At 47.7% G+C, this 72,089-nt stretch overlaps 1 protein-coding gene, 1 non-coding gene and 1 pseudogene across 2 annotated transcripts; 1 reads left to right on the forward strand and 2 right to left on the reverse strand.

Annotated features, from left to right (window-relative positions):
- Window positions 1-9,383: 9,383 nt before the first annotated feature.
- Window positions 9,384-29,577, reverse strand: LOC119454356 (uncharacterized; annotated as a pseudogene).
- A 4,523-nt stretch (window positions 29,578-34,100) lies between these two features.
- LOC119454358 (uncharacterized) lies at window positions 34,101-34,715 on the forward strand. Its single transcript, XM_037716311.1, has one exon. It carries the CDS (start codon window positions 34,101-34,103, stop codon window positions 34,713-34,715), a length of 615 nt encoding a protein of 204 aa, XP_037572239.1.
- Window positions 34,716-67,250: 32,535 nt separating this feature from the next.
- LOC119454725 (U1 spliceosomal RNA) lies at window positions 67,251-67,415 on the reverse strand. Its single transcript, XR_005192655.1, has one exon. It is a non-coding gene; the product is annotated as a U1 spliceosomal RNA (small nuclear RNA).
- Between the last annotated feature and the right edge of the window lie 4,674 nt (window positions 67,416-72,089).

Raw genomic sequence — 72,089 nt, forward strand, 5'->3', positions numbered from 1 at the left:
CGGCGTAGAGAAGCTCACCACTGAGCCCTTGAGGAAGAGGGAACAGGATAACAGAGTAGCTGACATACAGACCGAGGTTTGGGTAAACAAGGAGCAGGGCGTAGTAGAGGAAAAAGTAGATTCACCTCGGAATGACAGTGAGGTGATAATCGAAAACGATTTCAGGGATCGCCAGGCATCAGATATCAGCCAGTCAAACTCTGAGAGAAATGAGAAGGACGATAGACGCCCTAGCCACCTAAAAAACGCAATGCGTAAGGGTAGAAGGATTCCTAGGAGGTTAAAGACACGGCGGCGTAAGAAACCGCGTGTGCATGAGAAGATGAGCGGGTCGAGGAGAAGGAAAAAGACGAAGCCAGAGTTAAGGCACACAGAGCCCAAGCTGCACGAGAAATGTGCCAGAGTAGAAATAAGGAGGAAACAGGCTGGACGTAGGGAAGCATGGGAGCTCCGTAAAAGGCGGAGAAAGCGAACAGATATGACCGGCAGGATACAAAAGAAATAGTTAGGAATGCCCTCGGACAATCGAATTGACAGTTTTTACAAATGTGTATAGATACCAAGTTTATTCTTATAGAGTGTTTGGGACAATAAGCATTAAGAACAATTGAGTGCAGTGTATTGTGTGAATAGCCAAATGGTGAAACGTGCGCGACAGTGCAGTGAAGTGTGGTGATGAGTGGCAAGCGGAGACGACGCACAGAAGAGCACTCAAGCCACAACGAAAGTCAAGTTCGCCGCCAAAAAGGTCAAGAGAAAGCAGTTTTTTGAAAAAAACTCTTGAAGAGGGGGCCATTGTCATGAGTAAGAGGCCGGAGGCGAAATAAAAGAAGACAAGGACGATGTGACCAGAGCGTTCCGAACGGCGCGAGCGCGCGAGGCGCGTGATCCGAGCTGTGATCGAGGGAGAAGCAAGGCTGAGCGAGCACTATCGACTGTGGCTCCGGGCCAGGAAGGTCGCATCGCCAGCTACGCTCTGGCGACGGGAGACTTGGGGGTCTGGCCGAGTCCGTGACGTTGGCCGTCCAAGGTGTGGCCGTCGACCTCGGCAAGTTCGAGCGAGGCTCCTGGACCGGCTGCAGCCTCTCACGGCAGGACCGGGCACCCCAGAGAGGACCCGTCTTCCATGGCAGACCAGCACGTTTGATGATCCCCGGAACGCCACGTCGGCACTCGGGAAAGGAGCTAGACGGAAGCGGCGGCCGAGCACGTCGCTAGGCCTAACCCGTCACCTCTCCCGGCCACGTCAGCAACAGCGACGAACTGAGTGAGAGATATTTGTTCTTATAGGGAGATACCAGTAGGCCAGAGTCGCCAGACTCTCGTGCGAGAAACGCCCAGAATTAGTGTAGGCGTAGTTAAGGACATGTTTAGTGTGTTTAGTGTGTTCATTAGGTTGTATTTTTGTTAGCATTTATTTATTCATTGTCTTTTAGTTCAGTGTGTATTTGAGTTTTTGGTTTGAGGTTTTTTGGTTAGAGTGTGATTAAATATCTGCTTGCTGTGTCGCCATGCCTCTTCCCTCTCCATCTCTCATAACACCCCCACGCCCACGTGATCGGTGACAAAAAACATCCCAGCTGGAGAGACTGACCCACTAGACAGCGCTGGTAAAGATGCCCCACTGCATCGTCCCTCTTCTTCACTACTATATATATATATATATATATATATATATATACATACAGGGTGCTTCAGCGAACACTTTCAAAAATTCTTAAAGCTTGCCTGTGTCAGATATCTCAATTCTAGTTAATGAGCTGTTCTACTCGAAGAGGCGGACATGCAAAGCAAATTGAAACGCATAATCGACTAATTAACAAAAATTCACTAATTAAAATTTTACCTAATTACCTGATGGCCCATAATGCAATTTACAAATTGTAGCCGTGGAGTTCGCAAGGCGGATACACTTGGAATTACTTCTCAGGATGACACCAGTTTCGAGATATTAATTCCCGAACTTTGCGGAGCAATGCATTGGCGTTCCAGTTAAATTCTTAACAAAATGTCACTTTATGCATTGAAGCACGATATTAACTGGAACGCCAATGCATTTCTCCGCAAAGTTCGGGAATTAATATCCCGAAACTGGTGTCATCCTGAGAATTAATTCCAAATGTATCGGCATTGCGAACTCCACGGCTACAATTCGTAAATTGCAATATGGGCCATCAGATAATTAGTTAAAAACTTAATTAGTGATTTTTTGTTAATTAGGCGATTAGGCATTTAAATTTTTTGTGCAATTAATGTCCGCCTCTGCGAGTAGACCAGCTCATTAACCAGAAATGGGCTATCTGCCACAGACATCCCTAAATAAATTCTGAAAGTGTTCGCTCAAACACCCTGTATGTATATATATATATATATATATATATATATATATATATATATTCATTTGCCGGGTTCCTAGATTTCGCGTGCAATGTACCTGTCCAAGGTCTATCTTCCATCCCACAAGTCGTTTCCAGCACTGCTGCAAGTACCAGGCGCACACAGGCAGTATCCTTGCGCAGCGGAAAACAGTTCTGGGTGTAACTCTCCGATCAATAGTGGGGCTATCAAGCTTTATTTTTGCTTCGGAAGTGATACCCTACACAGGTACTTGACATGTTACAATCTTTTGCGCATGCGTGTCGTATACCTCGAATATGGAGCAGCCGCCGAGCAGACGACGTAGCGCGGATGAACACATCTCGAGTCGCATTCGACATGTTGGCGATGGAGCCTTGCAGCTTCCACAGTGCTGCAAACGACCTGTCAGATGGAGTCATCGCCGCCGATAGACACTGTCCCATACCGACAACAAACATTTGGCGCAGACCCGGGATTGAGAACAAAAAAAAGTTACGAAGAAAACTTGCTACCAGTAACAATGAATTAAATAGCGGAGTAAGAAACAAGCGTAGTTCGGAACTCTATCAAAGGAAAGACAAAGTAAAATTACAATGGTGTAATAAAAAAAATGAAGCAGCATTACATGAAAATGTAATAAATGGTATATATCAAATTACCTAAGCAGTAATTATGTGTCACAGAGGAAGTAGTGCATGCAGAGGATACATCTTTGGGACACAACTGAGGCCTTAAGTCGAAGTTTCGAGAGAAAGGCTATTTCCTGAAGTGAGAGTAAGAGAGGGTTTTAGAGAAGCGCAAAGACTTTTGTAAGCGTTTCTAAAGTCGCGTACAAGATATTTATTCTGCATGGAGGAGAAACTGATGGATTGAAAGGCCCTAGTGCGGTAGAAAGAGAAAAAGAATTGAAATATTGCCGAAACAGGTGGACATGCGCTATTTCCGTGTACCGAAATGTAAAAATGAACTTAAGTCATTCTACCGTTCATAAATAACTTCTTGGAGCTCGTAAAACAAGCCAACGACCTTAAAATAGGCCACTAAGTTTAAAGCCCCACGCTGTCTAGCTAAAGCATAGGACTGAAAGTGCTTCTTCGAGTTTGTTGTGCTTTCCCGTGAGCCATATGCGCTTTAAGCCTGAATGTCCAAAGAGCCTAAATAATTGGAAATTCAGGCTCCATGGGAATCCCCTCTTTATTGGGCATTCCGTTTCGGACGGACGTCCAGGCTCTTAATCAGGGATATATGTAGTCTTGCTTGGCGGCCTGTATGCAGCCATGTTATTAAATAAACGCCACTCACCCGAACGGCTCGGCAACAGCTCGCGTAGTGCTGCAGCTGCCGGTCGTCGTGTGGACCTGTCTGCCTCCGGTCGAGTTCGGGGCGAGCTGCCAGGCCGCGCAAGGTAGGATGACAATGAAGGCGATGATCCTGGAACATGGCATGTACCCACCACTTTGAAGAATGAACCAAGAATCTGAGTTGGGAACGCGCAAGTAGGTACAGGAACAAAACCAAAAGGCAGAAAAATCATGCATATCCAACGCAAGCAGCAGTGGCAAAGGGCACGGTCACGTAGCAGTTAGCTGGCTGTGCCACATGGATATAAGGGCCGTATGAAAGACCGTTTTTAGATTAGCATGATACTTGTCGAGTGAGTAAAGTTGATAGGCGCGTGGCAACTCCATTTCCACCAGATAAGCATGCAAGGCGACTCAGTGCCCGCTTGGCAGTTTTTATAGTACGGCACATGCGCACGGCGAGGAATTGGTCAAGAACCGCCAAATGAAATATAGAACGAGCTTAACGTGAAATACAACGCAATGTAGAAGTTGAGAAATAGGAACACAGTTTGAATTCTGCAGGATTGATTTAAAACGAATAAAATGAAAATTGCGTGAACATTTTTTTAGAAAGAATAAGGATAATTTCGATCTATCGCCTCGATCTTTCTGCGTTGCCAGTGAAATTGCATATGTCGAGGAAAACACTCCTGTAGCTCAAGCCAAGAGCCAAGTCCCCGATAGAAAGGAAAATGTTGCTTTAATTGTACCACCCGTTTCTCGGTCAATACCCCAAGGTGGGTATGTGCCATGTGAAGGTACTCTTCATCATCATCGTCATCATCATGAATTGGGACAGTCAATGGTATCATGCGAGCTCGTGAAACGGAGCCTAGAGAAGTATTTTTGTTTTGTACAGAAAATTGACAAGACAAAAAAGTCGCAGTTTCGTCCAAATGCGAAGCATCGATTGCGATAGCAAATTAGTAGAGAGGAATAGGAAGCAAGGATAGTAAATTTAATGGGTGGTATAAAGGTGTAAACGTTCGCTTACTAAATAGACAAGCACGGTGCAAGAACGGTGTCACACGCGCGTAGGTGAACATGAACACAACTCGCTCGATGACCGCGGAAACTGGCTGTGGAAACGCCGGAGTGAGAGAGCGCGCCAGCAGCAGCGGGCAAATTGACCTTCGCGCTGTCTCTCGTCTCGCTTCAACGCGAACTAAACGTCGAAAGCACAGCGCATACGAAGCTACCGACACTCGGCGCACGCATTTTCTCCCCATCGCAGATCGCTTTGACAAAGAGGCCCGCGCGGGCGCACACTTCCCCACATCGCAGATCGCTTTCAAGATAGGGCGCCCGCGCGGCCGTGTTGTGAGCAGCAGCCGAAGGAGCGGAATGCACCCCCTCCCTCTCCGTCACCTCGCCCCCGTGCCTCGCACGCGAAAGAAGACTGCGCGCTTCCCGCCTGCCTTCCTCCCTCGCGTGCGCTAGATTCAGTGGCGATTGCCGACTCTCCCTCATACACTTTGACTGGCACACACAGCGTACGGCGCGCGGCGACGATTTTATCGCAGTTTGACTTCATGCGGAACCTCACGGCGACGTCGACGGCAGAAATGCGCTTGGAGTGTCCACATATAATTGCTATCGCAATAAATCAAATGATCGTTGATCTCCGTTTTAATATAGAAGGGAAATAGAGGGGACTGGGTCCGACCACCTTTGTGCAAAAGAAAATTAACTGAAGAATTCAGCATCACAATCTTGTATAGGCAACTTTATATTGGCTCTGTAGAACACCATTGAACATCGCATGGGAATTGCAGATGCTGAAAATCAGAATATGATAGCAGTGCTTGTTTCGTATACGCTCGATTAAGGCACACTTTTGTGCACCATGCTGAAGGTACGTACTCCGTGCTGGCAAAACCGAAACTACTGAACCATCCAGGAAAGCTTTGGCAAGAGAGTAACGCATTTTATGTAGATTTAATCCTCCGTGACCCGGTACACAAATTACTGGGGGCAAATTTCAGAAAACGCTCGTATACTTAGATTTAGGTGCACCTTAAAGAACCCCAGGTGGTCCAAATTATTCCGGTGTCCCCTACTACAGCGTGCCTCATAATCAGATGGTGGTTTTGGCTCGTAAAACCCCGTAATTAGTATAATTAAATGGACTACCTATAAATAAGGAGTAACAAAACAATGAAATGTCCGCAATGTAATTCTGTACGTTCTCCGAGAAATATCGAGGTGAGTATACGGATAGTGAGATGTCGACAATTTTGACGGTTATAACATGCGGAGAGCTAGAATGATGGTCATTAATTCGGGACAACACTAGGTATATCTATCCCTAAGGTTATTCTGACAATGATGTTTATTTGCATCAGTACATAACGCATCAGTACATGACGCGAGGGGCATGCAGAAAAAGCTGCCACATGGACATCTTGACGAAGCCGCAGGCCCCCGCATTGGCGTTTGCGCGACGTTAGTACACACAGAAGCAGTACATCATTGTTTACAAATGCCATTTGCACAAAATTAACCATCGCAAACCATGCAGAGCAAATGAAGAAAAAAAAATTGTGTCCTAACAACAGGGCATAATAAAAGGAAAAAGAAAAAAGCATCTCCAACCAATAAGGACAAATGAGCAATGGTAGGCATAACGGTATCGCAACTGTTCGAAAAAACACAAGGGCGAGAAAAATATAATAAAAAAACACAAGCCGTAACATTAACATTTCTCATACAGACTAAACAAACGAAAGTAACAAGAATATATGCAATGGGACTAGTTAGTTCCGAAAAAAAATAAAAATTGCGAAAGCCAGGGAAAAAAATCTAGTGCAGGCAGAAATAACTATACAGAGCTTTCAAAGAGGTGTTTTCCAATCCACTGGTTTCGTTGTGCAATTTATTTAGTAGCCTTGGCAGATTGTTACGAAGAGTTTGTTGTCCGTATGTCGTTCTAACAGTTTCCACTTTCCAAAACTCTCTCGTCCTTGTCGTATATGCTGTAATGTTGATTTTTAGATCCGCTAGTGTTCTTAAAAAGCTGACTCCATTTTTTATTTCTTGTTTGTATGATCTACAGAGTCGATAATCGTACATATTGGCAATTGGCATTATATTATATTTTATGAAAAAATCACGTGTATGAACATATTTTGGAACGTTTTCTACGACTCGTAAGAATTTTTTTTTTTTGCAGTACATAAAGTTCTTCCAAATTTCCCTGTGTGGTAGTAGCTCAAACTAAGTGACAGTAGTTTAGACTAGAAAGAAACAGTGTGTTGAAAATCAGCATCATTATTTTTGTTGGCAGTATTGACGGTTACGGTAAACAAGCCCGATTGTTTGAGATAATTTTGTCGCCAAGGAATTTACATGCATATCCCATGATAAGTTTTCTTGGAAAATAACGCCTGAAGTTTTAAAGCATGGAACAATATCGATAGGCGTTAAATTTAGCAATATAGGCGTATTAATTATTACGTTTTTATTTTTGCTCCGGAAAACTATTGCTTTTGTTTTGTTTTTGTTTATTTTAAGACTATTTTTACATGTCCATTCATGTGATCTTTGAAGGATTAAGTTTGCTTCCTCAACTAATTCATCCGCCGACTTTCTTATCAGAAATATGCTAGTATCATCGGCGTAAATTATATAGTTTGCCTTGATACTGATACTAATGATATCATTAATATATAAATTAAATAGGAAAGGTCCCAATATACTGCCTTGTGGCACGCCACAAGAAACGGGCAGTGGACTAGAGAGTTCATCATTAATACCGACCCTTTGCTTGCGGTGTTCTAGATAACATGTGATGAGGGATGCAGCCTTCCCGCGGTAGCCATAACGTAGGAGTTTCCTAATAAGAAGTAAATGGTTGACACAATCAAATGCTTTTGTAAAATCTACAAACAACCGCAGAACCAGCTGTCCCTCATCAATTGCCCTTGAAATTGACTCTTTCTGAGAAAGTAAGGCACACTCCGTGCTGAGACCTTTGCGAAAGCCAAATTGGCATTCATTTAGAAGGTTATGTTCTTGCTCAAAATCCATAAACCGATTTAAAATTACTTTTTCGAGTATTTTCGAGAACATAGGGAGGATTGATATTGGCGATAGTTGCTGATGTCATTTTTGTCACCTTTTTTATATAGGACACTAATGCGAGCTTCTTTCATTTTACTGGGAAAAATAGCCTGATTGAGACAAAGGTTGAAAATATATGCAATGCTTGGAGCCAGAATATCAACAACGTATTTTAAAGGTTTTATCTGTAACCCGTCAATATCTTTCGCACTGCTGTTGTTAAGATTTTGAATTATGTGGCTTATTTCGTTTTCATCCACAGGTTTAAGGAAAATAGTATTGCTATTAACCGGAATATTACTAAGATCATTTGGTAGCATAGGCGTATTACCTGCACTTGCGAAATATGTATTAAATGTATCTGCAAGTCGCTTCCCAGATAATTCTATGCCATTAATATCTAATTTAAGAACTTTACTGATAGGCGGATGATGCCTTAATACAGAGTTGAGCCTTTTCCACATAATCTCAGAGCATCCAGCAGCAGTTGCAAAGAAATTTGCAAAATATTCTCGTCTAGCTTTTTTTATATCTTTATCTAGGCGATTACGGTACACTTTGAATTGGCGGAATAATTCTATATCTTTAGTTGAAATAAATTTGCCATAGAGAACATTATTATGCGCGATTCGTCTGCGAAGCTCAGAGTTAATCCATGGCTTCCGAATTTTTTTGCTTGGCTTAACGCGCACTGAGGGAAAGCTAGATTCATATATCGATTTGACAATGTGAAGAAATTTTTCGTAGGCCCTATTTGCTTCGTTGAATTTATATACATCTTCCCAACAAACATTTTCTATTTGTTCCCGAAATATAGACAAACTGCGTGGGGTTATTTTTTGCATCTGCTGCATTGGCTGCGTTACCTTTTCCCGTATATGCCCTTTGGCACAAATAAATATAGGTAAGTGGTCGCTGAGGTCATAGGCAAATGCACCCGCCTTAACTTTTTCAGGGGCGATATTTGTGAAAAAAATATCAATTAAAGATGATGAATTTTCAGTAACTCTAGTGGGTAAGTTAATTACATTCACTAAACCATTCATTTTCAGTAAATTATCTAATTGTAAAGTTTGGGAATCGTTTTTCATCATATTAATATTGATGTCGCCGCCGTAAGTTAAATCAAGCCGATTTTTATTAACAAACTCAAAGATTTCTTCTAATTTATCAAAAAAATTGCTAACGCTGATACTGGGAGGGCGATAGCATACTATAATAACGGTGTTATGCATTTTTATTGCTAGAAGTTCATAGTCAGTTGTTATTGCAGACAGTTCGGGCAGTAATTCGCACTCGAATGCTTCTTTTACCAGGATGCATACTCCGCCTCCGCGAGAGGATGACCGATTTAAGTAGAAGGTACTATAATTTGGGATACGGAAAATATCTGTATCGTTCATTGACCATGTTTCTGTTAACAGTATCGTATCAAATGATTGCCCTAGCTGTTCAAAAAACAAGTAGAGGTCGTTTTTTTTTATTTGAGACTGAGCGGATGTTCAGATGAAAGCATTTAAAGGATTGCAGAAATTTTTTACCTAAATGCTGACTGAATACTTGTGGCAATATGTAAGTCTACCCACTTGCACAAGTCATCGTTATCAAGAACTGTTTTTTTTAAACGAGCTTATCAAGATCTCTCGCGGTAGAAACAGCCACTGCGCGTTCACCGTCTGCTTTTCGGACAAGAACACGGCGGTTGCTATGCCACACATAGTTGTAGTTCGCGCGCTTCGCCCATATCTTTGTCTCAAAGAGTAAATCACGGGTCCTTTTTGTCACATTTTCAAGTAGGAATACATCGTCTTTCGATTCACGCAACTTCTTTCTGCTTTTCCACCAGCGGTCTCTATAGGCTTGTTTCGCGAAGCGACAGATTATACCCGGTATCTTTTCTTTTTTTGACGGCAGCCGGTGAACTTAAACAACGTCATTTTCTGAGAGCTGTGGAAGTTCGAGCTTCATGGCTACTTTGTTTAGCTTTTCGAGCAGGTTTTCTTTTTCAGAGTACTGAATCCCATGAAATTCCAGGTTTAAGCGACGGCTCCTCCATTCAAGTTGGTCAATTTCAGCTTGCAGCTGATTGATGTCACTCTCGTTTCCTTCAAGCCTTTCGGTTCTGCGTTTTAGTTCCTTGATCTCATTTTCATTTCGCTCTGTTCGTTGTTGCAGTTCATCGTACTGTCTCGGCTCTGCTTCCACAAAAAATGTCGCAGTTTCACCCGAAAGGCGAAGCATCAATTGCCATAGCAAATTATTAGAGAGCGATACGGAGCAAGGATAGTAGTTTTATCAGCTGTATAAACTTGGACATGGGGGCCCGCACTCCCCAGCAACGCGTAGAACTGTTGTCGAAGCCGTCGGCGTTTTGGCTGCGTTCGCACCGAACGCGCGCGGCGTTGGTGACTGTTGTCGGTGCCTCTGGTGGCGGCTCGGAGGGTTTCGACGAGATCAGAACGGGACACTCGTCGAGCAGCGTCGGAAGTCTTTACTACCTTCTCACCTCGCAACGTTTTATTGCAATAGCAATTATATGGACACTCAAAGCGCATTCGTGCCGTTGGCGTCGTCGTCACCGTGAGGTTCCGTATGACGTCAAACGGCGATGAAATCGTCGCCGCGCGCCGTATGCTGTATGTGCGCGAGGCACACGCGCTTTCACGAGGAGCGAACGCACGGCGGAGAGCAAACGCGACCCCTTCCGTTGCGCGAAAGGCCGTGGGGGGACGGGAGAGAGGGAGGGGAGGCGACGTTTAGCTGCGGCAACAAATGCGTATTTATATATAAACATTGCGAGGCAAAAAAGTGGTAAAGACTTCCGACGCTGCTCGACGAGTGTCCCGTTTTGCTGATCTCGTCGAAAACCTCCGAGAAGCCCCCATAGGCACCGGCAACAGTGACCAACGCCGCACATGTTCGGTGCGCACGCGGGCAAAACGCCGACGGCGTCGACAACAGTTATGCGCCTTGCTGGTGCTGCTGCATGTCCAAGTTCATACAGCTGATAAAACTACTATCCTTACTCCGTATAGCTCTCTACTAATTTGCTATCGCGATTGATGCTTCGCCGTTCGAGTGAAACTGCGACATTTTTATATATAAATACGCATTTAGTGCCGCTACTAAACGTCGCCTCCCCTCCCTCCCTCCCATACCCCAGGCCTTCCGCGCCGCGGAAGAAGGTGCATTTGCTCTGTATATATGGTGATTGTAATGGAGGAAAGAGACGCCTAATTCTGCAGCCCTTCAGGGAGCACGGCGCAGAACGCGCGCTTGCTCCTCGTCGTGCGTTCGCTCCCCGTGAAAGCGCGCGTCCCTCGCACGCTCTCACTCGCGCATACAGCATGAGGCGCACGTGTGAAGATTTCATTGCCGTTGGATGTGATACGGAACCTCACGATGACAGCGACGACGACGCCGACTGCAGAAATCCGCTTTGGAGTGTCAAAATAATTGCTATCGCAGTAAAAGGACCGGTGGGATGCGTATTCGGGGCCATTAAACCTCAAAAAATTTCATTCGATTCACTTATAAAGTATATTTCAATATTCTTTGAGGACTTGCAAACAATACGAAAGAAATGTGTGCAGTGAGCATAGGGAACCTGTGTGAAAAGGTAGGTAAACGCGCTTCCTGCTAAAGCATATTATTATTGCGATATCAATTATAGTGACACTCCAAGCGCATTTCTGCCATGCGTCGCCGTCGCCGTGAGGTTCCGTATAAATTCCAACCGCGATAAAATCGTCGCCGCGCGCCGTACGCTGTGTGTGCGACTGAAAGTGCAGGAGGGAGAGCCGGCAATGCGGCTCAATGTAGCGCACGCGATGGAGGAAGGCAGGCGCTAAGCGCACGGTCTTCTTTCGCGTGCGAGGCACGGGGGCGAGGAGACGGAGAGGGAGAGAGAGGGGGTGCACTCTGCTGCGTCGGCTGCTTCTCGCAGCGCGGCCGCGCGGCCGCCATGTATTGAAAGCGATCTCGATGTGGGCGAAGTGCGCGCCCGCGCGGGCATCAACTTTAAAGCGATCTGCGATGGAGACAAAGGGCATCCGCCGAGTGCCGGTAGCTTCGTATGCGCTGTGCTTTCGACGTTCAGTTCGCGTTGAAGCGAGACGAGAGACAGAGAGAAGGTCAATTTGTCCGCTGCTGCTGGCCCGTTTTCCCACTCCAGCGTCTTCACAGGAAGTTTCCGCGGTCATCGAGAGAGATGTGTTCATGTTTACCGGTGCGCGCGTGACACCGTGCTTGTCCGTTTAGTTAGCAAGAGAATGTTTACAATTATATGAGTATTCAATGAGAGATCCGATGACAAATGGACACCTAGATACTTTATTTGCATGATTCACGTTATTTGTCATTTCCCACTCACACCATTTAGTAAGCTTGCCTAAATCAGACGGTAAGTGGCAGGTATCCACAGGGATAGTAATTTGTCTATAAATCACGCAGCCAACACCAAATAATTTCACTGTGGAACACAGACCATGAGTGATATAAGTAATATAAGCAAATCTGAGTACCTAAGTGATATAAGCAAATCTTGAGTACCTGAGGTACTCAAGATTTACCGTGGTCTAATGGAGACGTATGTTCATAGACGAAAACTGATTTGCATCAGTTAGTTGTGAAATTGCTAATGGACATAATAATCTCGTAGTACATTTTGTGAAGAAATAGGGGGTACTACGAGATTAGTATGTCGATTAGCAATTTCACAACTAACTGATGCCAATCAGTTTTCGTCTGTGAACATACGTCTCCCCGAAATTCAGACAACAAATGCATGTGCACTATGCAATGACTTAGCGAGCTTACCTCACATGCTCTGGCGGTGTCCCGCGTTACGCGGCGATGAAAGCAACAGTTCTTCACGTTGGGATGCGGTTTTACGCAGCCCCAAACCTCGAAGAACAGTTATGGGCTGTCCAACGGGCCCGCGACGCGGTGGAGAGGCTCGGCCTTTCTGTCCCGACGTGGGAGCGGCCCGCTGCGCGCTAGCACGTGCCCTAAGGACACTAATAAAGTTCTTCATCCATCCATCCATCCATAATTATCTCGTATTAACTCTGAGACCTGTCAGTATGTAAATTCGGCGCAAGTGAGAAACCATGTCTAAAGCTGTCGCAAAATTCACAAATATCGCATCAACTTTCTGTAAAGAATGAATAGCGTGATGAAAGACAGTAATTCATTCGAAAAATGACGTTTCAGAGGAACGACTGGATCAAAACCCCTGCTGTTTGACAAAAGAAGAAGTTCTGTTCAGTTCGAAACTTCATGGTAGCAAATGGAAGCAACACGTGTTGGTTAACAAAACTGGTCTGTAATTCGAGGCCATAGACCTAACTTCATTAGATTTAACTATAGGAACTACGCGAGGTACTTTCCCCTTGTTATGAACATATCCCGTGTTACTAGTTCATTGAAGAAAGGCGGCTGAAAGGGAACAAATTGTAGATTTTGCTATCTTGAGTAGTTTAGGTGTCAGACACCCCGTGAACGAAGCGCCGATTCCGGGCCAAATTACAAAGCCGACTTATCATCTTTCTAAAGTAATCCCACGAAAGGGCCCTCTGGTGCGCCAGCGAACGCCGCGATTGTCGTCCAAAGACTGAGTCAGAGCCCAGAGTTGTCAAAACACGACAAGATATATTCTTCAAATAAGGCAGTTACACACATACACACTTCGTCTAGGCACAACACAATGCAATTAACGGAAGCACTAGGAATCCAACACGTACAGTACAGAATGACAAGGAACACAAAGTGTCCACTCGTATTCACCCGTGCTGGTGTTAAGCCAACCAATCTCGGCGTAGCTCGAGGCTAATCTCGAAGAAGGAACTTGTTCCAGAATTGCAGACGTTCGGTGAACTCATCGGTTAGCTTGCCCGGGAATCCCCTTCTGCAGACGATCAGTCTTCAAGTCGCATCTCTTCACTGGCGTGGTCTGATCTTCCTAATGATTCCCGCACGAAGTTTTATTGCCTTCGCCGGCGCTTCTCGAACCTTCCGACCGAGTCATGATTCCGTAGCATGAACAAAGCCTAGGAATCTTCTAGAAATTTCTCACGTTTTCAACCGCGGCCGTCGGAGCGTCGTCAAGAAGGGTGGTGACTCAACCGTAGGCACAAGCCGGACTGTCGTCCTCCCTCTCTCACTCTGCTCGCTTGGTGAGAGGGTGTTTCGGCGCTCTCTCTCGTTACCGTAGCCATCGCGTGTCTTGTCGTAGCTCCGTTGATCGCGTCGGCTGTCTGTGGCGCATGCGCTCACTCCCTCTGGCGAAGCTGCCGCGAGGCCAGCTTGCGTCCTTGGGTGATGCACAGCAGGCGCTTTAATTTACCGCATTTGTGTGACATTAGGTCATATGCCATCAGCATACCTGTCAACTGGTGAACATTGCGATTCGTAAAAATTTCGCACAGATGACAAGGGGGGTGGGGGGGTGAAAGCAAGCACTTTATGAAAGGGACTGCCTACCAATATTTAAGGTACCATTTTTTCGCAACAGGAAAGCTTACCGGTCAGAGTGTCCAATATTGCAGTGGTAACGAGGAAAACGTCATGGAACATTTTTAAATGCAAGGAATTTCTTGGCGAACATTTGCCACTTTGACAGTATCTATCTATTGATTCAATCGTTGGAGTCATGAGGGAGGTAGTGGCCGAATACTGCACCACGGAGGCCAATTCCTATTCTGGTGAGGGAGTGACTTTGATGAAGTTTAGTGGGCCTTCCTAGTTTGGTTGCACCGGAACTAGTATAGCCCCACTAGCTCTCGGCAATATCTTTTTCTTGCCAGTGTCAGGCACCACTCCATGCCTCGAAATGTGATGGACTGGGGTAGGATTCGAACTTACGACCTTCAGATTTGAAGCCGGGTATTCTACCTCTGCTCCACGCCACCAATCCTACAGTGGACATAAAATATAGGTTGATGATGATGATGATGATCTATCTGTCTGTATAGCCGCCTACGTCTTGGTGCTCTCATGGTCGTATCGTTAACTTGATATTTACCAAAATTGGTATACTATGAAAAGAGTGTATGACGAACATAAATGATAAGCTATGGCATTATTATCATAACCTGTGTGTCATGCAGGTGTTGAAACAGCTGCCTACGTCTTGGGGCTCCTCATGGAGGTTTCTTTAACTTGGTAGGTACCAAAATTGATATATTATGACAACAGTGTATTAAAAACATAAATGATAGGTCATGAATGTAATGACATGATGTCATGTACGTCATAAAACAACTGCCTAATATGGCAAAGACCCAGCGAAGAAACATTAACACTTAAAAACAACTGAAATGGGTTCCAACGTGGGTACTAAGTGAAGGCAACACTAAAGGATGATACTAGAAGTCATAGTCAAGAGCATGACTCAGCAAAAATGACAATGACTCAACAAAAAATATTAACACTCAGAAACCACTGAAATGGGTTCTGACGTGTATACTAAGTGAACAAAACTACTAAAGGATGGTGGTAGAAGTCATAGTCATAAGCATGACTGAGCAGAAATTACAATGACTATAAAAAAAGATTAACACTCAAAAACCACTCCCAATGTTATGACATGCCTCTCATATAGGTCATAAAAAGCCACCTAGATTTTGGTGCTCTCATGGTCGTTTCGTTAATTGGTAGGTACCGAAATTGGCATAGTATGGTGAGACTGTATGAGGAACATAAATGATAGATCATAACATGAATTTCATGACATTCGTGTCATGTAGGTCATGAAACAGCCGCCTAAATGATAATGGCACAGCGAAAGAAGATTAACACAAAAAACTGCAATGGGTTCGGACGTGAGTAATAAGTGAAGGAAACACTAAAGGATGCTGGTAGACGTCATACTCATGTACATGACTCACCAAAAATGACAATGAGCTAGCGAATAATGATTAACACTCAAAACTAAAGCAATGGGTTCGGATGTGGTACTAAGTGAAAGAAAAGGATAAAGGTTGATGGTCGAAGTCAAAGTCATGAGCATGACTAAGGCTTTCTCCTTAAGGTCTCTTAGGCGTAGCTGAATGGACTCCTAAGGACTCATGATATGAATGTCATGACATGCGTGTCATGAAAAAGCCACCTACGTCTTGGTGCTCCATGGTCGTTTCGTTAACTTGGTAGGCTCCCCGCGCACTGCTTCGCGTAACATAGATTCCCCCAGGGCGTGGGATCTGCCGGCTTTTTATCAGAATGTTTCAATGTCAAGTCGCGATTGTGTTTATGAATTCCCATGTTGAGAACAACACGAGAACGAGGTGAGAGCCCCTTGTTTTCGTGTTGTTCATCGTCTTGAATTTCCATCTCCCGCATTCCCTGTGTTTTCCATGTTGAGAACAGTGAGTATTGAGCACAATAACGATTCTATGTTGGCTTCGGTTGGAAGAAGACGACAAGTGTGGTCCTAGCCATGCCGAAATAATGTATTGCTTATCAAGGGGATATTCATGTGGCTCATGCTTCCTGAACTGCCGAAATATTTCCGCAATAAGCGCTACGGTCGCGGTTTCCCGTTCAACTGCTTTGGTGATATGCTGGCCCAGCCAAGTTATATAGCCAAGCCAAGTTTTGTCAAACCAAGAAATATATTTACGGACTCCCTGATTTAATCATAATCAGTTGGATCCTATATTTAGTCCCTCACCTTAAGTTCGATGCTGCGGAGAAAGCCAAAAAAGAATGCACCATTAGAAGGGCGTATAAGCAAGCCTTGGGACTTCCAGCAAATATGTCAAACGAGAGGTCCCTAGCGCTCGGCGTGCACAATACACTAGACGAACCTATTGAGGCGCCGAGAATGGCGCAGTATGAAAGAGTAGCGCAGAGTTGGACGGCAGACGACATCAGAATAATCTACGAAGCACAGCACGGACGGCGGAGAGACATTCTTCTTTCTGGGGTTTTACGTGCCAAAACCAGTTCTGATTATGAGGCACGCCGTAGTGGAGGGCTCCGGATTAAGTTTGACCACCTGGGGTTCTTTAACGTGCACTACAACGCAAGCACACGGGCGTTTTTGCATTTCGCCTCCAACGAAATGCGGCCGCCGCGGCCGGGATTCGATCCCGCGATCTCGGGCTCAGCAGCGCAACGTCTAAGCTGACTGAGCCACCCCGGCGGGTGTGGAGAGACATTGCAAGAAAAATAAGAGAACATCTCTCAATACCCTCAATCCCCAGAAAAATGCACGCGGAGTTTCAGGAACATAGAAGAATGGTAAGAGCGAGGGCTCTCTACAAAAGATTCAGTAGTGCCAGAGACGTGGTCTATGTGGACTTGGCGGAGTACACAAGTAGAGTATGTCGATAGTTGCTACCAGTCTAGAGGGTGACTGCAGAGTTAGTGGCACTTTAAAAACAGGTAAGGCTGAGGTGGTGGAGGAGGCTGCCTTAGCACTGGCAATGGCCTCCACGTAGGCCAACTTCATAGTCAGCGACCCCAAACCCACCGTCAAGAACTATGCCAAAGGAAGAATCTCGCTGGAAGCGCTAAGAAATTTAGCCAACTTTCGTGAAGTTCGAGATTTTTACATTATATGGGCACCCGCACACTCCTCCCTTCCCGGCCCTTACAAAAACGGGTTTGACTTTTCAGTCACCCGCGAGTCACCAACTAGTCACCCCAGTCACCTCCCTGTGGACTCGACCTTCCTGTATACCAGTATATATATTCTGAACCACGACAGGTTTTATCATTCAAAAAACGCTTTTGCCATTTTTACATTATGAAAACTTTGCCACTGATTGCTACAAGCGCAGTCTGGCAATGGCAGTAACCTAAGATAATTAATTAATATTCATTAAAATGAGGTAATGGCTTCATAACCTGCATTAAATACAGCAGTTGTACTATGCGTCGATTCACAGCCTGAATGTAAGCATACATATGTAAAGGGTGCCACACAACGTCATGCGATCACCGAAAACGTGGTCGCTTTTGGCGCCGGCCAACAGATGGCGGCACTGGGAGCTCGGGAGTGCCGACAAAATTACAGGTGCTACTATTTTCCCGTCTTCAGCTGTCGGCATGTCGCTACATGTGCGTGCGCACCGCATCAACGCTGGCCGATGTGTAGTATACATAGTTTGCACGTGCGTCACTTCCGCACCGGTCCGCGAGCCTGTCCGCCATCTTTAGGCACCCGCGGGCCTGCGGAAGCGTGCTGGGGCAGGCTACGCGCGCTGACGCGTTGTTAATCCGAAGTTCCTTCTCGCGTCGTGATCATGCCAATCTGCGCGATTTTCGGTTGCCGCACAAGACGTACCACTGCCGCGAAGCCGAGCTACGCAGAACCGGGCGTAGGTCCACACCAAACGTAATAACATGGCAGTGCGAACGCACAAGAATGCGGTCGGAGAAACGTCGGTGCCTGTGGCTTTCCCGGATAAATCGGAAGGGCCTGAACAACGTGCGTGTCGTCACTTTGTTTCGGGCGAGTATATAACACGCCAAAACACTGCACATCACGCATGATCGTAAAAGGGCGGCAGCGAAAGCCCCGTACTGGTTGGTGACCGCCCGCTCCCACACGCCTAGTCGCCTTTACCGCTCTGAAAAACGCCCGTGTACTTGTGTTGTAGTGCACGTTAAAGAACTCTGGGCGGTCAAAATTATCCCGGAACCCTCCACTGCCGCGTGTTTCACAATTAGATCGTGATTTTAGCACGGAAAACCCCCTTTTTTTTAACGGCCTACAAACTGCTTCACATAGTCATTTCTTGGTATGTGTGCTTCGCTTAGCGATATGCTAAGCAATATTTGAATGTCTGCATGCTTTCAATATAGTGGGCTACTTCTATTTAACGCAGCAAAATTCACATGCACGGACATGCACCTAACTCTAAACCAAAACTCGCAGAAAGAAACGAACACACGTTTTGAAGCTTGGGGGAAAAGTGCATATAGGTGAACCATTGTGGCAAGAAAGCTTTCCCTGAACGAAGCAGCACAAAAAATACTGAGACAGTTTTCTCTGCCGCGCGCCAAGGAACATATGCTTTCATTGACTCACCTCGCCGAGGACGATGGTAAGACCCGACGACAGGCGCTTCTCTGCAACCTTCCTCACCCAACCGCTCGTGAAGTAATTGTGCGCCTTCAGCGATTTGTAAGCCGTTATTTCGTTCAGCGTGACGTAGCTCGTGGACGGGACAAGATAATTAATAATATCCACGTACGTCGTGGCCGGGTGTGGTATCCACGCCAACGTGCAGCTAGTATGGGTCCACGCCGTCGCACATTCCGACCTTTTCTTTGTAGCGAGCCCGCGTCGGCCCTATACAAGCTCGTCCACGTAGAAAGGGCAAAATTCAGGGCTCCTGACTTTTGCCATCGCAAAGCTTTCACGATAGCAAACACGCGGCGCTAACACGTAGAAACGAACACCGAACACAAACGCAGCGGGCCAGCGGCTAGTAGCGAGGTGCCTAGCGATGGCGGACGGTCGGGGCAGGCGGCGGATATGACGTCACGTGCAAACTATGTATATTCATGTGTACGCTGTGCCGACAGAAAGTGTGGTGCTTTTTCTGCCCATTAATGATCCAAAACCCCTGGGACCGCGTAATGTAGCATGCAGTATCTTTCATGTGCTACGCCGATGATTGTCGTAGTTAGGCCCGTTCGGACTTTCTTTGTTCCCGGCTCGTAAAAAGCCTCAGGTACTCTCGCTGCGCTCGCATCGAATCACAGCGCACGGAAGAATTAGTTGAAAGTCGGGCTATCACGTGCTGTGGTTCATCTAAAATTCTACAGCGTTTACGCTGGATGGGCCGTGCACCGGCGGTTCTTGCCGCGGTACCTGTACGATACCGCGGAACCTGTAACACGATGGAGCGGTTGCCGAGTACTCCTGAAAGGTAAGTCCGGCGCGTGCGCGAATTCTTGTAGTCCGTGAAGTGTACATTGTTATACAGATTGCAAGATGACTAGTAAAGCGACAAAAATGATAGATGTGCTTTCCGAATGTTCGTTGTTTTGTGGCAGTGCAGATATAGCATACAGTTTCATAAAAATTGCCCTGCAACGTGTTGATGTTCGCTGAAGCTTTATCGTTTATTTGCTTTCTTCTATGAAGTGTGCTAGCGCTGGAGATTGTTTGATATGAATGGACACAAAATTCAAGCAGGAAAAGTTACCGTGTGTGTCCGTAATTTCTCAGCGAGAAATATCGTATGCGTATTTCTAGAAGTACGTCGGTGTGTCGTCTTCACGCATAACGACTGCGTGAGATGGCACCTGATTGCTGAGCCTGACGCATTGCCAAATTTTAGCTTATATCCAAATTGTTCTTTTGATAGATTGTCGTCAGACAGCCAGTATTTCTTGTGTTGGATGTCCTGTGTGTTCTCGTGTATTTATAAAGGTTTCTGATTTTACTAAGACTCCGAGATTTCAACAGCAATGTTTCTTTTGAAACGAAATAGCTTTTTCTTTTCTCTCTCCTGAAAAGGAGAGGGTCTGTTTCAGCGCATCGTCTTTTGGAATAGTGCTTTGTTGCGCTGCATAAAGAAATTAGGTTTTGGAACGCTTTTCATGGGCTAAAGAATTTTCTTCACAGTACAATTCACATTTCACTTAATACAGATCTGCGTTGGAGTGAAGCTTTTGATAGTAGATTGATGTTTGCTGCAGTGCAATTTACATGTTTAATAAGCGCCTGTGATCTAATAATCGGATTTGTACAGCCAGATGCAGCTTCCTGGAGTTGGTTGTACGAGACGTTTCACAATATAACATAATCTTGGTAAATCGCAAATTTGCAGTTTAAACAGAGATTGCAGTAAACTGGAATTTTTTATTGTTTAGGAAAGTCACGATTTTGGTGAGCCAGGGGCATCTCTACACTTCATACGAACCTCCGGCATTTCTGCAACCTGACAACACGGCAAAGCGTCTGATCTGCATGTTGCGACAAGGTTTGTACAAAACGGTCACTGCCACTTACACGAGCTGTAGGTTTTGTTGGTATAATTCATACCAGCCACTCTCTTTAGTTGCCCGACAAAAGCAGGAGGACTTTGGTGACCTTTATTGTTACAATATTTTGTTGACTTTTAACATCCGTGCCTGCACAGATTCTGTGTTCTTAATCACATTTCCCTAAGTAGTCAAAATTGTGTATTACATTTTTTTGTTGGTGCGGTGGGTATTGATTCTCAAGTTTCTACAGAGAAAGGGACCTCAGAACAAAAAGCCACAAAAGGTGGTTTAAAAGTGTTGGAAGCCTGGAATTCAACATTCCGTAATACGGCACTCTGGATTTCAATTCATATCTATTCCGGGTCGTCTCTGTTGATTTGCCAAAATTAGGGAAATTGTTCAAGTTGCGTAATCGTTGTATTTTGCCAATATATGGCAAGACATTGTTCCTGATATTGTTTCAGTGTTGTATTTCCCAAGATATGTCCCTAAATTATGTCTATAAAATTCATTTTCCATCTTTTACAGAATATACATGCAGCAAGTTCATGTGCGCAGACCTCAAATTGAAGAGGGCATAGGCTCCATGCCGCAGAAAATGGAGCCCAAGAGCGGCTCCTCTTCCAAGGAATCAAGTGGCGAGCAGATATTCTGACTCACTACTTCATCGTTCGTTGTGCTGGGGCACGTACTGTTGTACGTGTGACACACAAAGGTAGTGGAAACAAAAACACATCACAAGTGAAGCGCGAACTCTCAACTGAGTTTGGTGAACAAGGAAGAGCTTATACCCGTAGCCACTATAATCAGCTGGCTGTGGGTTAGATTTTCTAAAAAGGCGGAGATAAGATAATCATAATGACTCAGAACTGAAAAGGTGACCCACTTGAATCACATCGAGCCGATATTACGCTGGAAATTGAGTGACGATGAGGTAGAGCCACAGACGGCTCGCTCACGCAGGCTTCAGCACCAGCCACAATTGTGGAAAATGATTCCCATATCACTCGTCACTTTGCGCTTGCTTCTGAGGAGGATTTCCGCGCTGTGAAATGATGGTGTGCAAACGCATCTCGTGCAGTGCACAGCCAAGTTGCCTGCGCATTTACTAGGCTGAGAGCATATCTGTGATCCCAGAGCTTCTGATTCCAGCACCGGTGCATAACGTAAGCGCAGTTGCATGTGAGCGGTACTTTACAAATGACCCCCGCTTCGCACGGAACATGTACCCAATTTTTCATGTGCGAAGAGGCAGTTTTTATAAGATACCACTCACATGCATCCATGCTTACGTAGAATAAATGTGCTGGTGCTTGAATCACAGTCTCGGGGAGCACAGATATACTTTCAGCAGTAAATGCGCCAGTCAACTTAGCTGCGCACTGCACGAGATGCGGTTACACACCGTCTTTTTAAAGTACGAAAATCCTGCTCAGAAGCAAGCGCGCAAAGTGATGAGAGAGATACGAGAAGCATTTTGCATGGTTGCCTCTGCTGCTGCAGCCTGCATAAGTGAGCCATCTGTGTCTCTATCCCATCGCCAAACTCAATTTCAAACATAATATCGCCTCTATATAATTCGAGTGGGTCACCTCGTCGGTTCTGATTCATTCTTATTATCTTTTCTCTGCCATTTTTAGTGCATGTAACATCCAGCTGAAACTAGCGGCTATGATTATAAATCCTTATTCATTAAACTCGGCTGACAGTTTGCGCTTCATTTGGGTGTTTTAGCTTCCACTAACTTTGTGTGTCACAGTGCAACAAACAATGAAGCTAAACTAGCGCCTTTTTTCAATCACTACTTCATTCCTTGGAAGATATATTTTTGGTTCGAACCAGGCAGCCATGAAGAAATCACAGACTAATAAAGAGTGCAAACAATATTATTGCATCTGTTATTTCATTGCATGCGTGCATGCATGCCAGTTCCCGATAGGTGGGCTACACAGATTCTCCCAAATGTCTGCTCATTTTCTGCATCATTTGCTTTGATAAGATAAACGAAGCATCAGTACTTTTTCAAAAAAATTCACCAGACATGAAGGAATGCCAGAAAAATATGGTAACTGGTAAATTACCTTCGTGGCAAGAACGCCGCAAACATCAGCCCAATTTCTTTCTTTCCAGGCAAATCGGTCGAGGTCGCAGATAAATTCAACCATTTGTTCGCACTGGCTTCCGAGAACGCTTCCAATCCACGCTTAAGGAATCTATTTCAGCTTCCGCATTTCTACCTAGAACTTCAGAATGTGAACTTCATGAAATAATTTTCAGCTTTAAGCACAATAAGGCTCCTGGTGTCGACGGTTTATCAGCCAATCTGCTACAAAGGAACTTTACAGCCTTATCCAATTTCATGTTCTTCATGTTAAACAATTTTCTTGACACCGCCCTTGTCCCGCAAGAGCTTAAGACCGCAATTGTTAAACCGCTTTTCAAAGGTGGGCAAAGGGATGACATAAAAAACTATCGACCTATTTCTATACTACCTATACTTTCTCATATTATTGAAAAACTTCTTTTGAAATCCATGTCATCTTTTGTAGAAAAATATTCAATTTTGTCGACTCGACAGTTTGGTTTTGTACCTGTCGTGGTACGGTATCCCTTCTAGTGGAATTTTCTCACGAACTGTTTTCGGCTTTCGATCAAAATCTGTTTAGCGTTGCTTTATTTTTGGACATATCTAAAGCTTTCGATACAGTTCATCACGGGATTCTATTACAAAAACTATATTCCAGCGGTTTTAGGGGTCCATTTTACGATGTCCTCAAAAACTATCTCGCAGAATGGTCGCAAGTAGTTGTCGTAGACGAAATGATAAATGCAAGTCGTAAGCTTCCACTTGAGGCCGGAGTTCCTCAGGGTTCCATGCTATCACCTTTACTTTTCAATATATTCATCAATGATTTATTTCATATTATTTCAAAATGTTTGGTGTTTCAATACGCTGACGACACTGCGTTGCTCTCAAAACATTTTTCATACGACATGGCTATCTCGAATCTTCAGAATAAGGTGGACGAGACAATGACTTGGTTCGCCGATAACTGTTTAAAGGTTAACGCCTCAAAAACCCAACTCGTTTGCTTCAGGTTCCCTTTAAAACTAACTGTAATAGACGCACCAATTTTCCTGCACAGTAACAACTGTCATCCCTGTCGATGCGTGCCAGTCAACTACGTAAACTCGGTAAAATACCTGGGAGTATTCTTCGACAGCGATATGGCGTGGCATAGTCAACTATCACATATTTGCGATAAGCTTAGAAGCGCTGCGTGGTTATTCTTTCACATTAACTCTATCGTCTAGTTTCAAGTAAAAAAAAAAACTATTGCGCATGCCTTGGTCTACAGCACTCTTCGATATGGGATTACCGTTCTTGCGTTTTGCCCCACCCAATGGCAAAATCGCGTTGATTCTTTGTTAAAAACTATACAAAATAACATAGCCTACAACACTCTGTCAATGACAAATCCTAACTCCCTCTCAGCGCTTGGCCTGCCATGCTTCTGGACTCTGTTCAAACTGTGGTGCTACGAGATTATTGGTTCAGTGAGTTTAAAGTATGTTACACAGCCCCCGAAGCGTTCGTAGTAGTGTTCGCGTTGTAGTTTCGCGTTCCTCAACGAGATATGGTGAAGCTAGACGTTGTGTTTACGTGCCTAAAATTCCGAACGATTTGCCGAATGAGGCTTTCTCCATAACATCAAAAAATGCACTGAAAAACATGATTTGTTCACTGTAACACGGGTGCTTTAGCATTTTTATTATATGCTGTTCATCATTTTTACAACATGTACTTTTTATCCTCTTGGTGACGATTGTTGATTCTTACTCAATGATTTGCTTCTTGTTCGTGTTAAGCTTCCTATGGTAGTCCTCCTGCATTATCTTGTTATATGTCGATGCTAAAGTAAATATTGCACGCTCGTTCGCTGATGTTGCCGGGCCAAGTCCCTCAAGCCACTGGTGGCTTTGACAGGCCCGTTTCTTGTACTCTGCATTTCTTTGTGCAATAAAAATTATTATTATTATTATTATTATTATTATTATTATTATTATTATTATTATTATTATTATTATTATTATTATTATTATTATTATTCACCTTTAAAATGAAGACACATTAGATGAGACCTTCTATTATTGTATAGGGTGATCCATGACATTATACATTGCCCAGAGCTTCTTGATCATCTACATTTTTTTTCGTGCTGCCGAAAGTGTATCAGGCAGCCATCCGAGTTTTCTGCGCGGCCTTGTTGCAGTAGTCACTGTCCTAAGGCTCAACACCACATTACCTGGAATAAGTATTTCGCCTGTATTGACATATTTTAGAGTTCGTTCCCTGCGTTCTGTACCCGTGAAGATAATCGTATTGTGTGATTGTTTATTTTACGCTATTTTTTCTCTAAGTCACGTTGTTTTGTCTACCACATCTGTCTTCTCTCTGCATTGCGTCTTGCATGTCACTTGCTAAGTGCACCAGTGTTAAGGCTCCATAGCTGTTCCTGGGCGCTGTCGTAAATATTGTTTGACTGATTGATTGATTGATGTTTTGGTAGATGGCATGACAGTGTGACGACGGCGGCGGCAGCGCACGACGGTGACATGACGTCGATGGAATGACGATAGAGGAATGACAACAACGTGACGGCTACGGCATAACAACGGCTGCACACCTGCACTTTCTTCACAGCTTGTTTACTCTGCGTAGGCTCCAACATACTCCGAACATTCGCTTTAGAACCGAACAGATCCCAAGCGCAAACGGAATCGGTGGTGAGCCGGTGTGACAAAACGGCGCTGCTCGTCAACAGACACGCAACGGACTTCGGCGATGACCGCATTCCGCAACGGACAAAGTAGGTGACGGGGAAACGAGACGAAGCGTCAACGCCGACCACAGCATCTAAACCTTCAACCACCAGAAAGCTCTCGTTGCGTGCAAGGGAGTAAACCGGGGAAAAGGGAGCAAACAAGAAGGTCTAAAAGGCAACGAACCGACCGGGAGAAGATAGCCACGCATCGGCCCCAGAAGCAGCAGCAAGACCGAGCCATTGATTTTGCCACGGGTACAGCGAATATATAGATCCGCTGCAGAGAAACAAACGGCACAAACAAAAAAGGGGAGGATTCTATCGCTCCGTTGCAGAGTAACGCGAGAGCACGAACAGCGTGTTTGCGGAAACTCGACGTCGGACTCGAGCGTAGCTGGAAGCGTGGGTAGAAACGGCAGCAAAGGATTTCCGCACTGCAAGAGTCCTTGAGGAGCTCGACTGCGGCGGCACCGACAGTCGCCAGGGTCACGCCTCTTTAATAGAAGTACATGTCCGAATAGTGCTATCTAAGAATAGCGTCAATTTTGACATTCGAGAAAATAGGACCTCCCAATGTAGAATCGAATATAGAATGTTTTCTCACATGCAAACAGAATCTCAAAATTACGCTTATATGATTTGTCTCACCCCTGACTGTACTCTACTACCGTTCGCAATTGGACGTCCGGACAACTGAGGCGCTTCGAAATGACGAACGAATGCTTTCGGTTATGTAGGGCTGCTCCACAACAATGTGAATTTGAGAAATGAGGGAACAGCACGTTCCCAGATTCACGTGCAGCGTAGTGTTCAATGATGGAGAGAATTATGGCGCTACAGCGCCACACCTTTCTTTCATTGACTGTAAACATTGCGAGACCAGCGAAATAATAAATCGAGACAATATATTAATATATGGCCTGTGTGAAAGCATGCGATTCATGTTAGGGGTTGGGGCCTTATACTGTAGTTGGGTTGGGGCCTTATACTGTAGTTATAATTGGGGCCTTATACTGTGGTTGGGTTGGGGCCTTATACTGTAGTTATAAGGCCTACAAGGGTAGGCCTTATAACTACATAACTTTACTTATAACTTATAACTACAAAAATCTCACGCTTGCTCATTTATGGCGCCCTCCCGTGCGACATGAAGGTCCAGAAAGGGTGTTAATTAAGCGACTCGGGCAGCAAGACAGAGGGATGCCGATTCGCTCCCATCACATTTGACCACGGTGGGCCCACTAAGAATATTGAGCGAGCACGATTGCAAAATTAGACCGCATGACACCCACTAGATGGAGCATAAGTTAGGCATGCAAGGTTTCTAATGTGTAGGAAATTGCTGTGTATTCGGTTACATCATTTCTGTAGTGCCCATACACCCTGTGTAGCACGCACAATACGTTTCACGTGCCCCGCATTGCAGCTTCCTACCTGACGCAGCCTAGTCGAGCTTTTACTTCTTCCGCAACTTTTCAACTTTGTGGGGGGAAATATTCGCATAGTGCTTTTGGAAATGTAGTCATACTGAAGCCTGCTTTTTCTTATACAGCTTGTTACGACCAGGCTCCAAAGTTATTGCTGGGCTATTCGCGCAGAGACATTAAGAGCAATAAGTGATCGCGTGTTTATCACTGATTCTTTGTCCTTGACAGCAGTTTTGTTCCACTATAGTCAGTACGAGTGTGGTATGTAACAATATTGAAAGAAATATTATGACTGTAAACATATGCGTCTGCGTTTTACTGTTCGGCAATCGGCATTTACCATTCGTATGCGAAAACAATGACCCGCCATCTCGGCCCTGCGAAAGTGAATGTCCTGCGAAGCTGTTGAAAATCCCCACTACAACTGCTGAGGGGGGCATTCAATGCTTGATTCTTTTAGAGTTATGGTCGTAATAGTAAATTTGATTAATGGTACTAATGGGAGTAAAGGTAATTTCGAAAGAACGCCGGCACCCATAGCGGTGCTGCAACATTTAAATCAGTGGCTAGGCTGGTTCTCTTATATGCGAAATGCTAGGGACGTCGCTCCCCTACGTCGCAAACTGCCGTCGCCGAGGAAGCTTGTGAAACAGCACTCTTTACCAGGAAATGTATGCGGGAAGCGCTACGCGCTTCGCATTTCTATCAGGAGTGCCTTATCGTAAATGATGTGGCTCGGATGCTTGTTTTGTGCTTGTCCTTTATTGAAGCGTAAGCTATTCTGTATGTTGTACAAATGATGGCAAAGATTGTATGCACTGTTCGCTTCACTTTTCTGAGTGCTTGAAGCCTCTATTTTACAGGGGTACGTGCCACTGCTACTGGCCCTGCACTGCCACCGGGATCGACCCACATTATTGCTGACGAATGCGGACACGAAAAAATGACGGCAAACTAAAGGCTAACAGCTTCGCTGAACAAGAGTTACAGTGCAAGCAATCTAACGATGAATACGATTAGCATTGGAGCAACGTAGTGACACAGCGTATTTCTGCCGCAGAAAACACTTGTGTATGAGGCGTGTCTGCATCCGAGTTCCTCTCTTGAGCTTCCCTCTGAACCCGCCGCACCTTGTAGCGGGACCGACCCGAAGCCCGCACGTGGTGCACGCGTTTATATGTATCTAGACAGCATTTTCTGGGTGTATATCACGCGGGTTAGAGTCGGTCCAGCGCCGTATAAATTCATGGTAATTTTTTGCCGTTGAACAGCGGCACACGCCCAGTAACCCAAATTAACACAGCAGCCCAATGATGTATCCATTAGAAGATACGCAGTGATCACAGTGGGAGGGAACGCGGTTACATAGAAAGTCACCTGAAAGTGAGTGATGTTCCCAAAGAATGCTAATCGAATTAAAAGGTGATATTCGCCCACCTCGAATTCTGATTAACAAGAAATTATTCAGCAGAAGTAATCTGTCCCTTGTGCTGGCTCCGGGACTCGCGGATCTGCGCACGAGCCGAATGCTGGTCCCTAGCTTGCAGGATACTTATCTTTCATCGTGTCTCCCTCTCTCTCTGTCTCTCGAGATTGAAATAAGTGTTGTTATCGCTGCATATACTAAAGAGATGACTGTTTGAGAGTTTTGAATATCTAATTTGGAATCAAATAAGAAAGAAAAAGCAGAAGCTATGCAATTTGCACAGGAAATTTCAGATATTAGCACATCCGTACATTTTACGGCTTAACCCTGCGTACGAATATACGTTCTCTTTAAGCCGACGCACTTTCGCGCGAATGACTAGCACTGATAATCAGCTGTGGTGCCTGAATTCACGTATCTTCACAAGCACCAGCATACACTAACGCCCGAATATCTTTGCTTGCGCATGCCTTGGCAAAAAAAAAAAAGAAGGAAAGTAAGAGGAGCAACGAAGTTTGCTTTCATGCACGAAATGAGCGGAGAAGGCACAGAGGTAGGGGTGTGCGAATATTGGAAATTTTGAATGCGCATCGAATAGTCTAAGCTATTCGATTCGTACTTGATTGGGCAATTGACTATTCGAAGTTTTAGAATATTCGTTCTATTCGAATACCTTAAGGGACAACAACCAGTTGTTGTGGTTCACAGGTAGAAAGGTTGATGCAAGTGATATCTCTTCCGAATAATTATGCTGCAGGAGAACCATGACTGCGGCCCCCAAGAAGCAATACCGAGCGAATGCATATCAATCACTCCCGTACAATAGTTACCAATCGTTTAATAAGCACATCTCGTGTTATCCGTGTAAAAATAGTTCAGGTAATTAGTTGTCTTTCTACAGACTTTTCTCGTTGACCTCAATACACATTCAGTTGAGTTGCATTAGAATAGCGTGCCTAATTATTGCGTGGCGGCACGGTGCGACGCCGCTTCTGCGCCTGCGCGCAGCGTCGACGCTACTAAACCGAGCGCCAGCGTGATAAGAACACTCTCACCCGACAGAAGATATAAACTGTGTGCGCTCCCACAATCAAGCAGTTGTTGTTGTTACGTCTTTCGTGCGGACGCATTAAAGTTATGTGTATCCACATCTGGTGACCAGGAAAACGAACTTACCGCACCGCCATGGCCGACCAGGAAGCCCTCGCTGCTCTTCGCCAACAAGTACAACATCTTCAAGAGCAACTTCAGGCCCAGCAACAGGTAATCAAGAACCAAGAGCAGCAACTCCACGAACTGCAGCAACGCACCCAAAATGAACCGCACTCATCTGACAATTCTGCACAGCCGCGCTCAGGCCACGCCCCCCAAAGCTCTGCTCCAGCGGGCGCCACCACTCCAGCGGCCACCGCCAACACGGACGTCTGTCGCGTCGCCGTCAAGCTCCCACCCTTTTGGGCAGAGTCACCCGAGGTGTGGTTCGCTCAAGTCGAGGCGCAGTTTTCCCTGGCACGTATTACTCAGGACCGGACACGCTACGACTACGTCGTCGCCCACCTAGACTCTCGATACGCAGCTGAGCTCCGCGACGTACTCGCAAGTCCTCCAGCTGACGACTGCTACCTGCACCTGAAGAGGGAACTAATTCGGCGGCTTTCACCTTCAGAAGACGAGAAAGTACGTCAACTCCTTCAGCACGAAGCGCTCGGTGACCGCAAGCCATCGCAGCTCCTGCGCTTTACGCGTGCCCTCGCGGGCAGCACGCCTGTTGACGACTCCCTCCTCCGAATAATGTGGCTTGACCGTTTACCCTCTCACGCTCAGGCCATCCTCCAGGTCCAGCCGAATCTGACGCTGGACCAGCTCGCCGAAATCGCCGACCGAGTCGTCGAAGCCTCTCCACCGCCACCACCCCTTTTCGTCCACGCCGCCGGCGCCCCACAGCCCACCCCCGAGCTCGCTAGCCGCATCGACGAAATCGCCGGTCAGGTGGATTCTATTCAAAGGCATCTGGATCAACGCCCGGCGTTGCGTCCCGGAAAACGCCCCCAAAGCAGAGGCCGAAACACCGATTAATCGCAAGAAAACGACGGCGGCCGCTGCTACTACCATCGTCGCTTCGGTGACAGAGCCCGGAAATGCCAACCACCCTGCTCAGTTGGACGTCAGGGAAACTTCAACAGCAGCCCGTAGAGACGGCCGCGAGCTGCCAACTTAGAGGCCGTCGCATTTTTGTCACCGACCAAGTCAGTAAGCGAAGGTTCCTCATCGACTGCGGTTCTGACATCTGCTGCTTTCCCCGAGCTTTCCTGCACGACAAGCGCCCTTGCACGTCGTTCGAGCTAAGTGCGGCGAACCATTAAAGCATTAAGACCTACGGCGCGCTCCGCCTCAACATCACCGTCAAAAACCTACGCCGTGAATTCCCATGGAATTTCGTCATCGCCGACGTCGCAGAGCCAATCACCGGGTCCGACTTCCTGGCGTACTACCATCTTTTACCCGACTGCCGGCATGACCGACTTATTGACGCCACAACAGGCCTATCCGCGCCGGGCCAACGCACGACCACCCAACAGCCCAGCGTTAAAGCTTTCGCCGTTGAAGATCAATGGCCATACCACGCCATCCTCGCACAATTTCCCGACCTGACACGACCTAGCGGGCGTCCTCGAGAGGTACACCACTACTACATCCGCACTACTCCAGGCCCCCCGGTCTCTTGCCGCACCCGTCGCCTAGCTGCGGACCGCCTTCGAATCGCCCAAGCAGAGTTTGAAGCGTTGCTCCGCGAGGGTACCGCCCGCCGCTCGGAGGGGCCTTACGCCTCACCGCTTCATTTGGTGCGGAAGAAGACCAATGGCTGGCGCCCCTGTGGAGATTATCGCGCCCTCAACGCCCGTACCATCCCAGACAGGTAACCTGTTCGTCATCAGGAGCCCTGAATTTTTCCCTTCCTACATGGACGAGCTTGTAGGGCCGACGCGGGCTCGCTACGAAGAAAAGGTCGGAATGTGCGACGGCGTGGACCCATACTAGCTGCACGTTGGCGTGGGTACCAGTTCAAACCCCGAGGTGCTCCCGGCCACGACGTACGTGGATATTATTAATTATCTTGTCCCGTCCACGAGCTACGTGACGCTGAACGAAGTAAAGGCTTACAAATCGCTGAAGGCGCACAATTCACGAGCGGTTGGGTGAGGTAGGTTGCAGCGAAGCGCCTGTCGTCGGGTCTTACCATCGTCCTCGGCGAGGTGAGTCAATGAAAGCATATGTTCCTTGGCGTGCGGCAGAGAAAATTATCTCAGTATTTTTTGTGCTGCTCCATTCAGGGACAGCTTTCTTGCCACAAAGGTTCACCTATATGCACTTCTTCCCCAAGCTTCAAAACGTGTGTTCACTTCTTTCTGCGAGTTTTGGTTTACAGTTCGGTGCCTGTCCGTGCATGTGAATTTTGTTGCGTTAAATAGAAAGTAGCCCATTATATTGAAAGCATGCAGACATTCAAATATTGCTTAGCATATCGCTAAGCGAAGCACACATACCAAGAAATGACGGTGCGAAGCAGTTTGCAGGCCGTTAAAAAAAATTCGGGTTTTCCGTGCTAAAATCACGATCTAATTATGAAACACGCGGCGGAGGGTTCCGGGGTAATTTTGACCGCCTGGCGTTCTTTAACGTGCACTACAACACACGTACACGGGCGTTTTTCAGAGCGGTAAAAGCGACCATGCGTGTGCGAGCAGGCAGTCGCCAACCAGTACAGGGGATTTCGCTGCCGCCCTTTTACGATCATGCATGATGTGCAGTGTTTCGGCGTGTTATATACTCGCCCGAAACAAAGTGACGACACGCACGTTGTTCAGGTCCTTCCGATTTATCCGGGAAAGCCACAGGCATGGACGTTTCTCTGACAGCATTCGATCTTGTGCGTTCGCACTGCCATAGATTTTGCCCACCGCTTGCACGGCAGCACCGTATTCTCAACTGTTGACCTGGTAAAGGCCTACACACAAATTCCTGTGAACCCAGATGACGTCCCGAAGACCGCGATCATCACGCCCTTCGGCTTATTCGAATTCCCTATCATGAGCTTTGGCCTCCGCAATGCGGTACAAACCTTCCAACGCTTCATCGACGACGTCGTCCGCGGCCTAGACTTCTGTTTCGTCTACCTAGACGACATCCTGGTCTTCTCCCCCAATAAAAAGGATCACCGCCAACACCTTCGCCAACTGTTTCAACGCCTCGACGACCACGGCTTACTCATAAACGTCCAGAAGAGCACGCTTGGCGCCCCCGTCGTCACGTTTCTTGGCCATCAAATTTCTTCAGAAGGGACTACACCCTTGCCTGACCGCATCTCGGCCCTTAAGAACTACGCGCGGCCTGTCACAGCGAAAGACCTCCAGCCGTTTCCTGGGCATGCTCAACATTTACAGGCGCTTCGTGCCTAAAGCGGCCGCATATCCGGCCCCTCTTCATGACGCGTTCGCTGGCCTACGAGGCAACCACCCTGTCACTTGGACACCACTTTTGACCCAAGCTTTCGAAGACTGCAAAACTGCCCTCTGCAACGCCACCCTACTTTCGCATCCCAAGCCAGAGGCTCCCTTGGGCCTTTGCACAGATGCCTCTAGCACCGCCGTCGGAGCCTCTCTGATGGAGCGAGTGGGCCAAAACTGGTGCCCGTTGGCATTTTTTTCGAAGAAACTCTCTAGCCCAAAAACACCCTCGTCTACAGGCACCGCCGACGAAGCTTCCGCTCCTGCGGAGACAACATGGCCAGCCTACTACACAGAACTCCTCGCCATCTACGAAGCGGTTCAACACTTTCGCCATATTCCCGAGGCACAGCACTTCACCATCTACACTGACCACTTATGCCTTCTCCCAACGACGCGAAAAACTTCCACTGGTCCAGCAGAACCAACTGCCCTTTATCGCCCAGTTTACCACCGACATCCAACACATCAGCGCAAAGGATAACGTGGTCGCCGATGCACTTTCACGCGTCTCTGCTGTCGAGCTGCCACCCGTTACGACTGACATCCTCGCCAACGCTCAGAAAACGGACGCCGAACTCCAGCAGCTCCTCGAAAACGGCTCCTCTCGTGAACTTCAACAAGTCGCCATCCCTAGGTCGACGGACACTCTCTACTGCGACATATCCACCGGACGAGTGAGACCATATGTCCCTTCGCCGCATCGCCGCAGCGTTTTCAACCAGTTGCACAACCTCAGCCACCCCGGCATCCGCGCTTCTACACGCCTTGTGACTGACCGCTATGTTTGGCCCTCAATGCAAGGGGACTGCCGCACCTGGGCACGCACGTGCATTCCATGTCAGTGCGCCAAAATCACCCGGCACGTCACATCACCGCTCGGGGCAGTCCCCCTGCCGTCGGAACGGTTTCAACACGTCCACATCGACATCATTGGCCCCCTTCCACCAGTCGGGCCTTACCGCTACTGCCTCACCGCCATCGATCGGTACACTCGATAGCCCGAAGTATTGCCGCTCGAACGGATAACCGCAGAAGACGTCGCCTCGGCCTTCTTCACCGGCTGGATTTCCCGCTTCGGCACTCCTCGTCGCGTCACAACCGATCAAGGACGGCAATTCGAGTCCCAACTCTTCAGGATCCTCGGGCTTTCCACCGTGTTCGAGCGCTCACGGACTACCAGCTACCACCCCTGCGCCAACGGGATGATTGAGCGGTTTCACCGACAGCTCAAGGCAGCCATAACGTGCCACCCTAACTCAACGTGGCTCGAGGCTCTCCCAGCCGTCGCTCTTGGTCTGCGCGCCACTTTCAAACCAGACATCCAGGCAACGCCTGCAGAACTCGTTTACGGGGAGCCGCTTCGCCTACCCGGGGAACTTCTCTCCGCTTCAGCTCCCGACATCACTACCTCGGACCCTACAGACTTTGTCGCCCGGCTGCGCCGCACAATTGCCTCACTGCGCCCGTCTCCAGCAACACGTCACACCAAGCCGACCCCGTTCGTGTTCAAGGACTTGGCAACGTGCTCGCATGCCTTTCTCCGCGACGACACCGTACGTGCGCCGTTTCAACCACCTTACTCCGGACCCTATAAGGTCATCCGCCGTGACGACAAATCATTCACCCTTCAAATCAGCGGGAGGGACGTTCGCGTCTCCAACGACCGACTGAAGCCGTCATACATCCTCTCCGAGGAAACTACCAACTCCTGCGCGCCTCCCGTAAATCACCCACAACAGCCTCCAACGCCTCAGCCCGTGCCCTACATCACGCGCTTTGGGCGCCAGGTGCGCGTCCCCAATGCTCTTCAAACCTGAGGGCACCTCTCTGCGTTGGGGGGGGGGGGGGGGGGGGCGGCACGGTGCGGCGCCGCTTCTGCGCCTGCGCGCAGCGTCGACGCTACTAACCGAGCGCCAGCGTGATAAGAACACTCTCGCCCGACGGAAGATATAAACTGTGTGCGCTCCCGCAATCAAGCAGTTGTTGTTGTTACGTCTTTCGTGTGGACGCATTAAAGTTACGGGTACCTACAATTGTAAGGGGAGTCGGCCTACAAGTTTTCTGTCTCGATTTACGCAAATAAGTTTATTAGTTGGACAATATTACCACGTTTGGAATCATATTCATCAAAAAGGACATGCGGTCCTGCAGTGTTGCACTTGGACCTTTCAAATAGGAATACTTCTGTAGTTTTCCATTTATGCCGTCAACTAGCAGTAAGTGCGTCAGGTGATGGGCTGTTCCTTTGTTTTCTTAAAACCATGGCGCATCATATACGATTGTATAGGGTTCCCTTGTTTCTTGTATATGATGTCCTTTGTTTCTTATTTAGAAGCTTTTCAGTTGACCTCACATTCGGGTCTTACGGCCATTACATGAATCAAATAACGCAAAGAAGGTTTTTATTGCCAGATTTACCCCACAGAACTTTCATGTTGCAGTTTGTTCAGAAATTGAAAATATTCTGTATACGATTTGATATTCGAAGGCGGTTTTTCCTGAACATTCTTTTTTTGAATTGAAATTGAAGATTGTGCTATTTCTATTCGACGACCCCTACTCGGAAAAAAAATAAGGAAACTCTCTCCATATATCCTGTGCCCCCGGACAGGGGGATGAGGGAGGGTGCAGTATCACTTGGTACTTCACTTCTACAGCGAAGCTATTAAGACCACTGAGTTGCCTACGAAACTGGCCAGGGAGAACATTGGCCCTGCGATCGTTCAGCTTCCAAGGGAACCACGGGTAGTAAATGAGTTTGTAAAATGTTTGCTGTTTGTGACCAAATACTTTATTGTGGCCTTTTAATTTTACGTAGCTAAATTTCTATGCATTTATAGTTTTCTAAACGCGGCAAGGGAATTAGTCTCTGCGCGCATGCGTAATCAAAGCAAATTGATTCAATATTTAGTTGGAAATATATCGATTTGCAATGTCGTGAAGTCGCTTGGAGCCAAAAGGCAATGTTTAGGGAAATCTATGTAACGCCAATCATTCCCCTGCCGGTTGAATGGTGATGATTGCTGCTCTAGCGGACATCAGCCCCAAAGTTATCAAAGTTATAATAATTTTTGACGAAAACTCTATGGTTAAGGGGGCTTTCACAATCGTTTTCCTACTGCGACGCGGTTTCGGCCTACGGCAGCGCGAGGCTACGTGGTAAGTATCGAATAAGAGCTGAAGAACTGCGAGCAACGCAGCTTGAATCGCTGTATCGGCCATGTTAGCAGGTCGTAGGAACGCGCAGCCTGATACCGGCGTCGGAAGATTCAATGCCGCATACAGGAACAGATGTGACGCATACCGCGGACAGTATGGACGTATACCAAGCTTGGATGTAAGTTCTTGGTTGAAAACAATCGATTATAGGGAAGAAAATGCGCCGAATATAGCGAAGAGTTTGCAAAGTCGGGTAGGTTTTTGGCAGGCTACTACAGAAACGTGGGACTTCCAAAGGGTGCAAAAAAAATCCCTTGCACAGCTTTGCTGTCTTTGACGTAGAGTTGCTCGGGTACGCATGCACATGGGAAGAATGTCTTTTACAACGTTCTTGCGGATGCTTCCCCAGTTTTTTGGGGTGGGTGATCCTGGCCTCGTAGCCGCACGCTGGGCTTCCAGGTGACGGGAGCATTGACCCTGCTAAAACTGAAGGGGCACGGGAAAGGAGGTGCGAAGAAATGAAAGAGGCTCTGAACCGTCGTCATTGTAGTGTGTTCATTAATTCATTGTCATTTCGCTGTCATCATGCCTTCGCCAGTCATTTTAACGTCGTCACTCAGTCATGGCCACGTCGTTGTCGTTTCCCTCATGGTCGTGTCATCGGCGCCGCCGTCGTCTTCTCGTTGTCGACCCACACGTTGGCGTAGTACGCAGTTGCACATCTCAGCGGGCTTGCTCCACACAGCTATCACTTCACTTTGGCGATCAGCCTCAGACGGCTTGGGCCTAATGTGTGGTAGCCCGGAAAAGAAAGAAAAATTACAATTCATCTTGAGCTGTAAAATATACGAATACCATAAGTCATCTGCCTAAACATACGCGGCCTTTCGTATAACCAGGCCGTGTTGTACATCAATATACACACTGAGGTGCGTTAAACACCTGTGCCTCTAGGCCACACAAAAAATTAAAACAACTTACGTCGAGTTGCGTACGCTTGTGTTGACGAGTCTCGTAACGTTTTTGTCGCGCTGTCCCCAAGTATTTGCAGTGATATGTATAAGAACAAGGTCAGTTCACAATTATTCTTTAAAAAAAACAAGCATACAAACAAAAATTACGTCATTGATGAGAAATATGAAAACTGGTCCCTGCTGCTCCTGTTGCTGTTTAAACAACTAGAGAAGAAATTGAAGGAAAACTCGATTCTCGCGCTTCCTCCATCCTATGTCAAAAGGTGATGGCGAATATGTCGTCATGTAATAACAATATGCTTTTGGTCATAGTTAGCAATCTATTCGTTTTAAACATGCCATGTGACATGCCTCTTCACATGCCCCAGTATAATCGAATATACGCAGAAACTATTGCTTGCTTCTTCTCCCCTTTATTTCACATTTATACTGCCATCCAATCATCTAAAAGCAGTGGTTGCTTACTGCTACGAAGTATTTCCTTACATGCAAAGTGATACTTCTTTTTCATTGGCAGTCAGAGCAGTGCAGCCTATGAGAAAATGTGACATAACCGCAGCTAAGCTATCGAATAAAATAGACGTATGACATTACGTTCTCACTTTTACCGTTTTGAAACAATAAACAAGGTTAGACTGATAAAGTATTCCATGAAAACTCTATTTTCTTTAATTTTGCGGTGAGAGGATGGCGAGTAGACAAAAAATAAAAAAGCAACTTTCTTTCCTTTTTTTTTTTTTGAATTCCGCGCTAAAACCTCAGCGCCGGTAAGACAATGTGACATCAATTTCAAAGAGTTCTCTCGTATCGGGACCGTTTTTGACGCAGTGGAATTTCTCGAAACTTGCTATTTTCAGTCGTCAGGTCCTTTAGAATACTATGTAGCCCCTATTGTAGCAGAAAAAGTTAACCAGGCACGAGCAAACGTCGTGTAATCTCACCACGTCCTAGCGCGCTGGTCCGGTAACTCCAAGGCGGCATTGGCCACACGTATATTATTTTGACTCTCTTGTGGTTTCTACATAGCATCCTCCAACGATAACAGTGGCGTTATTGCTATCGCAGAATGATAATTTACTAATTATTTTTGTCTTGAGTCTCTTTTCGCGCTTATCTGTAAATGCATAATTTCAGCCGATCTGTGTTCAAGGCAACTTCACTCCTGAAGATCGCGTGTACCTAGCTTCAGTCTCGAGATGTCAGACGCCAAGCTCAGCGAACATCACTGGTGTCCAGGGTGACCTTTTCTCAACGACTCTTCTTTAAGTACTTTTCTGGAAAACTTTGTGCAATTTTATCGTTTTTTTTTCGCAGACATTTGGAAAAAATATCTCTAAACTAATGGCAGTCCTAGGATTTCTAAGTAGCTTACACGTCTGGAGCACTCACCAATTTTAATGCCACAATTACAAGTTGTAAAACAAATGTATTAGTAAATTTAAATAGGTGAACTGCAAGCCCATCCTTAAATTGGCTATTACTCGTTGTCTATGTGGGTTATTCTGGCGTCTTTTTCAACAAAATTGCAGAATTTCACATGCCTGCTGGCGCTAATAATGTGCCCATAGCGCCTCTTCTCATAAAAACCAAATCAAGTAAACGACGAGAGCGAGACAAAAAAGGAAAGGCAGAGATGTTAACTAGACGTTGACCAGGGACGGAATTCACTAAGCGAACTTACCAACAAATTTTGGCGTAAGAAAAGTTTTACGAAAAAAAAAGCGTCTTCACAAAGCTAAAACTGTTCGTAAGATCAGCAAGCGTGCGATGCCCACCGCTGCATAGATGAGCGCTGTGGTATAAAAAATGCATCTATGTAAGGGTAGCACAGGTGCGAACTTCAGTACTTCCGCCAATAGTAAGCGTAAGTCGATTCATGAAACCTAAACAGCCGTCCCAGATGACGACTTAAGAAGAAATTTCTACGACAGGGGTGTAGCAGTCTTACGAACATCATTATGTCTATCCGCGCTGCTCGAGCTGACGCAGATAAGCGTTGGAACGCGCAGTTGCGGCTGATTGGCCAGAGGCCACAACTGATAGCCGAGGATGGCGCGTGCATGTATCTTTGTGGCGCACTCTGAATTGTCATCTCAAAGTGCATTGAGCTGTTTCAGTGCATGATTCTATTGAGCGTGCGCTGCTGTGGAAGGCAGTAACATTAATGCTGTGCGGCGAACTTCTGCCTAACGTCTGACAGGCTGTGCTTCTGTATGCGCGCAGTAGCCTGAATTTTCATGCTCTTCATGACACTCTATTTGGTGTTAGCAAACATAAGTGCACGGTCCATCCCTGACAACCGTCAAGTTTGTCATTTATGCGTTTGTAGCCCAATTCTATAGTATATTTTTTTCTGGTTTGAGCTTTCCCTTGCTCATAGGGCTGCGGATGATGATTTTTTCCAACGCTTTGAGGCTATAATTCGCCATGCGAGATGAAACAATGAAAAAACGCCTAAACGTTCCTAGCTATCAAAACTTGTTGCCGGTGCACAATTCGCTGTCGTCTCCTGTTCTTTTAGCCTCAGCTTTCTATTATATAGCCCATAGTGTTAATTCAGCACAAAGTTTAAGTGACGTAGTGTCTGTGCCTACGGTGTTGCTCATTATGTGGCCTACAGTGTGAACGTATGCGTACGACAGATGGCAATCCTGTCTATAATATGACGCGGGACTTCAATAAGATGAAATAAAAGAAAAGAAATGGCGTATAAAATGACTTACGACCATTGTGATGATGTGAATTAAAATGCATCTCACAAACGAAGCAAATAATTGTGGCAGGCGTCCAAACACGCACGCACGCACATACACACACACACATACACAAGCTTATGCTTAAAACCACCAAGATACGTATAACTGGAGACACTTCGGTTTTGGTAAAAAACGAGCGCAGCATAACGCTCATAAAGACACCACTACGGTTTTGTTTTGCATACATAAATCCAGTACAGGCAACAGCCAACAGTAAAAGCAGATGGCAAAAAAAAAAAAAAAGCTGCCACAGCAGACGACAGCCATCGCCCTCCTATGATTGGACGGAGATGCTTATTCTAAACCCCAGACAAACATCAGTCCTGGGCGAAATAGCGTCACTCATGTCTTTCAGTCGCTTCGTGCGATGTTCTTTCTATAGTTTCCTCCTCTCACTTACTCTTACCTAAGAAACCCTTCATAGGCGTTTGTGAATCCAGCGCAAGAATTTTCGTCCAGCTGGCCACAGTCTTAGGGTGCTCCGCGCCTGCTGCGCAGTAGTCAGGCCAACATGACGGCGCGAAAAAGCCGGTCACAGTGGCCCGGTATCGTGAAGTGAACAATGTGGAGTGTACCCGACGCTAAGCGCTGTCACTAAACTGCGTCGTATCAGCAAGATCAGCGTTGACGTCGCTCGAATTATGCTGCCTTGTGCGCTCTCCCGATGGCGCACAGTTCGATCACTTAATTCAGGTGCGTTTGGACAAAGCTACGACATTTCTATGTAATTAGCGCTGTAAGTGCATATCGTAGGGATCGTACTGAAGGACTGAACGAAATTCACATAAAGGCCGAGGTGCTTGCGGCATACGGCTGACAACTCAATAGTTAGTTCATTTATGTGTAACTTCCATAGTTGCCTTCACACAGCACACGCATCCGCAACTTCTCAGGCTTCGACTCTGCCTAGTTGTGGCTTCACGTGTTTTAATTAGCCGCAAGAAAAGTGTAAAAATACTTATCGAGAAAATTGTCAGGCAAGGAGACACAATCTCTCCAGTTACATTAATTGAATGCTTAGAAGTAGTATTCAAGCTATTATACTGGGGAGGATCGAAGGCGACGATCAACGGCGAATATGTCAACAACCTTCAGCTTGCCGATGACATTGTCCTGTTCAGCGACGCTGCAGGGCTACATTGAAACAATTTATTGAGGACCTTAACCGAGAAATTGTGAGAGTAGGTCAACAAAGGTAATGTTGAATAACCTGTCAAGTGAACAAGAATCCATGATCGGCAGTCAGGCTTTAAAGTATGTAAAGGGGTAAGTTTATATTGGTCAATTACTTATAGGGAACCCTGATCATGAGACGGAAATTTACGTTATAATGAAAATGGGTTGGAGTGCATACGGCCGGCATTACCAAATCGTGACCGGCAGCTCACCCCTGTGTTGAAAAGAAAAGCATACACTCATTCCATTATTCCAGTACTATCATATGGGGCAGGGGTTAACAATGAAGTGTGAGAATAAGTTAAGGACCGCTCAAACAAGCGATGAAACGAAAAATGATATGCCTATATAACACTAAGAGAGATGAAGAGAGCGCTGTGGATCAGAGAGCAAACGGGGGTAGTGTTAGTTGAAATGAAGAGGGAAAATAGGATGTGGGCATGCCGCTTAATTTAAAAGTCGGATAATCGGTGGTCCATTAAAAGTACACAGTCGGTGCTAGGGGAAAGGAATAAAGGAAGCGCTGTCGGGGACGGCGGAAAATTAGGTGGGGTAATCAGATCAGGAAATTTGTAGGCATAAATTGTAATAGGCTAGCGCAGGTCAGGGGTAATTATAGATCGCTGGGAGCTGCCTTCGCCGTGCAGTGCACATAAAAGTACGCTGATGACGTTTTATAACATACAAAATTCGTGCGGAATTTTAACGGACTGTTGCCCTTGAGCCGCATTTCGCTTCGAACTGCGAAGCCGCGTTCGCATGTTTACAGAAGGGCGTCGGGCGCCGCTTGGATTCCACCCAAGCGGCACATACCATACCAGCTTGGCATTGTACTATATGTGCAGTGACTGCTGTGAACAGAGTGCGTCAGTGTTGCAAGATCGACGAGTGGAACCAATTTGATCCGAAACCAGCTAGAATGTTGAACCGCTATGTGCTTCGAGTACGGTGCTGTGCAGTATTCTGACGTGCACATTAAAACTTATGACAACGTTGTCACTGAGCATTGTGGTGAAGTTGACTGATTAGCCTTGACTTCTATGAGGGGGCACTTGGGCTATGGCAGCCAGTGTAATTAAGGGCTCCAGGCCCTTACATCGCGAACGTATGATTTATTACCGGTCTCCCAAATTGATTTGTACGACCCTTTGTGCATTTCGCCTCTGTCGAAATGCGATCACCTAAACCAGCAAGAACAAACTCTTGACCTGGAGCGAGGCATCATCGTATTTTATCAGCTGAGGAGAAACTAAGAAGAAGCGATCAACGCTGATACGATGTCAAAGTGTTGATAGGCAGGGAAGCTTGCAGGTGTGGATGTTACGTAGTGAAGTTTTCTGTCATAATTTGGGAGTATTGGATAGTCATGGCTTCTTTCTGCATTTCTTTTTTAGGGCTACTTTAATGTTGGCCTCGACAGTGATCCTATGCGAAAGGAGAGCGCGTTTCGTCGTCGGTTGGCGCTTGAAAACGTCGTCCTCAAGTAGCTGATAATGAGGTAGCTGATAATGAGCCTATGCGCGGCAGTAGAACCGCACCTGCAACCAGTGTGCAGCGCGATCACATACCCTACCGGCGAACGTGCGGGTGATGGGCCCTTTGTTTTGAGGCCATACAAACCATATATAATAGCAACTTTTGTTTTTCATTCCTTAATTAATATAGAAATAAAGACATTTAGTAGCTTTGTAATAGAGTGATGGTGGTGATGATGTATTCAGGCGGAGTGAGCCTGGCAGACCTGGCCGCCAATTGCTCCGACTGAGTGTCTCTTTCTGCGCCAAATATGCGACCATGTGTCCAGCAGTCCTGTCTCTCGCAGAAATGTGAGCAGAATGCGTAACACTTTCCCCGCAATTCTTTTGATGGCGGTGCGGTGAAAGGGCGAACGCGGTTGAGCTTGTCGGCGCTGTAGCAGACGCCCGGAAAAGGAAGCTGTCGAGTAGGGGTGTGCAGTGATTTGCCGGGATTGCCTCAACTACTGACGCGTGATGTGCAATCGCGATATCGGTTAACCGCCATTCTTTCATTCCTTGTCGTTTAATCCGAGCTATGCTTCCTGCTCGCTCTCATAGGATGCCGTAAGTTAACTGCGCTGCCACTTCGGTGGCACGCGTATCTTAGCGTAAGAACTGTTTCGCTAAGAAAGTGCGTAAGAACGGCGCAGCTTAGTGAATTCCGCCCCAGCTTTGCTAAATTACTTCGAACGAAATAAACGAAAGCGACTGGTCTTTTATTCTAGTCTACCCCTCCCAGTAACAGATAAGATGGGTCTCTATCTACTTTCCTACCCTGCCATTTTACTACCTACGAAGTACCGCTAACAAGATAAACGAAAACTAAACCTATTTACGTTTACTGCTGTACTTTTAAAAATGTGCCAAGTATTCTCACTCACCTGCCGCCCTCTCGTATGCTCCCCACTGCTATACGGGGCAATGCAGGGGAGCTGAAGCACGTAGTCCTGCCCCTTATGACCTATATTGCCACGGAGTTCGCGTCCCGACTCTGTTGTTCCTGCTTACCCACGGGAATGCAGCATTAACGCTACACGTTAGCATCCGCGAGGGCCCTCGCTGAGTCGAGAGCTTGGCGTCCCTAAGTGGTGAAACTGTACCGGCAACTTGCAATGTTCCGCGCAGCGAGTCTGCAAGTAGCCCCGTAATTGCGTGGACGCGTCCTCGGAGTTCTGCACAAGTGCTCGCGGCGCTTTCTGCCACAGCACGGACAAAGCAATAATCTAATAACTCAGTCCCAGTGGGTACTGCGTCCTGAAACAACGTACACGCACACATTTGCATGTACGCACACACACACACACACACACACACACACACACACACACACACACACACACACACACACACACACACACACACACACACACACACACACACACACACACACACACACACGCACGCACCACGCACACACACACACACACACACACACACACACACACACACACGAACATGCACGCACGCACACACGCACACACAAAGGAGACTTAAACTAACGACCTCACTTGCCTCCCACCTGCGCCCTAATAACCTTCAGCAGAAACAAACGCTCAAATAAACGCAGAAAAGGCGTTCTTCCGACCTTACGCATTGTCCGTTTTTTTTTTTTTTTCACCGACCAGACACGACGAATACGCGCGCGTAGTCTTGTCTGCACACTGTGGCCATGCTTTCACGTGTTTGTTTACGCTGCCATAAGAATACGTAAGCAAACAAATCGACTCTCAAGAGCTCCAAGCGCACGCACCGCAATCACAGGTCGCTGTTGACCCGAGAACTCATTGAATGGCGAACAGGAGAATAGGAGAACTGATAGGACCACATCCACATTTTGCTCATATAACCTGTTGGAGCGGTCGAACCGACAGCAGTGGAACCCCGAGGTTGCTTGTTCGGCTGATCGCCAAAGACGTCAATAAGGGCGTCCGGGCCACGTCTTTCCTGCATGAATGTCTCGATCTCGGCGGCTCCCGGAAACTGATGTCCGGAAAACTCGTGGCGGCTCGTCGTGCGGACAATAACGACGGGTCAGAGCCATCTGTTTCCGCATTTGTTGTGTAGCTCCAGGTCAGGCGCTTCCGAGTTCTGCGTTCTATAGTGCTCGCGTTCTTGGCAAGCAGCATGCGAAACTCGTCAATGTCGACGTTCCTGCTATGACGTCCTTGACAATATCATTTTCCTTCAATGATACTGCCTGAATCATAGCAGAGATACAAAGATGAACACTTATCCCGATATTCTACCAGGCGTATGCTTTCTTTGTTCAAGCTTTCAGACATGTGTTCTGGATACGAGTAAGTATACAATGTGTGAGTGTTACCAGAACCCATGCGATTGACCCTTGGAGGATAACAAGCAAACTTTACGAGTAAAGGAGAACATCAATATGAGTATTGAAACGAGAAATGATAGGCGTAACGATAAGAGGTGGGATGGCCGCGCTGTATAGATAAGAAAGCATACGGGTGTAGGTGATAATACAGTTGAGGTTAGAAGAAAATAGCTTTGGGCAGACAATGTAATTCGAGGGACTGTTCACTGGTGGCCTATTGGCGTTACAAAATAGGCTGCCAAGGGAAGGGAAGCGCAGTCGATGACGACAGATGATGAGGTGGCTTGATCACATAAGGAAACTTGCAGGCATAGAGTGGTGTCAACTGACGCAAGGCCTGGCTAATCGGAGACCGTAGGGAGCAACTTTCGTCCTGCAGGGGACATATAATAGTAGTTCAAGATAAAGTAACAATTCCTCCTGAGCTTGATTACTTGAAAACGGGCATATTACAGTCAGTCGTCAAGAAAGAAAAACGAAGCACGCATAGTCTAGCGCTGGGGTCTCCTAATTTTTTGGCTAGAGGGCGTATTGGCGACCAGTGGGGGTGTTGAGAGCAGGACAATAAAAAAGAATGAATAAATATTAGTGAAAGTATGTTCGACAACATAAACGAAACCGGGGGGCGGTTACAAACTTTATTTACATTATAGCATGTGCTTTCTTCAAGTAATTATTTGAATAATATGTTGCGTCGCGTTTATGGCATAACGTCCGGAAAAGGAGTGACATAACTATTTCGGAATTAGAATTTTGCCTTTACTGCCAAGTCTTGACTTTAAATATAGGAACAAAATTTCGTGGGGGGCAAACAAGCTCGTTCACAGCCAGTGTAACTGCATCAAGCAGATATCTACACGACGTTGAGGTGGTCTGAGAAGCGTTGCCATTCTTTACAAAGGAACCTTTGTTCTGCTGGTGTTTAGGTTACCGCAAATGCGGTTTTTCTACTAATCCGTGTTCTGTGCATAGTGTGGAAGTTTGAGCGGCATAGACCAGTTGGTGTAGCAGTTTCAAGAATGAAATTACGCAATACACGAGACAGAGAACGCTCGCATTGTTTGGTCATACTTTCTGTGTCTGTATATAGTGCCATTTTATCGTTGACAATATTTAAATTTTAAGAGTTTCCATAAAAGGCAACTAGTGGGAGTTAGAGCACAGCCTTATTTTCATAAAATTATATTTAGAAATCTTATGCCACTGTGTGTTTGGGAAGCCGCCCCACTTAAATATTCGGCAGAACCCATCTCACGAACCCATCTCAAAACCCATCTCACGATGATTGTAGACGGTGATGCGCCAGCATTGAATCAATGTAAAGCACACATTGAAACTAGTTGTGTATGAGGCGTGTACCGGGACTCCTTTTTCTCGTTTCCCTAAAAACATTCGCCGCCATTTAGCGCCGCCGCCGCCGCGTAGCCTGTGCGTGGCCTCCGATATGCGTGGCGCGACGGTGCGTGCGAACGCCGAGAAACGCGTTAAGCTCGTTTCACATGGCGCGATTTTGTAGTGCGTTTTTCGCAGCTACGATTTCCGCAAAATGCGAAATTCGCAATCCCGCTTCACATGGATCCACGGCAGCTGCGTTTTTCGCATACTCGTAGCGCAGGGTTTGCAAACTCGTATATTGTTGGGTGTATGTTTTACCATTTTTTTTTGCTAAAATAACGACTCTGCAATGTTTCTAAACTATATATTTAAACTCGTGAAAGCTTTATTAACGTAGTTATTGAAACAAAAAAAAAATAAACAAAGCGAGCTGCCTCCTGTTGGTCGTCTGTTTCCACCGCATCTGCGTCTTCGCAAAGAAGTTCAGCACGCCGAACATCAAAAAATCGCACGCACGAAGGGTCAGGTGGCCTATTTACAGCAGCTGCGAATTCGCAGACAAAATCGCACCATGTGAAACGGGCTCTATGTGGCAACCGGCCTGCTCTTTCGCCCTTCTTTCTGTACACGTTGCTCCACCTAGTGGCTCTGGCGAGAAGTCCGCGCGTTGCCTCCGAGACGAGAAGCGTTAGGCTCTGGTCCCTTCGAACTCTGAGAATGGTTCAATCGCTTGGCCGCGCACTCAGCGGCACGTATACTCAGTGAACCAAGTTGGCGAGAGGGCCATTGAAGAGCGGCATACATTCCCATTGTATTCATAGCGCAGTTGCTAAAGCGTTGGCCCGAAAGGCGTTAATTGAAAAGCTGCACCTATAGCCCAGTGCCGGAGGTCGCGCAATCTCAGATTTCGGAGACGCGTGTAAGCGAGAGGCAGCACGAAGCCCCCGCTCTCCTCCGCCTGCGCTCCTATCACGCCAGCGTTGTGACGGCGAGTGTTCGCGGTAATCGAGTGAGGGCTGTTCATGCTTGCCTGTGAGTGCGTGACACCATGCTTTTAAATTTAGTTTGTAAGCGAGTGTTTACAGCCGTATATACGGCTCATAGAAAGAGGAACATCAATTGGAATATATTTTAGTTTGCCCCCACTGGAATACGTATACGTGGACAGCCATCTGTGCTCCTTAAAGCCGCCCGCCCCTGATACAGCACCACGATTGCCGCGGACTCAAACACCCTGCATGCTGCGGACTGAAGAAAGGAGCTCAATACTCTATGCAGCTATTTACATTCCTGTAATTTCGAGGGGAAAAAGGTGGCAAAAGCCCTCTCGACCGAGCGCGCCTAGCTGGGCGAAGCTCAGAACGTTTTAGCGCTTTTTCTGACATGGTGGCTGTGATAGGCCAATCAGAGCATCACGCGCTCATTACGCGATGGCCGCATGAGGCTCCTGATTCCCGATTAACCGACGCTGCCTAGGATTAGGTTCTGTTGCGTGACGCGATCTTGTAACTGCAGTGAAGCTGGCTACCGCGAAGAAGCAGAATGTTTTGTAGGGCAGGTAGCAGTTACCAGCACAGCGGGGGCATTGAGGGTAAACACGGCCCGCCTGCGGGCCGGCCGCTGTCAATTGGACCATTGCCGTCAGGGGGCCGGTCAAAAGACCTCCGCGGGCCGTAGTATGGAGACCCTTGGGCGAGCGTAATGGCGAAGAAAAAAAAATCTGTGAAATGTCTGACTTATTTGCTTCAAACTACCTTGGCGCTCAGGTGGATAAGCACGGAAGCAAAGGAACGCAAAGTAACAGGGGACGTACCTCCGCAATTCGTAAGAAAAGCGCACCAGGATTGCGAATAAGAAATTTTGAAATCAAGAATGAAAAAAAGCGGGATTTATATATACATGACGGTGTCTGCACTCGAATGACGTAGTGCCACAACAGATGCGCAACAAACCGACGCGACAAATCGTTATGCACATCTTTCTAAATTGCCCGAACAAGTCCAAGCCCCAGTGGCAAGGGTCAGAACACCAGGAGCCATGGGAGGCTGCTCTGCGCACCTCGCAACCGGAGCTACAGCTTCGGACAGTGGGCTGGGCCAGAGGGGTCACCGAAGCACAAAAGTGCTCGGCCATCTAGAGCGACCCAAGGGCCCATCGTTGTCCTGCTTTCTTTTCTCTCTCTCTCCCCGCCCCTCTCACATGATTCTGTCTCTTGAATAAATAAAGTTGTTTACCTACCTAGGTATGCCTAACTAGGTAATTCATTCGAAGCCAGATAGCAACTGACCCTAGCCGGACACCGGACTATAGCGTTCGTCCGTTTCCTACAGAGTTCGTTGTCAATCCGTTGCTGGGCTGTGTGCTATATACTTAGTCCAACAAGCCCAAACCTGCGCGTTGCTGAGATGATATGGCAGGTTTCCGGGGCCTCAAAGAGCGCATAAGCGCAGCTCGTGCAAATATTTATTGGCGAAAATAGTGTCGTAGCCTGGGTGTGGCACACAGGGCACGTGACCCCCCCCCCCCGCCCCCTCCTCCAAAAATTCTTTGTTAGCATATGGCTTGCCCAGCCACCGTGCGCCCACGCCCCAACCCCTGTCACATTGCCCGTCACCGGCCAAGCGCGTGCTCCCCCCTCCCCCTCCCGAAAAACATTTCTACTTATATACGCCACTGGACGAAACGGTATAGATAAAACGTATTTCGCCAACATGCCTATGAATTGTTCACGTGATGGCAACGGGCAGGTTCTTACCAAACTTCTACTGCCTTCGTACGTCTACACCCGCAACCGTCCTTCGCCATTGCCTGTCATACCCGTCGGGCGTACTTCCGAAACATACGTGGACTGGCTTTGAAACTTGGGCACGCTTCCGACGTACTCGCAATTTCGTTTTACATCAGCGACCGCCGTCATCGTGTTCGTGGAGCAACCTCCGCATTCCTCCGGCCAGCTTCTCTTGCTTTTTTTTCGGCAACACTGTCTACACATCGCACCTCCCCCCCCTCCCCTCCCCCCCCACTCCCCAAGCGCCAAAGTGATGCGATATACGGCGACGCATCGCATGAACCGTGGCATGCGCGTTCTTAGCTCGCCCTGCATTCTCCGCAATTGCCTTCCGCGGAATTCCATCGTTTCCGCTTCCTCGACTTCTCCTCTATCTAACTTGGCGGTGAAAGCGTCTTGCCGGCTTTTTGCCGTGCACAGCAGTAAAGGCGCGCGCTGAAAGGAATCTGAACCGCCCGGACGGGCAAGTGCGATCGCGACCGCAGCGAGCTTAAAGCAGTCTGACACACGAAAGGACATTTCCGACTTTTCTATTTCTTTTTACTTTGTCGCTTTCCCCCCTTTTTTGTGAGGTGAACGTGCGAGCGCTATAAACCTTAGAAAGAATATACTGGCAAGCGTCAGAGAACCCTAAGTAAAGATTAATATGCAATCAAATCCGTATATAATGAACACGTGTACAATTATGCTTCATTTAGAACACGCGGAACTCATGCAGTGATACGAGTGTAATGCACAAAAGCTCGCGAAGCGTGCTTTGGGTCGCGTTGTGGTACAGGAGCGTTGCCACATTCGGTCCGCGAATGTGGTACGTCGTCAGGCACTGCTACGCGGCGAAAAGTTTCGCAAAGCCGAAAGGTGTTTCACGATGAGTTCGTTCAAAGGAGACTTTTGCTGTATATAAAGTTTAATGAAGCGAGCGCGCGACGATTTAGACGACTTCCTTCGACCGAACTCTTCCATCGGGTGTAGTCTTAGTGTATATAGCTTATGGTACGGTTCCAAGACCGGCTTGTCGGAAAAAAATGATACGATGGCCTTTTATGACTTATGGCGGTCAGCGATGACAAGACCTCTAGGAAAACAAATCCATGTGCGTTTTATGACTCGCTTTACATTCGCTATGGTTGATGCTCTGTGAACTTGCTAGTGCGAAGCAAAAGCGCGACACTTTAGTCGCTACGCAAAGAAATGCAGAAATTTGTTTTGGTTGGAAAAGAATTATTGGCCCTGAATTTGTGAATGTATAATGCACTAAAACGATGAGAAGAGGATTAAAACGCAGGTATACGGAGACACACGCTAACCAACACGCTTGCCATATGTGTCACCGTCCCTCTTCTTCTTTTTTTGTGCTCCGAGTACATGCAAAATTACGATGCAAGAACTCGTGAAAACGTACCATCTTACATCTGAACTTTATTCGTCCGCCTACGACGCCCATATAAGCACTCTGGGCACCGGCTGTCACGCCCGTGTGCGACTGCTGCTGAACCGAAGAGACCACTGAGCACGTCCTGTACTTTTGTTACCCCTACGATGTCCAGCGTTGTCCTTTTTTTTGGAAGCCATGATCCTTGGACCATGACTGTCCGCCCAGCGATGGCCAGCTGGCCGCCCGGGATGCAGCTGAAACCAAAATGAACGCCATTTCGTCATGGTCACGACCGGCCATGCATCGAGCAGCGGTCATAGCAAAGTGGGCCAATCCTAGAGACAGTGTATGTCACCTATTGCCGAAGCAATGGAAATATCAGGAGGACCACTGCAGATTGTGAATAAAGGTGCCTTTAGCGATACGCTGTAGCTATTCGCCGCGAGATCGAGCGACAGGTGGCAGCAACGTCGCCAGGTTAGTGTGGAAAGGCGGTGGGCGCATAGTGAATCCAATAGGTCTTGAAGTTTCGGGCGAAAAGCGGTTCAGAACAAACTGTCACCGACGTCAGCAAGGGTGGTTATGGGAGCAGCGCTTTAAGTGCGACTATGTGACAAAGGAACAAACATTGGGAAAGAAAAAAAGCATTTTTAAAAATAAAGCGACACACAGCTTCATTGATTCAACTAAAATAAAAGAAATGAAAAGAAAAGACAAGTCCATTTTACTTTTTCATTATCAATAAATACCGTTTTTAAGCGCCCACTTGGAGGGGGCGTTGACATTGCTATCAAATGCAATGCAATGCAGCTCTCGAAGTGTGCAGAAAGGCGCACTCCTAACGTTCACCTTTTACAATACGGCCGCCTCAAACGTTGCGTTGTTTTGCTTGTCGATGTTGATCTGAATTTCGTGGCGCGGGTAGTTTTATTATTTTTCAACATGTTCAGTCAAAAGTACTTAGTTACAACTGCCAGATAATTGTTTACTTTAGCTGATTTTGTGCGGACGCGCTGCCCGGCGGGCTTGGCGTCCGACGATGGGACCAGCCCTCCAAACCCAAGGCTTTTGTTGGCCTCCAAAGAAAGTATGTTCTGTGCAGCGGCGCGATTTCGACACCAGTACGGCTGACCTTTTCCTGTTCGTTTTCTGCGCTGAAAGCTCATAACGCCCATCAAGTCGAATGGAAGAGCATTTGAATATACAGATCTAACGGCAGGCCACTAAAACAAATTTCGCGCCTTCGCTTACAAAATGACATCACTTCTGTTTTTAACCAATATGGCGTCACATTATTTTCTATTCCGCTAGAAGTGTTGCCTCTAACACTGATGGCGCCAAGCGCCATGAACCGCCGATGAACCGCCATGTTTTGAACGTATGGGCGTTTATGGAATCTTCAATGGGCATAGAAATCGCAGCGCTTCTCGACCATGCAAAGAGAAATGGCCATAATATCCCCTTTCAGTGGATACCTTCACGCTGGGGCGTTATAGGAAACGAACAGGCAGACGCTGAAGCGAAAGCTGCTTTACTAAATGCTATACTGAAGGACGCATTCCATCCTCACGAACAGACACGAACGCCCTACTTCGTTGCGTAATACACAGTTGTACGTTGGAGCACTGCACCCAACCAGGTCGATGACACAAGCGAGTGCATAAATGGGGCCCAGAAATGAAATACCCCCGCATGCCTCAGAAGCTCAAAAAAAGCCAAACAAGCATGGTGCACCGGATTCGCCTTGGTGTCGCATATTGGAAGCGCTATAGACATATGAATTGGTTGCAGTGACGCTAGCCCCAATTGTGAATACTGCCAGGTACCAGAAACACTTGATCATATATTTAGCGTTTGTCACGCGTACGCTCAAAAACGACAGAAAGTGGTCACTTCCATCGCAAAAGTCCTCCAATGCAAAAGACAAGTTTGTTTTAGGTTCTTGGCCCAATGCGAGCAGTGCAGCCCTGATAACCAGTGCCAGGGGGTTCATCCAGAATTTCGACTTCGGGAGGGGCGGGGGTGGTACCAGATGGGGGGGGGGGGGGATGCGAAGTATTGCTTTTATTTTTGTGAGCGAAAGGCGGGGGGGGGGGGGGGAAGGGGGGACGCTCTTTTTACCACGTCGTTTTATTTAAAGCTTCACGCTTTTTTTCAGCAAATGGTGACGTAAAAGCTGCTAATTAGCAGACGTACACTACTTATAACCTTTTACGCTAGTATATTAAACCAGATATTACAAGGGAGTTTGTCCTTGTTGGTGCAGCATGTAGAGCTGATATTGTTGCGCACACAATACTACAACGAAGGTGGAGACAGGCAGGCACGAACGAGGGCTGTATTGAAGGCCGAAATGTGTGCCTAGTTTTTCGGCAATATAAATTCAGTACTATATTTTAACACCCATGGCATTCTGTCACCACGTTTGAATAGTGCAAGAACATAAGGGACAGCATTTAGAGTTTTCAATTGATTGCACCAACTTTATTCTTTTTTTCTATTCAGAACAATGTGAAGAAAGTTCTTCATCTACAAGTACAATATCACATTGCGCGAGAAAAAAAAATACCAAGCACAATAGGCACAGAGAAGCCATATACCTTAAACAAAACAATTAAAATGTAAGCAAGAACAAAAAAAAAAGCCGGCAGATCCCACGCCCTGTGTGAATCGATGTTATGCGAACCAGTATGCGGGGAGCCTACCAAGTTAACGAAACGACCATGAGAGCCCCAACACGTAAGCGGCTGTTTCATGACCTACATGACACGCATGTCATGACCTATTGTTACGAGGCATTGCGTATGAGCCTGCCATTAAAGGACCGCTGTGCTACGAGAAGAGGAAGAAGACGGGACATGCTTCGTGAGATGCTGTCAGCCATTCTCTGATAGCAGCAGCCTGTATATATTGTCTTTCCAGTGTACTTGCGAATCCCCGTGACAATTTGGTGGAGGTGCGGGGTACCAGAAGACGCGCTGTACAACGGAGCTCCGCAGTGGTCGTCGAGTCGGGGTCATCATTATGACAGACGAGACCACGACCACGCCGCCTGCGCCGGCCAGTGCGATGCCTGCACCAGCGCCGACCACAACGTCAACGATCGTCGTTACGCACCCTAAAGACCCGGGAACGTTCTGCGGTACGGATGAAGTTGACGTCGACGATTGGATTGCCAATTATGAACGCATCAGTGAGGTCAATCGTTGGGACCTGACGATGATGCTAGCGAACGTGCTGTTTTACCTCAAAGGAACGGCAAAGGTGTTGTTCGATAACCATGAGGCAGAGATTGGAAGTTGGGACACCTTCAAAACAAAGCTTAGTGCCTTGTTTGGGAAGCCCATGGGTCGAAAGGTGGCCGCTACGCAAGAGCTGTCCATCCGCGCTCAGACGTCCACGGAACCATACATCTCCTACATTCAGGACGTCTTGGCTCTTTGCCGTAAAGTGGACATGAACATGACGGAGTCGGACAAGGTTGGTCACGTACTAAAGGGAATTGCAGACGATGTGTTCAACCTATTACTGTGCCGAAATTGTGCGACTGTCGACGCAATTATTGAAGAATGCCGGCGTTTTGAGCAGGCCAAAAGTCGGCGTATTGCGAGGTCATTCGCTCGGCTACCGAACACCGCCCCGACGTCATCATGCGAAGACGGACAGGCCTCTCGTCTGCAGTCATCGCCACCGTCGGAAATTACACGAATCGTCCGTCGGGAAATCGAAGCTATTGCTCCTGCTCTCCCCAACAACGGCCACGGCGATTTTCACGTGCCGGCCGTTTCCCTGGTCCAGTCCATTGTGCGGGAGGAACTCGGCAACTTGGGTTTCGCCGTCTGCACCGTTGCTCAGTCTCAGACAACTTACTTTCGCCCTAGGTCACCGCCTCGCCCGAGATCACCGCCCCAGGAACAATAGTTTTATCCGCGCTCCCGTAATCCGGCTGAATGGCGGACGGCAGATGATCGGCCGATTTGCTTCCACTGCCACCGTATCGGTCACGTTGCGCGCCATTGCAACAACCGTTGGGTGTCGCCGTTAACCCGGGATGACACTGCTAGCCGCACCGACAACTACCGCCGTTTTCAGCCCGCTCAGCCATACCAACCATACAACACTGATAGGATAGCTACCGCCGCTTCCAGCCTTTTGAGCCGTACAACGTCGATGCCACCCCTACGCCGCACAGCCGTTCCCCGTCGCCCCGAGGTCATAAGTCCCGTTCGCCGCCAGCGCGTCGGCCGTCGTCTCCTTCGCCTCTTCGACGACGTCCGACATCGCCGCTCAACCTTCAACAGGGAAACTAAGGGATGCAGTTCTTAGAGGTGACGATGCATCTTCGACTTGCACCTCAAATCCTCTCCTCGTATTGCCGATGCGACGAAACTTGATCGACGTTGACGTTGACGGCTTAACTGTTCCCGCACTCGTCGATACTGGGGCACAAATATCCGTGATGAGTAATCACCTTCGTCGTCGCCTTAAGAAAGTACTTACCCCCGCCGCTACTGGTATTATTCGCGTCGCTGATGGAAGAAGTCCCGTAGTCATCGGAATGTGCACAGCTCGCATCACCATCGCCGGTCACCATATATCTGTTTTGTTTACGGTTCTCGAGCAATGCCCCAACGATGTCATTCTCGGACTTGATTTCTTGTCGGCCCATGCCGCTCTCATTGACTGTGCAACCGGCATCCTTCAACTTGAGCTTCCTCAACTGGCGGATGTTCCAGATTTACCGTCACACCGCTTATGCTCTGTCGATTATGTTCGGTTGGCACCGCAAGCCGCCACGTGTGTTGCCTTGACGACGGCATCTCCAGTTCCAGACGGCGACTACATAGTGTCTCCACTAGTGGAAGTACTGTTGACCAGAAATATTGCTGTGCCACACACCCTCGTGACTGTTGTCGACAACCACGTCCAGCTCCCGCTTCCGAACTTCAGCAACTCGACTCAAGCTCTCCCGCAAGGCATCTCAGTGGCCAACGTGTCTGCGCTTGATGAATGCGACGTCGCGGCACTAGACGCGGACACTTGTTCGTCCTTTCTCGCAAGCGGTCCGGCAAGTCCACTCCCCGACGAAATTACCACGATGATTGCCCCTGATCTTCCGACTTGTCAAGCCACGGAACTCCACCACCTCCTAACGACCTATAGGGATATCTTCGACTTCGATGACCGCCCTCTTGGTCAAACGTCTCTCGTAAGTCATCGAATACATACCGGAGATGCTATTCCTATCAGACGGCGACCCTATCGTGTGTCCCATTCCGAACGCCAGGTCATACAACGAGAAGTCGACAAGATGCGCTCTAAAGACGTCATAGAGGCTTCCTCAAGTCCGTGGGCGTCACCTGTCGTCTTGGTCAAAAAGAAGGATGGCAGCTGGAGATTTTGCGTCGACTATCGTGCCTTAAACAAAATAACGCGCAAAGACGTATATCCGCTGCCACGGATCGATGACGCCCTGTACTGTCTTCACGGTGCGAAGTACTTCTCATCGATCGACCTGCGCTCGGGTTACTGGCAGATTTCTGTTGATGACTTGGATCGAGAAAAGACTGCCTTTATCACACCAGACGGCCTCTATCAGTTCAAAGTTATGCCCTTTGGACTGTGCAACGCCCCCGCAACGTTCGAACGCATGATGGACTCTCTCCTTCGTGGCTACAAATGGTCTATCTGCCTCTGCTACCTAGACGACGTAATTGTGTTTTCCCCAACGTTTGAAAGTCACCTTACTCGTTTGGCGACCATTCTAGCTGTCTTTCGTCGAGCAGGACTCCAGATAGACTCCAAAAAGTGTAATTTCGGCAGACAACAAATCACTGTGCTTGGTCATCTTGTAAGTGCTACAGGTGTCCAACCTGACCCTGCCAAGATTAGCGCTGTTAAGAACTTCCCTGTGCCCTCGTCTACTGAAGCTGCTCGGAGTTTTGTTGGATTATGCTCCTACTTCCGCCGTTTTATACGCAATTTCGCCATCATAGCCCGACCCCTCACCGACCTTCTCAAGAAGGACGTGCCCTTCTCGTGGGGCCCCGACCAAGCAACCGCATTCTCGGCGCTGACCAACTTGCTCACTTCACCGCCTATCTTGGCTCACTTTGACCCATCCGCGCCTACTGAGGTTCGCACAGATGCTAGTGGGCATGGAATCGGCGCCGTCCTCGCTCAGCACCAGCATGGCCACACACGTGTTATTGCATACGCCAGCCGCCTGCTCTCCACATCAGAACGGAACTATTCTATCACAGAGCGCGAGTGCCTTGCATTGGTTTGGGCTGTCGCAAAATTTCGCCCGTATTTGTACGGCCGCGCATTCTCGGTTCTTACCGACCACCACGCTCTTTGTTGGCTGTCCTCGCTCAAGGACCCAACTGGTCGCCTTGGTCGCTGGGCCCTGAGGCTACAGAAATATACCTTTGAGGTACTTTATAAATCGGGTAGGCTACATCACGATGCCGATTGTCTTTCGCGCCATCCTGTGGACCCTGCTAGCCTCGCTGACCATGAGCATGATTCCTGTGTACTGGCCATCTCTGATCTATGTGATATCGGCAACGAACAGCGTCGGGATGCAGCCCTAAAGCTCACCATTCAGCGACTCTCTTCTGCGCGTTCCAACCCTGCTCTACGCCAGTATGTCCTACGCTATGACGTCCTTTACCGTCGCAACATGAAACCTGACGGTCCAGAATTCTTGTTAGTTATTCCCCGACACCTGCGCACCACCATTCTTCAACATCTACATGATGCTCCAACTGCCGGCCACCTGGGCGTTCCACGTACCTACGACCGCGTGCGACAGCGGTTCTTTTGGCCTGGCTTATATCGTTCGGTGCGCCGATACGTTGCTGCCTGCGAACGCTGTCAACGCCGCAAACGTCCTGCTCTTCCTCAGGCTGGCCTGCTTCAACCTGTCGACATTCCACCGGAGCCTTTCTTCCGCATCGGCCTTGACTTGCTCGGACCTTTCCCGACGTCCGTATCCGGCAACAAATGGATTGCCGTCGCAACTGACTACGCCAGCAGATATGCCATCACGCGCGCCATGCCCAGTAGCTGCGCTACCGACGTTGCAGATTTTCTGCTCAATGACGTCATTCTTCGACACGGAGCTCCGCGTCAGCTGCTTACGGATCGTGGACGCTGTTTCCTTGCAAAGGTCATTGAAGAAATTCTGCGTAGCTGCTCTACTGAACATCGTCTTACGACAGCCTATCATCCGCAGACCAACGGTCTTACAGAGCGGCTCAACCGAACTCTCACGGATATGCTGTCCATGTACGTCTCTACTGATCACCGCGATTGGGACACCGCCCTACCCTACGTTACTTTTGCCTACAACTCGTCCCGACATGACACTGCCGGCTATTCGCCGTTCTTTCTCCTGTACGGCCGCAACCCTGCGTTGCCCTTCGAGACGCTCCTTCCCGCTGATCCATCCGTACCAACCGCATATTCTCAGGACGTCCTCTCCCGAGCCAGAATGGCTCGCCAGGTTGCCCACACCAGGCTGTGTGCGTCGCAGGCCTCCCAAAAAGAGCGCTATGATAGCCGGCACCGCGAAGTAGAGTACCCTCCTGAATCTCTGGTCCTACTCTGGACGCCGTCTCGACGCCAAGGCCTGTGCGAGAAGCTCCTCCCTCGCTACACATGACCCTACAAGGTTCTCCGCAAGCTCAACGATGTTGACTACCTCATCACTCCGCTCCGAGATCGCCCATCTTCTTCTTTTGCGTCTGCTGCTGATGTTGTCCATGTGTCGCGGCTAAAACCCTACAACACCAGCAGTGCTGACTCATTTTAGAAGGCGCCGTGACGGCGCTCAGTCCGCCGGAGTGATGTTACGAGGCATTGCGTATGAGCCTGCCATTAAAGGACCGCTGTGCTACGAGAAGAGGAAGAAGACGGGACATGCTTCGTGAGATGCTGTCAGCCATTCTCTGATAGCAGCAGCCTGTATATATTGTCTTTCCAGTGTACTTGCGAATCCCCGTGACACTATCATTTATGTTCGTCATACACTCTTGTCCTACTATGCCAATTTTGGTACATACCAAGTTAACGAAACGACCATGAGAGCACGAAGACGAAGGCGGACAGATAGATAGATAGATACTCTCAAAGGGGTATATGATCGCCAAGAAATTATTCGCATATCAAAGCATATCAATTAGATCTTTATACAGATTTTTCCTTGAGATAGAGAATAAGTACTCATTTGAGAACCTCACTGCAAGAAAACGCACTGAGAGGCACACTTCACGCATGAATCCCTGCAAATATGGATGTGAAGCAAAATTTGTCGAAATTACTAAATTTGGTAAAACGTTGACGAGATTAACTTGCAAGAATGCCTGAAGTAATGGGTGAGAACAGTCCCGAAAAAAGATGAAACGAGACACTAATTGTCTAACATAAAGGTGAACCAGGCCAAGACCGCCTGCACTAACCGGTCTGAAAATATTATCACGCCTCATTGGCTCATAAGATGATGACCAAATAAAGGTTGCAAATATGCGGTGAAACTGCTGTATGTAAACCCTGGAACAATGAATTATTTGCAGCACATAGAAGAGTTTTGTTGCCAAAAATAAATTCGATCCCTGTACATCGGCTTACTTGGAGATGACGTCCTTACACGGGTCTGTAAAATGCCTATTCTTCCTCACACTAAAACATTCTTCTTCAAAGTGCACACTGAAACGTTACCTGTTAAAACCTGGTTAAATAGGAAAGGAATCTTTGTATCTTCGATGAACTGTCGTCTCTGTAATGTACCGGAAACCATAGAACACTGTTTTATTGATTGCAAGGATGCCATATTGTTTTGGGACGTTCTCCAAAGGACTTTAAAAAAGGATCTTTATATTAATGCTTATACAATACGATATCTGATACCACCTCAATGTGACGATGTGCCTTTTGCTATGCTCCTGCTTATGGCGTTGCACAGTTTATGGAAAACTCGCATGCTAGACCGGAATGCAGAACCAATTGTATCTTCGAAGTCACACTTCATTCGGATGATTTCACAGCTGAAAGACTTTTATAATCAGAGAGACTCACAACCAGACTGGTATCCCTTGTTGATGAAGTGTATCCTTTTGCCTCCCTTTGAGAGAACTCTTGCTGTAATAATTGTACTGTGAAGTGTTTGTTGTGTGCTTGTAGATGCGGCTAAGACTGTTTTGGCCGCTATGGAAATATCTTACGTATTCGTAATAAATACCATGAAAGAAAAAAAAAAAGAAACCGCTTCGTGGCGTAGTGGTTAGCGCCGCGCGTTCGGAAGCCAGGGGTCCCTGGTTCGATTCCGCGCTACGGACACAACTTTCGGAAATTTTTTTCATAAAAGTAGACGTGGCTACCTACTACGACTACTACTACTACTACTACTACAGAGGAGGAACAGACCCACACCCTAAGGAGCTTCGCCCCTAAAAAGCGGAAGACACTCGCGAACCAATTCGTATCGGGCGCTCAGCTCGACGTGATGATGATGATGATTTATTGGCATCCCCTTTGAAACGGGGCGGCGACAAATAGTCACCTAGCCTGCTTGATTTAATCAGGTATACTATACATGTTCTTTATCTAGCGTTTTTGTATACCTCTCATTATTTTTCTTTTTCAAAAATTTACCTTGTACCGCTGCCTATGATTTTAAGAGATCAGGTCGTATCCATCTTTTCCCTGCTTTTTTTCCACCAGTACTCTAATCGTCTCTTGCTGATCTCTACGGCTGATCTGTTTATGTTTCCTTCCACTTTAAACGTAGGCGCTTCTGGGAGTTGCACATTACCTACGGTTCTCGCTGGGTGGATCCGGTCGCATTCCATCAGGATGTGCTGAGTGGTCTCTAGATCTTTACTGCAGCATACACATGTCTCATCTAGTTCCGAATATTTGTTCCGATGTGTTTTTGTCCTCAGGCAACCGGCTCGAGCCTCAAATAGCAAGGCGTATAAACGAGTGGGAGCGCCCCCCGGCGGATGCATCACAAGGCGGCGACGGCGGTTGCCATAGGAGCCGCCAGGCGGTAATCTTTCTTCCCCTATTCTAGCCACTGTAGATGAAGCACGCCACTACCCCTAACCGGGGCAGATGGGGCACGTAACTTTTGGTAGTGGGGGCTCGGCGTGCGCGCCAGCCTCCTTCATATTAGGAAGCCTACATGCAACCTTTGTTAGGATACTTGCCGCCACCTGCTAAATTGGCGGGTAAAATTTTCCGCCAAATATAGCATGTGGGAATCATAATGGTGAAAAGACCAGCCAACAGACCACGATTCCGGCAACCGTTGGTGACGTGAAGCTAATTAAGTTTTGAAAATGAACTTTGGCTTCAGCAGCCAGACGCCCATAGCATGTGTTAGAGCAGTACATGGCACGTCTACGTTTTAGTTAAAGAGGCTTGTAAGCACAGTTTTTATTACAGCATATTTCGAAAAATACCATATATATAGTGTGTACAAGTGGAAGGCAACGACAATGCTTAATGCAGTTTACATTCTTGGCGTGAGAAAATATTACCACGAGCACGCCACCATGCCTTATAACTTCTTGCTTTGTATGCTATAGAAAAAATAAGTTTGATGTGTTCAATTAAAAGGAAAAGGCAACAAGTATATTAAATGCGTATGCAGGTTTCGAGTGCGCATTGGTGCAAAACTAAATTAAAGAAATTAAATAGATCGCGTGCAAAAATGGGTACATCAGAGCGGGACAAAAAGAAAGCAGGAATGCTCCACGACTTCTTGGGAAATTAGGAATCAAAATGGCTACTCACCAAATTCGGCGGTAAATAGCGCTCAAAATTTTGGAGTTGTCACCCCCTAAAACAGCACTTGCATCTAGGCTCCCTACTTCATATCAAAACCAAAAAACATTGTCGCATGCCCCCGCGCGAGGGACACGTGTAAATGCAGAGCATAGTGGGGTTCCGTGGTGTTGTTGGTGGTGGTGGTGGTCTGGGTTGAGAGAGAAGAGAGAATCGTAAGTAGGTAACGTAAAGTTGTCATTATTTTATTGGAATCACTGCGACGCTTGCTCGCCGCCGCCTCTCGTTCCCGTACGCCGGGGTCCGCGGCCCGACGCTGACGTGTCGCAGCCGCGTGTCGTTCTCGACTCGAAGTGTCCGCGGCCCGACGCTGACGCCTGCCCGCGGCTTCTCGTGCACGCTGCTCGGGATCCGCTTGTCGACGTTGACGCCTGGCCGCGGTTTCTCGTTCACGAAGTTCGGCGTCGGCAGCACGCTTACGACGCTTGCGTTCGGCGTCGGCAGCGCGCCGCCTCGCCGCCTTGTCTTCTGCCGCCGTGGACGAAGACGATGGTACGATGTCTTGAACTGGTGCTTCGGCGCTGATGTTGGATTGCGTCGAGGTACTAGTTGAAGGTCTTGCGTCCATCGCTTATCAACTGCGACCGCCGACGAACGCAAGAGAGCGCAGGAGTGGAGCCCGCGCCAACCCGCTTTATATTCCTAGCGCGCGCGTTAGAGGGAGAGGGTGTGGAGAGAGGGCACGCTATCACGCCAGCTCCTGCCGTTGCTACGGTGCTTGCAGCGCCGGAGCGCGACTCAACTACGACGCTTCGCGCGCTGCACATGTGCTGCAAGCAGTGATGCGGGAGAGGAGGAGTGGGGGAGAGGGCGCACCTGTGCTCGAGCTGTTGCGGACGGACGGCGCACGCTACATGTGAGTTAAAGAAATGCTCTGCATTTAAAATCCGATTTGAAAAGCACCCGTCCATGCTATAGACCGTTTTAACCGGTCTGTCCGGCGTCGTTGGCGGATATAATCATACCGAACCACCACAGCCAGGGAGGCCTTTCGCGTGGCGCAAGGCGTTAGTGAGCAAAAATTGAATTTCTCATAGTGAAATTCCTCAGAAAAATCGTAAAGTACGACTTAACCACAACCTACAGACGTGATAGCGTCGGATTGCAATTTGAATACACGAGGAAAAAGCCTGATAAGCAGCCAGTGAACTTTCGATACTATCACGTTCCACTCTTATAGGCGATGCTTAAGAGTCCTCAAAAATTTTCATGAGTGCCCATCCATTTTTCGAGAACAGAGCCGTCTATTATCCGGCGCCATGCTGCTATGCTGGATCGCGCTGGAGGGTGAACGTGGTGTCCGTTTTCGCGTTTTCCTGAGAAGTGTTAACAGGTTTCTGCGACTGGGAAAATTCCTAGCGTGTCATTCCTAAGCTTTGAACCACGGTGGAAGATATATAGGTGAGGACACAGTGGCCCGCACCGGTCCCCGCTAATGTCACTTAGTTTGTCTAATTGCCACGAGATGGCTGTTGCCGCAGCGGCCCGGGGCGTAGTGAGCGGCTATACTTTCCTATGGGGAATACACACTTTGTGAAGGCCATTTTTTCTGGAGACTGTCTCTGATGAAGAGAAGAAAATACTTTTGCCGCATTGTTTCTGTGCAGCTTCGTTACTAATTCCAGTTTTCTGAAGCAGCGGCTTCGTGCTCGTTTAGTTGAACGCGTAGAAGGCACTGAATTTTGGCGGGTTATTTGAACCTGCTGCGCCAGTAAACGACGGCGCCCTCATAACGGAGCCGTAACCGTCGCTCGTCTATTTTGTTCTCTTGATCATTGACTCGTTCGTTTCTTTGTGCGTTAGTTTGCCTGCTCACACGTTCGCCCATTCCACGCCCTGATCGTTTTGTTCGCTAGTTCGCTCGTTGGTTTCTTCCTTAAATGATTGCAGCATTTGTTCCAGCTTTCGTACACACCGCTGGTCCATACTTGCGTGCACTTTATTATTATACTGTTAATTCACTCAGTCGTTTACTCGCTCTTGATTTGCTCGCTCGGTCCGTTGCTTGAGTGCAAAAACTTTAGCATACCACCCGGTGTTCCGCGGCTACATCATTGCGAGGATGCATGCATGCATGCGTGCGAGAGTGATAACTTCAGCTCACGACAGGTTGTTCGCGGAGAGAACCCTGGGTCTCACAAGCCCCACGGGTGGGTGTTTTGGAAACAGCCACCTGCCAGGGCAGTGGTGCATCACTTTACTACTGCCCCGCTGTGCCAGGAATGGTGTTAGCACATTTCAGCGATCTATAAATCACCCAGGCGGATTGTGTCACTGTGGTAGGGGGCAGTGTAACTGCATAATCTACGCATAGCAACGGCCTGGCACCGCCTAACCCGACTCTCCGGTGTGCTCTCGCGGACTACTACGCTCGTTGGCGCAGCCAAACGATCCCTAATTTTTTTTTTTACTGTCGCCCGTCCGCGTGCTCGAGTGTGCGCATATTTTACCATATGTGTTTAGCAGTTTCCTTGCATTAATTTACTCTACCTGAAAAGTGCGATACCTACGTTTCCCGAGCGCCTGCCGTAGAATAACCGTGACACAATGGTGGGGTGATATGCCACTCAGTCCACCACATTGCAGCATCAAGCGCAATATCAACCTTGTCTTCGCTACGCTGTAAGGTATAACGTGTCATTAGCCTGAACAGTATTAACATGCGAATAACTAATTATTCTGGTCTTCGTTTCTGCCACTGTTGAAGTTTTCAATGAAGCACGTGCGGCCCAACGCTGTTGTTTACCGAAAACCCCCGTGCCGTTGGAGCCGCACTGGCGTAAAATCGCAGTCAACTTACTTAAAGAGCTACGACGATGCTGCTGGCGACGACGTAAGCAACAGTTCAGGCCATGCGAACGGCGTGTGGGGCACAAACCAGCCGCGCGATGTCATCTGATTGCTATCGCAGCGAGATCTTTCGTGTATGTTTTTGTTCCTTCTGGCGAAGTTTCACCGCTAGGCCGGGCTGACGCGGCGATCAGCGGCCCGGTTCGCAGGAGCGTGGCTGGTACTTTATCTGGGTCGCTTGCGCCCTGTGCATCACCCGTGCTGTGTCCCTACCTATATATCTTCCACCGTGCTTTGAACTTCGATATAGCCGCAATATCGAAAGGCAACGGACGGGCCTAGAGCTTCTGCCGCAGCTATGTTTGCAATCGAAATAAAAGTCGTGTTAACATTGTCGATACGTAACATACGTGCAAGGTGTTATTATTGTATGTTCAGCCTTGAACTCAATTAGAGCGGCGATGTTAGCCTCTTGTTGATCGGCATTTTAAAGTCTAGGCGAAATCACCTGTGCGCAGAACGCTATAATCATCAGCATTGGCTCGAGCGTCGTCGTCTTCTTAACATGTACCGCTATGGGTTGGCAGCGCATGGTTAGGACTCCCGAGTAGCAGCGTGAATACGAGGCGCGGCACAGGGACAAAGAAACGGTAATTCGACAAGCGGCGGTATGTTGTTGAAATTACCATTAATACCATTAGTCTAAAGCAATAAAGCATTGAATATCCCCCTGAGTGTTGTAGTGGTGGTTTTCAACGCTTCCCTGTACATCCACTTTCGCAGGGCCGGGATGGCGAGCCAGCTTTATGGTAATCATTCAGGTGAGAACAATCACAGAAGTCTCCATTCGCCGCACCAGCGTACGTAACTAGCGAATCTCCGAGGAAACACTTTTTTGCTAGTTTTTGTGGCGCCTAAAATTCTCGCGGAACGATTTTCGAAGCACTGTTTATCTGGCACCCAGGCTTCAAGATTTACAAACTAAAGAACCAAATAAATAATTAAAGACCCATACAATGTCCATATAATTTCTATCGCAATAGCAACTCGACCAGAAGGGCTCTGAACATGGAGTACTCGATAAAAGGACCCGATGAAAGTGGCTGCTATAGTATGCCACGATCAACCAGACGCATGTCTAATGGTTACAGCAACATGCTGTAGTGCTGAGGGGTCAGGGGTTCCAATCCTGCCCGCACTTTTCTTTATTTACAGTAATGAGGAATCTATTCGGTGAGAACCCGACCGGTGACCGACCGACCAAGGCGAAACCACAGAATAGTAGACAAAGAAAGAGCTTCGCGTTAAAAAGGTACGCAAGACAACAGTATATAAATAGCAGCTTTTAAATAAATAATCTAAGGCTTTCACAATAGCGCAGGGAAACGCCGTAAATACTGTTGGTCAGATATTTAGTACATTTAAACCAGGATATGAGCTTCCAGCCTCACAGCAGATGAAGACGAGCGCTTTCCGGTCACCTTATACGGAGCTCGCAGCGACATGCAGATAGATGCCTTCTTGAATGTCGCCGAATGCTTTCTTTTCTCGATGAGACAACAGTTTATAGTCGATTACAATGTTAGACAAAAAATACCCTTGCCACTGATCAGACGCCATTCTTGGGGTTGATTTTATTCAGCAGATGGAGGTCATGTTGAGTGAGAACCCTGAAAAGACAACTATGATCATCGCGGAGCAGCTGAGAAATGGTGTAGTCAACAGCTAAACTTTACGTGCACGATGTTATTAGGTACAGCTGTTAGGTAAATTATTAGAGCAAAAGCTGAGCCCTACTACGCCTTGTCTCGCAAGGTAATTTATCGCGTTACAGTGAGCTTGAGCCGCCGTATTAGGTACAGCTGTTAGGTAAATTATTAGAGCAAAAGCTGAGCCCTACTACGCCTTGTCTCACAAGGTAATTTATCGCGTTACAGTGAGCTTGAGCCGCCGGAGCGCGAGCCGCCGGAGCGCGAGCCGCCGAAGTGCAAGTGTGAAGTGCAAGTGAAGCGGCGCTCGCTCGGACCCTCGCCGCTGTGGTACCACGTGACTAGGGGAACATTTAACGGCTGCTTCGCCGGCACCTGGTCGTTCAGTCTCGTCATGGCTGGTGCACCGGCTGGCCCGTCTGTGCGAGCGCTTCAGCGCGAGCGAGAGGCTGAATCCAATCATCCAGTAGATATAGCTAGACAACAGGCTGCGAAGTCTGAAGCAAAGGCAAAGTTGGCTGCTGAAATACCGGAGCAAAAGGAGCCCAGATTAGGACGTTTTACAAAAGCTTACCAAGCGCGTAAGCGTGCAATAATGAAACACTGTGTGCATAGTCTTTGCAAAACGAAGCCAAAGACAAAGAGACCTTTCGCTCGTGATAGCTATAGGTTTACAAGAGTTAAACCTCAGCCAATGTTTTGCATGCTCCCACAGGGCCAGCGCGATTCAACTTCCGCGGCCACGTCTCCCTCAGTGTAGCATCCTAGTTCCAAATATCACCGTGCTACACTGCTATGTGTCGGTGCATCACTGAGGGATTATACTAGGAAATACCCCGATGCAACGGCCACAGTAGACAACTTGGTTATTAGAGTCTCACGCTGAAGATAAATTTGTTTGTCTGACAGAGAGAGAGAAAAGGGTAAAGGAAAGAGAGGGAAGTTAACCAGAAGTTTTTCCATGGAGGAAAGAAAAAAACAGAAGAGGCCCTGACGTCACGTTTTTGAAGCCGGAAGTGCAGCCATGTTGGTGTGCCATCTCCCTTTGCGCCTCCAATCAGGGGGTCTGTAGCTCGCCAGAACATGTAGGCGCGAACTTTGAACTTACATTGTTACGAGCCGCCGGAAGTGTGGGCTGCGATGCGCGTCAAAACAAAGCCTACGAAACTTCTTTAGCAGCTTTAGTGAAGGAGACGCGCTCCTGTGTTTTTCCTTGGCACGTTGAAGACGACGACGAAGACCCGCGCCGTGATTGCTTGAGTGTATTTGTTGCTGGTTGACACTCACACTCACCGACCCAAAACACAACTTTCAAGCTTACAGACCACACTCGAAAGTCAGCTTTTCTCGCGAACAAAAGGTGCTGCGGGAAAGACACCGGCGGAATAATCGTATCTCACTTTTCAGAGACTGCGAGCAGCAGCGATAGCTTCAGGAGCGTGGTTGCCATGGCAACGTTGACATTTGGGGTACCCGTCCCAGTGCTCCTTTGCGAGAAACAGCACGTGACTTCCGCCACACATACGTTCGTGTTGGGGTTTCCTTCCTCCATGGGTTTGTCTGATTTTCCGTTTTGTCAATGAAATAGGGCTGGCGCTAACGCCGAGCCCCACTACCAAAAATTAAATGCCCCATCTGCCCCAGTTTGGGGTAGTGGCGTGCTGTCAGCCAACCGCAGTGCAATGGTAAGGCCTCAGCACGGGGCCCCGACCTCAGTGATTGCCAGAAAGCCCGGCACCAAGTAAGTATGCAGTGCAAAGCGTCACAAAGCTGGGTGATTCCTGGCTTACTGACATGTGGCGCCAATTGACCAAGGATCTGGGGACTGAAGACAAAAGCGACGGCTGAATTAGGAAGCTGTTGAAATAACAAATTATGCGCGTAAGCTCTGCTGGCAAAATACTGTAAATCAAGTTTTAAGAAAAAATGAATGGCTAAAGCGGTAGGTCGCAAAAATTGCTGCCTATTCCGTAATTCAGAGCAGATGTAAGCATTAAATCGCTACCATACGGCGTCTTTTGCTGCCTGCTGCCTTTTGCTTCCTTCAAGCGCGTTTCTTCTTGTAACAGTCCAACGCGCTCTACGTATGTCGCCACTTTTTCTTGTCGCATCAAAGTGGTCGGCTGCAAATGTGCGGCCTTAGGGCCCCTGTATCGGCCTTTTCAACGTCGCCATTGGAAATAACGAATAAAGCTTCAGCCTACTAGAAGTTACAGTTTAAGTGATATTGCGCAGAAACATTAGGAAGAACTCAGAAGCAATATTTTTTGTAACTTGTTTGGGGAGTAACTAGCGTATGTAATGCTGTCCTGTACGAAGGGTTGGGGGCCAGAGACCCCATTTTCTCAAGTTTTGGCTGGTTTCCCGGATGATCTCGTTTTGTTCTCGGCGGATCTTTTTCATACGTGTCATCCGCCTGGGCACCACCCATCGTGTCGTGGTTGCTTAGGTGAAGCAGCCATGGGCAGACCAGCGCCCGTGCAACGCCCACCGAAAGCCCAGTGCTTTCTCTTCAATGTACCGGTTTCGACGCCGGTTGATGCCATCATCGACTCCGTCGAAGACGTCGTAAGTGCCGGAGGGTTGCAGTATCTGCAACATCACAGCGGCCACAAGTTCTTGGCAGCTGTCCGCTCCGCGGCTGAGGCAGCCAAGATGGCGGCGAAAGGCTCTCTGCTGCTCGCCAACAAGGTCGTACCGCTAGAACGCATAGGCACTCCAGTGGTTTATGTGACCATGTATTGTCTTCCACCCTGTGTCAGTGACGACGCGCTGACTGCTGCACTTGCACCGTATGGGAAGTGCCGAGGCATTTCCGACGTTGTTTTCAAGGACAGGACAGACATAAGCAATGGCAGCCGTCTGGTGAACCGAATTTCATCATGGTGACTGGCCTTCAGGTAATGCTGGAATACAAAGGAATGAAGAGAGTGTGCTCCAAGTGCGTCGAGAAGGTCATTTTGGGGCCTCCTACACCTCATCTCGATGAGCCCGATGTACCATTTTCGGTCATGCCACTGCAACGTGTAATGCGCCATGCAGACGTTGCAATGGCGAGCACGCCACTGTTGATTGTGGGCGACCACGTTCGTATGCTGCGGCAGTAGCACCAGCAATGCCCGCCCAACCAGCTCTGGAGGACAACGCACCTGAAAGAACAGCGCAGACGCAAACCACCGATCAACCACAAGAAGAACAAAGTGCACCAGAGGTGCCGACGCCAACGTCCCCCGGTGCGAGCGAAGCAGCGTCTCCTCCCTCTACTGAAGCGGAGAGCAACGAGACGCTACCTGCCACAATGTCGTCGACTGCAACGGAAGATGACGAGGAGCCTGCGTTAGACGCCCCGCTTACGCGATCACAGCGAGAACAGCTTCTTACATGTGCTACAACACCGAACGCTGGCGAGGACGCAGATGGACGCCATCTCGGCATCACCGAAGTCTCGGCCGGTCCGTCGAGGATCACGCTGGTTGTCAGGACAACTACAGCGCTTGCGAGTAGTACCAGTGCAGTGAATGAGAGACGCACGCGCTCACAAACGGCATCTGAAGACGCCAAGAGAATTCTGCCTTCAGAGAGTTCTACGTCATCAGAACCAACGGCGACACCCTCCAAGAAATGCAAGAAAATACCACGAGACACCACGGCAAAAAAAGAGAGAGAAAAAAGGGGAGGGGGGAAACCGACATAAGAGGGCGTTGGGGGAGCAAGAGGTTAGGGAGCATTCAGAGGTCCCGTGGATGGCGTGCGTTTGGGGCCTTTGAAGAGCCGGTCAGACGGTCAGTGTGCGAGTATCAGTCCCAGACTGATTCCTGAGGACCCAAATAAAGTTCTTCATACCATACCACTACCATGGACGTTGTCTCCGATTAGCAGACGTACTAACGATGGCGTCTTACACCGCTTCTGCTGCCCGTAAGGGCTGGTTTTGCTCTACACCTAAGAAGCTGACGCAGCGTTCACAGAACGATGCTTGGCGCAGAAATCACGTTTCTGTCCCTGTGCAAGACTCTGCAACCTTGTTATTTTAGGAATCAGCTTGCTTCCGACTAACCAGTCTGATGAACATAATCAGTGCCCGTTTCGCGTTCGCTGCTGAGATGCTCCTTGCTGCGTTCTGGCTGTTGCAACGACGTACGACGCCGATTCAGTGCGCAACTTATCTGTGGTAAGCCATTAGTCGAGTTTGTACGCAACTTACTCATTCACCATGTATTTGCACATAGGACACTCAATCAACGCACAGGGATTTCGTAGCAGAGATAAACAGAGAGAAGTAATTCATTTTGCCCGCGAGAAAGAAATCGACCTCCTCTTTCTTCAGGAGTGTAACTTAAGAAACAAGCAGGAAGTTAAAAAGTTTTATGATGAATTTTCTGTAAAAGCATATTTTTCATACAGCCTTGCGCGATGTTGCGGTGTAGGAGTTGTTTTTCGTAGGGTGCTTCTACATGGAAGTCACCGCCTATTTGATTTAGAAGGTCGTGTGATAGCTTGTGATTTCTCCTTGGGCGAGAGGAAACTTCGGGGATTAAATTTCTATGGGCCCACCGTACGTCAAGATCGCAACGACTTCTTTGCTAGACTCTCCCTATTTTTGTTAGACAACCATCTATTTTTCACGGTTGGCGATTTTAGCTCTGTACTCGACCCTATGCGCGACTCACGAGGGGAAGGCAAAACGCTTCCAATGCACATGAAGCTCAATTGCCTCGTATAGTGCAAGAATACAATTTATCAGGTGCCTGGGTACGGTGGCTAGATGGGTAGGTGTGCCGACCAGCGCGTCTGGAGCGTAGTTCACCACTTCTCCGCGTCATGACGCAAAATTGGCGCTGCGGTCAGTAGAACGGTTCCGCAGCGCGCGTCGTCTGCTACAGGAAGCTGGCGGCGAGCAAAAAAATAAAGCCCCTATTTGAATAGTTGTATGTCGTCTGTTCGTGTCACTTTCAAAGGTGAAGAGCTCCGCGTCTCTCGTACTGTTTACAAGTTCCTAATGCGATGTGGAATGTTCCACGTCGGAAAAATGACCAACGATATTAGTGGCGGCATTGCTCCACCAAAGAAGACCACCAAGGTGACTTACTGCTTCGCTCCGAACTGCAAGTCGGGCTCTAAATTTGTGAGAAAGACAGCGAAAAAGTTCCGCTGTCTGACAGCGGAAATGTTCGCCCCGGGCTGCTCAGTAGCTTGCTCAGTATTGGCGACGTTAATGAGCAAGCCGTACACCGAAAAGCGTCCGTCGAATGAGCTCCTCGGCATTGGAAATTTGCAATCCGCACATGAAGTGCTCAGTTCCTGCGACATCGAGCACCGCTGCGCTGCTACAGGGAAAAGAAAAGTGACTCTAGGCTCATATTCTATATAGCAGGCTATGTAGCAAGGAAGTTCCTGCAAAGAACCAAGTGCTCCGATTGCTCAGGGACATTACTGAATTCAACAGAATGAGTAGGTCAGGGCTGTTGCTCCCTTTTGAAGCACTTAAAAAAAACTGGTAGCATCGCTCGAAGACGCCTTCAAGCTGTGCTTCAGTTTAAATGAGTTACGAAGGAACAGTATCGCCAACTTTACATTCTTTCTGCAGCTGAATCTTCCGAATTTGATCGGCTGTGAGTGGCACAAGAAATAGCTCCCAAACGATGTTGTGAAGTTCTATTCAATTACACGCCTTTACTTTCTTGTCAAGGGCAAGAACATGGCGCGCGAAAGCAACAGGGAGAAGAGGAATTCACCTGAAGCGGAGGCGTGTGCTGTGAATAATGTTATGATGTGGTGGTCCAACGTTGCGACCTTGCTGGGGCTAGGCTATTTATGTTGGTGCGTCAAGTTATGAGAGCGTTTATTGTATTTTAAATATATTCATGAATCTAGCCCAAGACGTATTGCTTTATTTTATTGCAACAAAACAGTGAACCATATGCACTTACCAACACAATTCGTCTAGTAACAATTTAAATACCGCAACTGAGGCAGCAATAAACACAATAGCTGGATTTCTCGAAATTGAAACATTAGAACTCACTAAATATCACGTAAACACGTTTCCATATACCGTATAAAACCACTGCAGTACTGTTTTATGCATGAAAAAAATGCATCTACGTATTTAATGCAATATGGGCTGGAGCGCCGCATTTGTACCAATAAATATATGTGACCAATCGCCAAGCTAGAAAATTTACTTCAGCATATCGTGTCTTCTGAGTAGACGACAGTAACAAATTCCCCATTCTGGCTTTGCTTACTCTGCTCGAAACGGCATTGTATAACGCGTACTTCAAAGCTAGAGCAGAGGCAGCGATATATACCAAACACGATGCTCGTCTACACAGCGCAGCCGACGTTGCGCGCAGCTCAGCCGTTCTACTGTCCGCAGCGCCACTTCTGCGTCATGATGCGGAGAAGTGGGGAACTACGCTC

This window comes from Dermacentor silvarum, chromosome 5, assembly GCF_013339745.2.
Source record: "Dermacentor silvarum isolate Dsil-2018 chromosome 5, BIME_Dsil_1.4, whole genome shotgun sequence".
Lineage (NCBI taxonomy): Eukaryota > Metazoa > Arthropoda > Arachnida > Ixodida > Ixodidae > Dermacentor > Dermacentor silvarum.

Coding starts and splice junctions, on each gene's coding strand:
- LOC119454358 (XM_037716311.1), top strand. CDS start 34,101: ATGATTGAGCGGTTTCACCGACAGCTCAAGGCAGCCATAACGTGCCAC.